The sequence below is a fragment of the Theobroma cacao genome, chromosome 10 (assembly GCF_053813885.1).
Source record: "Theobroma cacao isolate CCN51 chromosome 10, ASM5381388v1, whole genome shotgun sequence".
Classification (NCBI taxonomy): Eukaryota; Viridiplantae; Streptophyta; class Magnoliopsida; order Malvales; family Malvaceae; genus Theobroma; species Theobroma cacao.
In genome coordinates, this window is record NC_142648.1 from 27,860,571 (window position 1) to 27,929,122 (window position 68,552).

General features: G+C 34.9%; 6 protein-coding genes and 2 pseudogenes across 8 annotated transcripts; 1 reads left to right on the forward strand and 7 right to left on the reverse strand.

Annotated features, from left to right (window-relative positions):
• Positions 1-11,017: 11,017 nt before the first annotated feature.
• Positions 11,018-14,405, reverse strand: LOC18587392 (putative disease resistance RPP13-like protein 1 pseudogene; annotated as a pseudogene).
• A 7,752-nt stretch (positions 14,406-22,157) lies between these two features.
• LOC18587393 (putative disease resistance protein At3g14460) lies at positions 22,158-27,678 on the reverse strand. Its single transcript, XM_018129154.2, has 3 exons — positions 23,516-27,678; positions 23,284-23,331; positions 22,158-22,522 (listed from the first exon to the last, which is right to left on the reverse strand). Exons 1-2 carry the CDS (start codon positions 27,485-27,487, stop codon positions 23,329-23,331), a joined length of 3,975 nt encoding a protein of 1,324 aa, XP_017984643.2. The 5' UTR covers positions 27,488-27,678; the 3' UTR covers positions 22,158-22,522; positions 23,284-23,328.
• Positions 27,679-29,649: 1,971 nt separating this feature from the next.
• On the reverse strand, positions 29,650-33,529 carry LOC18587394 (putative disease resistance RPP13-like protein 1). The gene is made up of 2 exons (XM_007011146.3): positions 30,272-33,529; positions 29,650-30,183 (listed from the first exon to the last, which is right to left on the reverse strand). The coding sequence occupies exon 1, from the start codon at positions 33,359-33,361 to the stop codon at positions 30,317-30,319; it is 3,045 nt and encodes a 1,014-aa protein (XP_007011208.3). The 5' UTR covers positions 33,362-33,529; the 3' UTR covers positions 29,650-30,183; positions 30,272-30,316.
• A 703-nt stretch (positions 33,530-34,232) lies between these two features.
• On the reverse strand, positions 34,233-34,904 carry LOC18587395 (uncharacterized). Its single transcript, XM_007011147.3, has 3 exons — positions 34,769-34,904; positions 34,570-34,663; positions 34,233-34,485 (listed from the first exon to the last, which is right to left on the reverse strand). The coding sequence occupies exons 1-3, from the start codon at positions 34,815-34,817 to the stop codon at positions 34,383-34,385; spliced, it is 246 nt and encodes an 81-aa protein (XP_007011209.1). The 5' UTR covers positions 34,818-34,904; the 3' UTR covers positions 34,233-34,382.
• Positions 34,905-43,988: 9,084 nt separating this feature from the next.
• On the forward strand, positions 43,989-47,421 carry LOC18587396 (uncharacterized). 2 transcript variants are annotated; one of them, XM_007011148.3, is made up of 4 exons: positions 43,989-44,425; positions 44,919-45,054; positions 46,002-46,065; positions 46,934-47,421. In XM_007011148.3, exons 1-4 carry the CDS (start codon positions 44,062-44,064, stop codon positions 47,075-47,077), a joined length of 708 nt encoding a protein of 235 aa, XP_007011210.3. In that variant the 5' UTR covers positions 43,989-44,061; the 3' UTR covers positions 47,078-47,421. The 2 variants fall into 2 exon arrangements, with proteins under 2 accessions (XP_007011210.3, XP_007011211.3); XM_007011149.3 differs by having other exon boundaries at positions 46,851-47,076.
• A 300-nt stretch (positions 47,422-47,721) lies between these two features.
• On the reverse strand, positions 47,722-49,160 carry LOC18587397 (peroxidase P7-like). The gene is made up of 4 exons (XM_007011150.3): positions 48,885-49,160; positions 48,603-48,794; positions 48,366-48,531; positions 47,722-48,283 (listed from the first exon to the last, which is right to left on the reverse strand). Exons 1-4 carry the CDS (start codon positions 49,089-49,091, stop codon positions 47,895-47,897), a joined length of 954 nt encoding a protein of 317 aa, XP_007011212.1. The 5' UTR covers positions 49,092-49,160; the 3' UTR covers positions 47,722-47,894.
• Positions 49,161-49,482: 322 nt separating this feature from the next.
• On the reverse strand, positions 49,483-51,279 carry LOC18587398 (peroxidase P7-like; annotated as a pseudogene). Its single transcript, XR_016023104.1, has 4 exons — positions 50,718-51,279; positions 50,445-50,631; positions 50,132-50,317; positions 49,483-49,937 (listed from the first exon to the last, which is right to left on the reverse strand). The product of XR_016023104.1 is annotated as a peroxidase P7-like (transcript).
• Positions 51,280-65,139: 13,860 nt separating this feature from the next.
• Positions 65,140-66,793, reverse strand: LOC18587400 (peroxidase P7-like). The gene is made up of 4 exons (XM_007011153.3): positions 66,519-66,793; positions 66,232-66,423; positions 65,940-66,105; positions 65,140-65,752 (listed from the first exon to the last, which is right to left on the reverse strand). Exons 1-4 carry the CDS (start codon positions 66,726-66,728, stop codon positions 65,367-65,369), a joined length of 954 nt encoding a protein of 317 aa, XP_007011215.3. The 5' UTR covers positions 66,729-66,793; the 3' UTR covers positions 65,140-65,366.
• Positions 66,794-68,552: the final 1,759 nt, after the last annotated feature.

Consider the following 68,552-nt stretch of genomic DNA (forward strand, 5'->3'; position numbering starts at 1 on the left):
TAAGTCGTCAAGACCCTTAAAGCGGATATTAAGCGAAGTTCGTGATCAAGATTAAGTCGTCAAGACCCTTGACGCTAAGATCAAGCAAGTTCGTGATCAAGACTAAGTCTAAGTTTGTGACTCTTGAAGACGAATTGAAGAAATTAATCAGAGGAATTTTCAGAGATCATCACTCACATCATCAAATTTTTGTATTTGTCTCATAATTTTCAAGTCAAGAAATTTAGACGAGAAATTTGTGTGTACAAATTTCTGGCACACCTAGTGGGACAATCTCTGCCTCTCATCTTTTTTCTTCAAGCAAATCTCTAAATATCTCCAAGTTGAAATGGCTCCTAAGAAGAATCTCACCAATAAACCTACTATCAAGCCTGCTAGAGCGAATCCTATAGTCTTTCCAACCTCATCATCAAGCACAGATGTTCCAACACATCCATATGGTACTCGGAGAAAGACAAAAGCTTTTACTGAATTGTATGAACAAACTCTTCCAGTCCTCAACCAAAATCCTTTGTATGATGCTTCTTCCCCAAGTTTTGAAGAAGTCACTACTATGCAACTTGCTTCCTCTAAAGGATCAAGTACCAATCAACTCAAGGAATATGATGGCTACTCAAGCAGTAGCTCTGTTTCATCATCCTCTCACCAAAGTTCTTCGTCAAAAGTCGATTCTGGAATGATGGTTATCATGACCATTGGAACAACATCTCTAGAAGAACAAATTGCACTTCTTGCGAAGATTGTGGAATCTCTGACAACAACCATCTGAGAAAATGATGAACAAATTGCCTCAATGATGGCAAAAATCAGTAGCCTTATTGAAAAGGCACCAATGGATCTTGGTCAAAATCAACGCCAAGATAATGAGGAGAATTCCACTACGGAAGTGGAAAATAATCTCCAACAAAAATCTAATGTAGCAGTCACCACCAATCAATTGAAGGAACTCATCAAAGAAGCCATCAAGGAACAAGTGGAAAATGTCACTCAACCTTCATACACATATGCCAAGCCATATTCTCAAAGGATTGATCGCATGAGGATGCCACTGAACTATCAGCCACCAAAGTTCCAATAGTTTGGCGATAAAGGAAATCCTCGTCAACATGTTGCACACTTCATAGAAACTTGTAACAACACTGGCACTTATGGTGATCTTATGGTGAAGCAGTTTGTTCGCTCTTTAAAGGGCAATGCCTTTTATTGGTACACAGACTTAGAGCCTAGGATGATTGATAATTGGGAGCAATTAGAACATGAGTTCCTTAATCGCTTCTATAGCACTCAACGTGTGGTAAGCATGATTGAACTCACAAGTTCAGACCAATGGAAAGATGAACCTGTGATTAATTATATCCATAAGTGGAGAAATCTCAATCTTAATTGCAAAGAGCGACTGTCCGAGTCCTCAGCTCTTGATATGTGCATCCAAGGGATGAGTTGGGGGTTATGCTATATTCTTCAAGGCATTAAGCCTAAGACTTTTGAGGAATTAGCTACTCGCGCTCAAGACATGAAATTAAACATGTCAACAACTGGAAATCAACGACCTCCAATGCAAAAGCCAAGGAAAGGTTAGCAAGATGTCCGTAAAGGGGGAAAAGCCTCGGCAGATAAGGGTGAAGGAAAACGGTCTATGACTATAAACACCAAGCCTATCAAGGAGACTGCCAATTTAAAGAAAACCCAAGAAATGAAGTTAGGTCCCTCACAAGATAAAAAGAAAGTGTCTTTGAAAGAAAGAAAAGAGAAAAAGTATCCTTTCCCTGACTCAGATATCGTAAGAATATTGAAAGAACTTCTAAAAGCTAAGCTCATTCAATTGCTAAAGATGAAGCGACCGGAAGAAGCTGATCGAGTAAATGACCCCAACTACTGCAAGTACCATCGTTTAATTGGTCACCCCATAGAAAAATGGTTTGTCTTAAAAGATAAAATCATGGGTTTATACCAGGATGGGAAAATTGAGTTTGAAGAAGAAATGGCTACAGCAAATGTAGCATCAACAACAAACATGCTTTCTCCACTTAATGTGTGGAGCAAGATAAAGTTCGGATCCTTCGACTATATAATGTTGGCTCCGAACGTAAAGGAAACATCCAATTCTCAAGATAATGGGGGCAAAGCTTGTGATTCTACTAGTAAGGATCCAAACAATTAAGGATGGATCCTAGTTACTCATCAGAGAAAAGGAAAAAAAAGTCCTCCCAAGGACAAGCAAGCACTAAGAAGATCCAAAATGATAAAACAGCCATCTAGGAAAATGATGTTAAAGGTAATGCCAAGAAAAGTCAGTATGGGCAAACGTGAAAATTCGATGGTGCAAAGGTCTAGACGACCAATCACCTTGAATGATTTCATGCTAATGCAATTCAAAAATCAAAATCCAATTCCCACATCGTGTTTCCAAATTGATGAAGATATTGGGAATGAAGAAAAAATTAAGTTCGATTCTAATTCCTCTTATGGTGCAGAAATTACATTTTCTGACGAAGACTTATTGTTGGGGTTTACCCCTTATAATCGGCCTCTTTTTGTTCAGGCATATAGTCATGAATAGAAGATCGAATCCAAATAGATGATGGATCTGCTGTCAACTTACTCTCACTAAAAACAATGAAAAAACTTAGGATGCCTCTTGATGAATTATCGAAGAGTCGCTTGATGATCCAAGGTTTCAATCATGAAAGACAAAGAGCTATAGGAAAAGTTAGACTTCAACTTTTCATTAATGATATGGAATCTAATCCATTGTTTCATGTGATTGATGCTAACACAACATACAACATGTTGTTAAGACAACCTTGGATACATCAAAATGGTGTAGTATCATCAAAACTTCATCTATGCTTCAAATATTGTAGAAATGGTCAAGTGAATACAGTCATAACAGATGCTAAGTCATTTACTACAGCAGAGGCATATTTGGCTGATGCTAAGTTCTACTTGGAAAGTACTTTTGTAGAAGAAGTACAATCCAAAGGCGATCAGGGAAATGATGAAGAACAATCATCAAAGGGAAAGGGAAAGAAATCATCTTCATCTACAAAGGAAAATAATGACCTTATTGAAGGCTTAAAAAATTTGACTTTGCCACTTATTAGTTTAGAAGAGTCAAAATTCATTAAGTCTCCATTGAAGGGATTTGTAAGGCCAACAAAAGGGCCATTGGTTGAACACGATGATCTTCCCTCTCAAAGAGCTAATGGTTTCAACCCTAATGCTTATAAGCTCCTAATAAGGGCTGGTTACAAACAAGAAGAAGTTTTTAAGTTGTTACACGAGCCTAGTGAACCAACCAAAGAAACTTCACAAGATCCTTCCAAGAATTGTAGAGTTTGGCAAAAAAGGCAAATGTTGTCAAAACTATAAAATCAAGGTTGGGATTTACACCCTTAAAGTTGAAGATTCATAAAGAAGCTTCAAGATATATAATGCTGAAGAAGTCAACGATGAGGAAGAAACCCTAGTGGAGTTATCTAGACTTTCAGTTTTCGATTGCTTAGGCACAGCCACAACTCGAACTTCAGTTTTTGATCGATTAAGCATGCCTTCAAATCGAGGTTCAGTGTTTAATCGTATCAACAAAGATTATACAAAAGGGACTTCAAGAGATTCCATCAGTTCGAGGGTAAAAAGAAAACCTTCACAAAAGAGGAATAAAAAGAGCCTCGCGACATATGAATTAAAAGATTTTCTTAGCATCATCCCTTCACGAATCAAAAGAAAAAGTGAATGGATTGTAACAAATCATGAAACATTAAAGGCTAGAAGGTGCATTGTGATTGTGACTAAACAAGGCTCATCTTCAGAAGAGGAAGAGCAAGAAGGAATGGAGATCTTCACATGTAATCACATGTCCATAGTAGAAAATGATGAAAATTTTGAAGAAAAAGATATCCAAGAGGCTCTTCCGTCATTAGAGGAAGGAAATCGGCCTACAATTGATGAATTAAAAGAAGCTAACATAGGCACTACAAAAGATCCTCGTCCAATCTTCATAAGTGCTAGTTTAACTTCTGAAGAAGAAAAATCTTATCTTGACCTTTTGACAAGGTATCGAGACGTCTTTGCATGGACTTTCAAAGAAATGTCAGGGTTAGACCCTAAAGTCGTTGTCCATCATCTAGTAGTAAAGAAAGGCGTTTGACCCATTAAACAAGCTCAACGACATCTTCACCCTAACTTGATTCCCCAAATAGAGGCTGAGGTCAATAAACTCATTAAAGCTGGCTTTATTCGAGAAGTCAAGTACCCTATTTGGATCTCAAATATTGTTCCAGTTAGAAAAAAGAATGGCCAAATTTGAGTTTGTGTGGATTTTCGAGACTTGAGCAATGCTTGCCCAAAAGATGATTTTTTTCTCCCTTTGATAGAAATAATGGTGGATGCAACAACTAGCCATGAGGCTTTATCTTTTATGGATGGCTTCTCTGGCTATAATCAGATTCGCATGGATCCAAAAGACAAAGAGCTCACTGTATTTCGAACTCCTAAAGGAATATATTGTTACAAAGTTATGCCTTTTGGGTTAAAGAATACAGGCGCCACTTATCAAAGAGCAATGCAAAAGATTTTCAATGATATGCTACACAAGAATGTTGAATGCTATGTGGATGATTTGGTGGTTAAGTCCAAAAAGAGGGTTGATCATCTTGAAGATCTTTGCCAAGTATTCAAGAGATTGCGTCTATATCAATTGAGGATGAATCCCTTAAAATGTGCCTTTGGAGTATCTTCGAGAAAATTTTTAGGATTCATAGTGCACCATCCTAAGATTGAAATTGATCAATCAAAAAAAGATGCAATCATGAAAATGCTTGAGCCAAGCAATCTCCACAAACTTAAAAGTTTGCAAGGAAGATTAACTTATATTCGACGCTTCATATCCAACTCGACTGGTAGATGTCAACCATTTAGTCGATTGATGAAGAAGGATACGCCTTTTGTTTGGGATGAGTCTTGTAGTAATGCTTTTAAAAGCATAAGGCCTTATCTACTAAAGCCTTCAGTTTTAAGGGCTCCTACACCAGGACGTCCATTGATCCTTTATATTACGGCACAAGAACGCTCTTTAGAAGCACTTTTGGCACAACAAAATGATGAAGGAAAGGAAAGTGCGCTTTACTACCTTAGTAGAACTCTTAATGGCGCAGAATTAAATTTTTCTCCCATTGAGAAGACATGCTTGTCATTAATGTTTGCCATTAAGAAATTAAGGCATTATTTGTAAGCTCATTCTGTTCACTTAATTTCATGAGCAGATCCCCTCAAGTATCTTATGTCAAAATCGGGGCTTAGTAGGAGATTAGCTAAATGGGCTATTTTATTACAAGAGTTCGACATCACATATATCCCTCAAAAGGCTGTCAAGGGACAAGCACTTGTAGACTTTCTTGCAGACCATCCAATTCTAGATGATTGGAAATTCTCTGAAGACCTCCCTAATGAAGATGTTCTCTACATTGAAATCCCTAAGCCATGGAAGCTATATTTTGATGGAGCAACTCAACAAGATAGGGCAAGTGCAGGAATCATCTTTATTCCCCTAGAAGGAGAAGTATTGCCATACGCATTAACCCTCATCGAAAATTGTTCCAATAATGTGGCAGAATACCAAGCCTTGACCATAAGTTTGGAGATGGCAGTGGATATGCAAATCACTCAACTTAAGGCGTTTGGAGATTCTAAGTTAGTTATAAACCAAGTCCTTACACTTTATGAGGTTAAAAAGCCTGAGCTCTTGCCATATGTCAACTATGTTAAGAAACTTTTGAAGTGGTTTGACAAAGTCAGCATAAAACATGTGATTAGAAAAAAAAAATAGGCAAACAGATTCTCTGGCTAATTTAACGTCAGCAATTGCATCACCAAATACATAATTAAAAGTGCGTCTTTGCAAGCGATGGATCATACCACCAATCACTCTAGGTGAAGAAGTTGACATAGAGTCTAATGCCGTCTCAATCCTTGAAGTGGGAAAAGAAGATTGGCGACAACCGTTGATTGACTATCTAAAGCATGGGAAGCTTCCTAATGATCCAAGACATAAAACAAAGATAAAACGTCGAGCTCCTCTATTTATTTATTTCAAAGGTACACTTTATCGTTGTCCTTTTGACGGAGTTTTTCTTTGTTGTTTAAGAGATGAAGAAGCATACAAGGCTTTACAAGAAGCTCACTCAGGAATTTGTGGGGCATATCAATCTGGAGCCAAGTTGCACTTCCAAATCAAAAGAATGGGGTACTATTGTCCAACAATGGTGAAAGATAGCATGGACTATGCTAAACTATGTCAAGCATGTCAATTTCATGCTAATTTCATTCATCAACCTCTTGAGCCACTCCACCCAACAGTTACCTCGTGGCCATTTGATGCTTAGGGACTCGACTTGGTTGAACCATTACCTAAAAGCTCCATAGGGCATCTTTACATAGTTGCAGCCACAGACTACTTTTCAAAGTGGGCGGAAGCAACATCTTATCAAGAAGTAAAGAAAGAAACAGTTGCTACCTTCATTAGAACAAACATCATTTATCGTTATGGCATACCACGATGCATCATAACAGATAATGGAAAACAATTCTCAATAGAAAAGTTATGTGCACAATTTAACTTCAAGCAATATAATTCTTCCATGTACCACGCACCAGCAAATGGGTTAACAGAAGCTTTCAACAAGACTTTATGTAATCTTCTCAAGAAAGTTGCTAATCGCGCAAAGAAAGATTGGCCAGAGAAAATAGGGAAAGATTTATGGGCTTATCGTACAACATTTCGTACTCCTACTCAAGCAACTCCATATTCGCTTGTTTATGGTGTGGAAGTTGTCCTCCCATTAGAGCATCAAATTTCATCATTGAGAATTTCCATTCAAGAAGGTCTTTCAAATGAAGATAATGTTTGCCTATGCCTTAAAGAACTTGAAGTGTTGGATGAGAAAAGGTTGGAAGCACAACAATGCTTGGAATGTTATCAAGCTCGATTGTCCAAAGCTTTCAACAAGAAAGTTAAACCATGATCATTCCAAGTGGGAGACTTAGTTCTTGCAGTATGAAGACCAATAAACACTACACATCGTATGGGTAATAAATTCCTCTCAAAGTGGGATGGACCATATGTTGTTCAAGAAGTCTACATAATGGCGCATACAAAATTGTTGATCAAGATGGAGTAAGAGTTGGCCCAATTAATGGTAGATTCTTGAAATGTTATTATGCTTGAAGGTTAGATGCTCCTCGATAAGAGCTTAAACTGCATCCAAAAAAAAAAAACTGCTAAGTTGAAAATCCTTAATAGGACGACTTAGGCAAAAGTTAAGGCAAAAAAAAAAAAAGCCTGCTAAATTGAAAATCCTTAATAGGACGACTTAGGCAAAAGTTAAGGCAAAAAAAAAAAGCCTACTAAGTTGAAAATCCTTAACAAGATGACTTAGGCAAAAGTTAAGACAAAATAAAATAATAATAAATATGAACTACGTTATGACTTGATCCTTCTTCGTATTAGGAGGTATGTAGGCAGCTTGGTCCCATTGCCAAGTTCAGTCACACCAAAAAAAAAAAAACAATCTCTTGCATCAAGCATGGCTCAATTCTTTATGATGATGAAGCTACCAAGATAGAACATCGAAGAATAGATCAAACGTACTACTGAAGGATGGTTCAAGGTCAATAAATTTGCGAACTTGTCCAAAGTATTCTTCAACTATGTTCTTCAACTAGGCTGAATCAATAGTTTCGCTGTGGAAAGAAACAACCTTTTCTTCATATCTTCATTCTTGGAGACAATGAAAAGATCTTTATAATCCTTTAAGTATACCATGGTGATTATAAATTGTGTGCTATTTTAAAGAGCACCTCCCAAGGATCAGCGAGTGTTATTATAAAGAGCACCCTCTAAGGATAATAAATTGTGTGCTATTATGAAGAGCACTGCCCAAGGATCAGTAAGTGCTATTATAAAGAGCACCCTCCAAGGATAATAAATTGTGTGCTATTACGAAGAACACCTCCCAAGGATCAACAAATGCTATGATAAAGAGCACCCTCTAAGGATAATAAATTGTGTGCTATTTTGAAGAGCACCTTCCAAGGATCAACAAATGCTATGATAAAGAGCACCCTCCAAGGATAATAAATTGTGTGCTATTTTGAAAAGCACCTCCCAAGGATCAACAAGTGCTATTATAAAGAGCACCCACCGAGGATAATAAATTGTGTGCTATTATGAAGAGCTCCCCCTAAGGATCAATAAGTACTATTATAAAGAGCACCACTTTAAATTGCTGCCAATTTCTCTACTTCAATTTGAACTTATTTTAATTATACGCGCATAAATTTGAGATTTAGTTGTCAAAAGAATATCAAATTATTAGTCTAAAACAGCAATTTATAAAAAAAATAAAAAAAAAGTTGAAGCAATAAAAAAAATTTGCAGCAATATGGATCTTTAGCACGGTAATTTGTGGGTGATTATATGCATGATTTCTTAGCTTGATTATAAGCTTTCAAGGCTGCAAGATACAATGGGGATTTGCATGGCTATTATAGCGTGGCATGATAAATGGTGGCTTATCATGGCGATTAGATAAATGGTGGCTTGCATGCTTTTAACATGGAAATTGAAACAAGTGGCGGCTTGTAGTTTGGGAATTGGAATAAATGGCAGCTTGCAAGATTTTAGCATGCAAAATAATGGGACTTGCATAATTAAAAAGCCCATAAGCAGGCGAATTCTACTGCCATGTTAACAAAATAAAATAAAGGGAAGAGAAAGAAAGGACGGCATACCTTATAATTTTGAGAAGATGAAAATCGATTTTTGCTAGCTTATGAATACTTGTAATTCCAATATTTTGTACAGAAAATTGACAAGGGAATTCCCTTTTTATAGAGTAAAAAGACAAAGTCCTTGTTGATTAAGGAATGTAATTCTAATTGCAATATACTTCTTTAAATAGTTTTATTGCAATATACCTCTTGCAAAATTATAGCCTTATTGCAATATACTTCTTCAAGTAGTTTTATTGAAATATACATCTTCCAAGATTATAATTCTCTTACTTATGAGTAAGCGTAATTCAAATTTAATTTGGATTGCAAGTATGCCAAGACACATTAGGATTTTAAGATATCCCAGAAATTTTAAAATTTCAAGACTTGTCCACTTGTCACATTCAAAATTATGTGTGAACAAGTCTTGAGGGGGCATTTGTAGAAGGAGAAATATTATCAACCAATTGCATGCTGTCACGTGGATTTAATAACCATATAATTAATTATAAAATAATTAATTTATTGATTAGATTATTTTAAAGACATATAGTTAAATCAATCCACCTATTGGTAGATAATATTTATATTTTTTTTTGACCAATCAAAAATTAGTAATTGGTCATTCAATTTATCTCTAAATAAATCAAAATAATTTAGAGATAATATTTATATTTTTTACCAATCAAAAATTAGTTATTGGTCATCCAATTTATCTCTAAATAAATCAAAATAATTTAGAGATAATATTTATATTTTTGACCAATCATAAATTAGTTATTGGTCATCCAATTTATTTCTAAATAAATCAAAATAATTTAGAGATAATATTCATATTTTTGACCAATCAAAATTTAACTATTGGTCATTTAATTTATCTCTAATAATTATATTAATTTAGAGATAAAAGTCAAATTGGATTATTTAATTTATCTCTAAATAAATTGAGATAATTTAAAGATAATACCTAACTTCGGCCAATCAAAATTCAAGGACTTAAGGTCCGACCAATCAAAAAACTTTTAATAAGTCATCATAATTTATCTCTAAATAAATTAAAATAATTTAGAGATAGTTCAAAGAGATTACACTCTCATCGAAGTCTCCCACCAAACATTACAAATAGGGGGCTCCTCCAAGCCATTTGATTCATTCGGAGGCATTCGAAGATTGGAAGCATTTGAAGCATTTGAAGATTGAGAGCATTTCAGAGATCAAGGAGAATAGAAGATTTCTGAAGTGAAGATCAAGTAACAACGAAGTTCATGATCAAGCAACAACGAAGTTCGTGATCAAGATATCAAGCAAAGTTCGTGATCAAGATACTTTGTTTGTTATCAAGATTAAGTCGTGAAGACCAAGTGTTCGTGATCAAGATTAAGTCGTCAAGACCCTTGAAGTGAAGATCAAGTGTTGGTGATCAAGATTAAGTCGTCGAGAGCCTTGAAGCGGATATTAAGCGAAGTTCGTGATCAAGATTAAGTCGTCAAGACCCTTGATGAGAAGATCAAGTAAGTTCGTGATCAAGACTAAGTCCAAGTTTGTGACTCTTGAAGACGAATTGAAGAAATTAATCAGACGAATTTTCAGAAATCATCACTCACATCATCAAATTTTTGTATTTGTCTCATAATTTTCAAGTCAAGAAATTTCGACAAGAAATTTGTCTGTATAACATGCCAACGCTCTATAGCGCTTAGCAACCTCCTCGTTATGTTACCTAAATTGTGCAAGGGTTGTAGTCTCTCTCAGGATAGGTACCTCATTTCCAGATTTTATGATATCCCAAAAGTTGTAACCACGAAGATAGGCTTTCATTTTAACTTAATAAATTGTATAATTCTTTCTATTGAAGTTCGGTAGAAATTGATGACTAAGAATATTGTTGGAGGCTATTTTGCAAGTACGATGGTTAATTTTCTTTATATTTTGGAACAATAGCTTTTTGATTATCTTACAAAAATAGTCCCTTAAGATTCAAAATAGGCTTTTGATACCATGAAGATAAAATAAGGGAAGGGATAAGGGTGGTGTATGTAGCCACTATTTAATGAATCAGAAAAGAATTTAATAGAGATACGAGACATGTTTTGATGAATGGCACACTTTTTTCATACAAGACAACCATATTTATGCTCATAGTGGGAAGTTACATGCATAAAATTTGTCAAGACATGAATTACAAGTATTAAGTCATCGATTAAGTGTTAAAGGATTACAAGTGTTAAAGGAAGTTTATAGGATGTTAACATGCAATAATTGCAAGTCTTGATTGAATTAACCAACAAAGAACATGTACAAAGACACTTGTTGAACACACAGACTAATCGAGTATTATTCTCAACATTCTCAAAATGAGATTCTAATGCACTCTAAGACTCTCACTCGTACCTCATACGCCATTAATTACTCTCCGTGGTACTTAACACCATCAAACTCAAAAAATATGAGTGAGGCCATATTTTGCAGTCCCCAAGCATCCCGTGGTGGGAGCCTCCGGCATTGCTCAAAACAAAATGACTGAAGATTGGTTGGCAGACCAGCTTCCCCAAAACTAGAGAGATTTGAGCAACAAGATATTTTTAATTTTTGGAGAGATAGTAACCCTCTTCCAGAGAAGATTTCCAGAATGGGGCAGTCTTCAATTTTCAACTTTCGAAGAAATGTGAGATGCTCATGCTCGCTTTGCAGTTCGATGGATCTAAGAAATATGCAACCCTGGAGTTTAAGCTTTACAAGTCTGGTGAAGCAGTCGAAGGAAAAAGTTTCCAGGTCACAACAGCTACTCCTTATGTGCAAATGCTCAAGCTTAGAGTATTGGTTTCTCCCATTCGGATGAAAGAATTTCAGTTTCCTACATTCAATTATATGAAGCTTTACCAGGGACGGAAGATGGTTCGGTAGATTCCCAGCCAGTTTGGAACAGTTGTAGACTGTGAGCTCTTGGAGGGAAGGAAATCCGCCTTCATTAGAGGAAGGTAACCATTCTTGCCAATATGGCATTGTCTCAAACTGCAAAATTTCCAGGGACCTGAATGGCTTGAGATTGCTTCCATAAAATTCAGAGCCCACGCATCGTAGTCGTCTCATTCGTACGATGTAAAGCTCTTGTAGACAAGGTAGTTGCCCAAGCGGCGGCAGTGAGGAGCAGTTTTCACAATCAACAAGATGCAGGGACACCATTTGGGAGAAAATGGCATCCCCTAACCAGTCTGGAAGTTTTGAACCACCAAAGTGTCTGATGCGGAGCTTCTTCAAATATTCATGAGGCCGTAACTTGTCAAGCACCTCAGTTTCATAATGTGCAAGATGAGTACCAGGTGCCCACTGAAAAATCAACTCATCAAGGTACTTTTTACCCTCCAAATTGGCCACTGAGGCATCTGCTGTTTGAAAAACATTTTGCGGGCCCTCAATGGAAAGAGTACCACGAAGGAGAGAAAGTTTCTTCAACTCACTAATTCTTGATGCGCTAGTATTTTTGCTCACGACAAACGTAGTCAACGACTGGAGACTTCTTAAATTACCGAATTGTGGTGGCATCTCCTTCACCTTTGATCCTTTAATATCAAGATGCTCCAATTTAGTAAGATTCCGCATGTCTTGAGGCAACTGGGTAAGTTGGAAACAACTTGACAACTTCAATGTCTCTAAATTATACAGAGAACAAACTCTATCATGCAGACTTCGAATTTCAGTGTGGGAAAGGTCCAAGTAGCGTAGATGTTTTAAGTTGCCAATTGACTCAGGCAGGTTAGTGATATGATAAGGAGATAATGACAATACACGCAGGCGACTGGATTCTGGAAACAAGTTTTTTTTTCTATCATCAGTCTCTGTCAGCAAGTTCCTTCTTCTATCATCGGAGTTCCTTTTATCATCAGATCCTGGAAATAAGCTATTAGAGATTATAGGAGTCAAAGGAACCCTACTGGAATTGGGTGACGATCTCAGCGGTAGGAAGGTTCGCAAACGGTTGAATACTTCATAAAAGGCCTCAAATTTGTCGGGGGCTTCATCACGATTTGGTATGCATGATAAATGGCGAACTCTTTCTGGGTTTGAGGGTAAGCTTTCATCCTCAAGTTTGAAAGTGAACTCTCCTGCTATTTGTTGAGCTAAATCATTCAGAAGGTCATGCATTTTAAAACGTGAACAATCATGATCTGACCGCGAAAAAAATGACCTGCATAATAGCTCATCAAAGTACTGCTCGCCTACTTCCACGGTTCTTCTTGTACCCCTTTGCTGCTGCACTAGGCCTTCTGCTATCCACAATCGAACCAAGTCCCCCTTTTCAATTTCATGGCCCTTAGGAAATATGGAACAATAAGCAAAGCATTGCTTTAGGTGAGAAGGGAGATGATAGTAACTCAATTTTAAGGCCGGAAGAATATGGTTCTTACCACTTGGTAGATCCCATAATTTACTGTTCAATACATCATCCCATTCCTTAGGTTCCACTTTGGAATGCAAAAGACCTCCGAGTGCTTTAGCAGCCAATGGCAGGCCTTGGCACTTTTCCACAATCTTCTTGCCAATCGATTCTAATGCAGAATCTCCATCAGTCAAATATTCACTTCCAAAAGCATGCTTTGCAAATATTGACCAGCAATCTTCATAAGGCAACGGTGTCAAAGAACGAACAAGAACAGAATGCATAGTGGATGAAACACTTTGATTACGCGTTGTCACGATGATCTTACTTCCGCCTGCCCCGAAATGAAATGGTCTCTGTAGAAGATCCCAATCAGTAAGACTGTCATTCCACAAGTCATCCAAGACAAGTAGAAACTTCCTTCCCATCAGAACCCTCCCCAGTGTAACTTGAAGTACATTTAAGTCTTTGGCATTAGAATGCATCAACACGGCTGATTCATAGATTGTTTCGGTCACCTTGAAAACATCAGATGATCTTTCCGAGACATAAGCCCATGCTCTCAGGGTAAAATGTGTTTTCACCCTTTCATCGTTGTACACAAACTGAGCAAGGGTCGTCTTGCCAATCCCACCCATTCCTGCAATCGCAATCACAGGTATTCCATTCCCATTCATTGCGCTATCTGACAGCAAAGAGTTGACTATCAGCTCTTTTTCATTATTCCTGAAGCATTCTTCGGATTCGTTGACCAAGGAAGTTGTAGGAAATCTTGGTAACGATATATCACTTGGGCTTTCCTTCAGATTAAGGAAGTCTTTTTCTTCAGCTATACATTTTACCCTGTCAACAATCTTTCGAATAGCAGTGTTAAGGGCTTCTACCTGTTCTTTTGGGGTTTGATACCCAGCTTCCATATCGCACTTTAAAACTTCACTTGTGATCTCAGCGAACAGGTCCTCTGCTTCATACAAAGCGTCTTTCAGTTCATCCAGCCACTCTTGAACTAACAAGTTCATTATATGCTGCTGCTCCTCAGCGTCATTAAGCACTGAGTTGACAGCTAGTAGCTTGAATTTCAACGTCTGCAAGCTATGGTGGTCGAGTTTCTTTTCCCGGAAGAAGTCCAGGACCTTACGAGAAGCCATCTTGTCAAACAGCAGTCGAAGAGAAGCCGAGAGCAACGCCTTTCCCACAACCCCAGCTAGCACAATTTCCCAAGGCATTTTGGCGTTGTTCAGAAAGAAGGATCGAAGGAAAAAGAAGATATTAGACTGGACTGGGAACCAAGACGAGCTCGGTACGTACGATCCCAGAAGATGATAATCGGCTCGTCAACTACTAAACACAATTACAAAAGATTGAGAATTAGTCTAATCATGCAGGTTGCACCTCGCCGTCATGGATCAAATTTAAAATATGTTATTTGCAATAAAAAAAACTTATCTATTATGAGAAAATGGCAAACAAAAACGATGAATACTATAATGATTGTCTTAAATTAATGACTTCTTCTGTGTGACATGTTCATAGTTTTGACTTTTGATTATCTTAATTTCATAATTTGCATTAAATTGGGAGATGGTGCACCAACCTTCAAATGAAATAATTATTGAAAATGCCAAATAATTACGAGGAAGCTAGGTTGAGTTGAATTTGGTTTTTATAATATTTTAATTCAATAGTTTTATTCTTTATATCATATATTAATAATGATTAATTACGTTGTTAAAATTTTATTGAATAAAATGTTTGGTGAGTTAAATGGCAGCTGATGGGAGGGGAGCTGGCATGCTGTGGCACAAGACAATTACTCTCTATCTAAAAAATTAACCTAACAGGATATACAGTAACATTACCGTATATAAGTCATAGGAAAACTCCCCTACCCACCTGGTGTGATATTTTTGAAAACATCTTGTCTACTTCTTTCTCGAAAAGCTTAACGTGACAATTACATAGTGTTAACTTTAATAAATAAATAGATAAATATAATTTTCAATAAAAAAATAGATCGATAGAAGTTAGATGATGATTATCAAAAACTATGGAATCTTATGTATTGCCATAAGCATATGACAGTGATAACGTAATTAATTAAATACAACTGATTGTAACGTGTTTTGCCTTAAACAATAAGTAAATCATTTGTCAAGGTAGAGGTGTTGGCTTTCCAAGCAATGGCATGTTGAAATATGGGCATTCTTCAAAAGGCTATGTCAAAACCAAAATAATTCGTTCTTTGTGGTACGGCATAAAATAATATCATGTTACTGGAATGTAATTGTTTCATCTAATGTACATCAAAGAATGAGATTTACTCCTATTAATTTTATAGTATATCGCTTAGTTTTTGTGAATGTGTGGTGTTGTGATGATCTCAAACTTGGGTTATCGCATGAGATTACAGAATTGAAAATATTATTAATTTAATGAAAAGGATTTTCTTTAATTTAAAATCTTATTTATTTTCATCGATTATTTAATAAGTAATATAAAAATTATAAATGATAAATTTCGAAAATATAATAAAATTAAATAATTAATTTTATTTTATATTGACAAAATCATTTCCCAATATTTATTAACTTATAAACGATGAGCCTCTGACACCTAGTCACCGCAACATGATTCAGGAAAGGCTGGGTGATTATCTAATGGTTAGGGCCTTTAATTGCATAGTGTTCTTAAAAATTAATTTTATTATTTATTTATTAAATAAATAAATTATTATATCATTTATTGATTTTATATATATTATAATCTAATGAATATTTTATTTATTTATGATATATATGATATAATCATAATTATTTGAAAACATTGTAAAAAAATTATGTTAATAGTTGATAAACTATTAATTAACAAGGAGTTATAGTTCTTAGTTCTTTGTTTGTTACAATTGTTCTAAGTTATGTGTGATAAAATGTTTAAAACCTATACCTGTTATGCCTCTATAGAAAAGGAATATAATGTTTTAACTTCACCATTGAGTAGTGAGTCTTAAAGCAAATAAGTGGGTGTAGTTAAAGCGCACAATATAAGCTTGTCATTTGTCAATAATTAAAAGGACCTCTATTATAATTTATTAAAGTAACGTTTAATATAAGAGAAGTAAGAGTATATTCTTTACAATGTGTCAAATTAAATTATATTACAGTGTTTATTCTGCAACAAACCACTGTTATGTAAGTTTTTTTTTTTTTTTGAAAAGCCAGTAACTATATATTATATTTCAAAAGAGAGAGGAAGGATGAAGTATCCCTTACAAATCAAGGCAAAAAGTACCCACATTGCTATGTAAGATTACAATGCAATCATATTACAACCAATAAATGTAATGTAATTGTAATCTAAAATCAATGCAGTAAAATTGCATTGCACTTAATTTGCAATGTTATTAAAAACATTTTTACCCTTCAATTTATTACTTTGTTAAAGTCATTTGTAATGTTATAATTTGTTTTTTATATAGATTTCAAGAGATATTTCTTTATTACTCTTAGTAACCATTTTCTATTATATGTTGGATGGTGACTGTCAATAAAATTTGTAGTCTTTTAAAGGAAAAAAATTTAAAATAGAAAATTATATTTGAAAATAAAAATAAAATATATAAGATTATATAAAGAAATGAAAATAAAATATATGACATTAAAAATATATTTAAGAGATGATAGTATACAAAAATTAACAATAAAAAATATAAGTATATTAAACTTGCATTTTAATAAATAGGGATAATTCTGAAAATTGATTTTACATTCCCAGCAAAATATTTGTAAATCAAACGCTGCAATATTATTTTCGTTGCATTTTAATTATTTCTTTACTTATATAACAAACACTACAATGTTATATTTCATGTAATTACATTGCTTGCAATCACATTACATTGTAAAGTGTCAAACGTCACCTATTTGTCCTTAGACTTAAAAGGTCAATATAATTTATTTAGAATCCATATGACTTTAATGTTGTCAATAGGTGATGTTGAGTCTAAAGCTTATACCCTAATACATTGGGTATTTTTTTTATATATATTTGAGGAAAAGGGGATTCGAATTTTACTCTTTTGAAAAGGATATCATACACCAATCAATGAGTCAAATGCTTAAATGCCACTGATACGTTGGGCTATTTACATTTATACTGGATGCTTCATAAAGGATTCACCATTCTCTATTGAAAAATATTCAAGCGATTTATATAATATTGTTGGACTCAAAAAATTTGACCGATGTGTTTTTTAAAAGGTGTTTTAAAATTATATTATTTATATTAAAATTAAAATTATATATAAATGTTTTTGTAGAAAAATATTTTTCTAAAATCCAACAAGAATGAAAAGCATGAATTGGTATTATGAGTTGGATGTGACCGTGGAAATTATATATCCATAAAGCTCATAAGAAATATGGTATAATGAAATGATTGATAAATAAAGATTGTAATGAAAGGGATCTCATTGATAATTCTTTTCTCTTTTCTTTGCAAAAGTTAGTTGTAATGTGTTGATGGATATCATTGTAATTAATGAGTACATAAAGTTTCTTAATTAATTTAAAAAGAAAAAAAAACCCTAAAAAAAGAAGCAAGAATCTCTTTGGAGGCAAAGCACTTGAATCGCTTTTAAAGTACTGTATCTTGGTCGTCTATAATATTCTTATGATAGATCTTTTGTTTTTATATTAAATAACAATTTTTGTTATTGTTTCAAAAATTATCCCACATTCAACGTAGAGAAACTAACAAGAGCTAGATGTAAAGATGAAGTGATTTGCTGCTTGAAGAGTGATACTAATATTGATTCACTTATATAGTACGAAGGTTTTTTTTTTCTCTTTTTCCCCTCGAACATTTACTGTGAATGTGTTATTTTATAGTGGAAATTTTTATTTGTAAAGAATTTTTTTCGTAGACTGATGATTTTTCTTATCCTTATACCATTGATGTTAAATTGCAAAAAATTAAAAAAAAAAAAAAACCTTAAAACTCTGGCCTTTTGGTTATCAGAGGGTTATTCTTCAAGCTATGCTTTTGCCTTGTTTGAAAGAAAGAGATGTCTTTTGGATTATTATGGGGACCATTGCTTTTAGGTGAAATTTTTTATGGGAAAATTTTTGGGAAACTTTTGAATTGTGATTCCCAAATTTTTTGAAAAAATTTCTTCAAAATTTTCTTAACTACATATCTTTTTAGATGGTTTAGGAAATTGGTTAATGTCAAACCCTAAATCTTGTTTGAGAATCTAAGAGATTGTTTAGCAATTAGATTTAGGTTATTTAATTTTTTTTATTTTAAAAATATTAATTAATCATTTTAAGATATTTGACTGGAAAAATCGTTAAAAACCAAGTCAGCAATTAAAAAGCTCAATTAGTAACAATTTTGGCCACATCATATGTCAGTTGGTATAATGCTATCCTCCCGAATGGCAGGTCAACATGCCATATCATTAACACGTGGCATTAAATTGATAATTATTTTGATTAATAGTAATTGATCAACAATTAATGATAAAGGCTTATTTGACTTTAAATAAAAATAAAAAGATTTAATTAAACGTAATAAAAATACATGACCTTATTTGACTTTATTTTTATAGTTCATAGACTTATTCATATATATATATATATATATATATTGTTCTTGTTTCTCTTTGGCAGAATATTGTATATCTAAACCAAAATAAAAATGATAGGCAAATCTTATGGAAATAATCTGTTAAGACAATTAAAATTCTTTAGAGTAATTAGGACCATTTCTAAATATATACAACTTTCATTTCACATATTTCAAACTTAAACTTATTTATCCCTTCTTTGTAAACATTTTGAAATTTATAAAGTTGTTTGATATTTTCTGTTGTACTTTTTCATTTGTTTGTGCTTCCTGAAAACAAATTTGTTAATTTTTTCTTGGAACATTTCAATACTGATAAAAGTGGTGATGCCTTAACAATGTTAAAATAGGCTAGGATACCTTAATCTACATTTAGTGTTATGGACTATCGATCTACAATGTATCGTCTTTTCACCACTAAATACAATTACAAAAGATGTGGGAAAAGATAGAGAATAAGTCTAATTGAGCAAGTTGCACCTCGTTATCTCAAATAAAAAAAATCCGTTTCAAATATGTTCTCTGTAATAAAAAATTATCTCTTATGATAAAAAAAAAACAACAAACAAAAATGATGAATATATAATGATTGTTTTACATTAATGACTTCTTATGTTTGGAAATGGTCAAAGTTTTGAAGTTTAATTATCTTAATTTCATAAGTTAAATTAAATTGAGAGATGGTGCACCAACCTTCAAATGAAATTATGTTGAAAATACCAAATAATTACCGAATAATTACGAGGAAACTAGCTAGGGATTATAAATAATGGTATCGAGATGAATTTGATTTTTATGTTATTTTAATTCAATAAATTTACTAAATTAGATGATGATTTGGAATGTTATGTAATAATTAAATACAACTGTGCCTTAAAAATAATTAGATCATTTGTCAAAGTAGGTGTTGAGAAGCATGGGGTGACTTTTCTATGCAATTGCATGTTGAAATATGAGCATTCTTCAAAAGGTTGAATCGAAACCAAAATAATTCTTTCTTTGTGGTACGGCCGAAAATAATACCATGTTACTTAAATGTAATTGTTTCATCTAATGTACCATTTGAGATTATATTACTTTGTCAGAATACAAGATTGAAAATAATAGAAATTAAGGAAAGTCTTTCAAGGCAATGTCACTTTTTTTTTTTAATTTAAGGTTTTATTTGTTTTCATTAATTATATAAAAATAATAAATAATTTTCAAGTACTAAGTATCAATATTAAATAATAATATGTATATTAGTTATATTATTTATTTATTTGTTTAATTACAAGGTAAAAGAAAGCTTGACAGCTTAATCGTAACTCAATTTGACACCACACTCAAGTCCTATTACATTGGACATGGGCTCAGCTTTACTTCAAAGGCGTTCCTCCTTCTATTCTGTCAAGGGCTTATTGTATCCCACATTACTCAAGTCCAATTTGATTGGACATGGGCTCTTTCGTAAAATAATGTAGACTTGGCAATTCATGTTAACGTATCGTAAACGTGTCAGACACGAAATACGTTAAGATTAAAAATGAACACGATACGTTTAATATTTGTATCTTAAATTTGAAACACGTACACGTATACGTTTAATATACATGTAACACGACACGACACGATTAACACGTTTATTAAACGTGTTAATATATGACACGACACGATTAACAACACGATTAACACGTTTAATACGATTAAATAAAAATATTTATAATTAAATATAATTTTATTATTTAAATTTAAAATCTATAATTATAAAAATAATTATAATAAAACAAAAATAATAATAATATCAAAATAATCACTAAAAGTTAAAAATTAAGATTAAGCATGTATAATTATCCTTTATAAAATTAAAAAAATTATTAAAATAATTATTTAAAATTATTTGTATAAGGTTAAAATAATATTTAATTATTGATTTTTAATAAATTAATAAATGTGTCACGTATACACGTTTAAACACGATAACACGATTAAACACGATAACACGTTTAAGTAAACGTGTTTAAAAGTGTTTTAAATGTGTTTGTCGTGTCAGACACGTTAAGACACAAAAATTTTCATGTTTTAACGTGTCTGACACGATTAGACACGAAACACGTTAACACTAAACCCAAAACCTGTTTAATCCGTATCTTTTCGTATCGTTTTAACGTGTCGTGTTTAAAATTACCAGGTCTAGAACAATGCATGTCAATGCTTGCTACAAGATTCCACCATTTTCACCATTATCAAACCATTGAAGCAAAGAGAAACATTAGTAATAAAGATTCATTGGTATCCAACATAATCTCTTCTAGGCATCGGCCACCTTCTCTTGCTTGCTGCCACTCTTCTCATAGTTATGGTAACCTGCTGCATCAAACAGCACTGTTAGCATTACAAAGACTTGACAATTCATGTTTATTTATAATAATTGGATAACGTAAACATAAAGTATTAACAGTAACACAAAACGGTTAATAACTCATTTAAATGATTACATGATGTAGTGCACAATCGGGAATGAATAAGGACTGTGTGAAGGTCAAGTGTGCAGTGCAGTGTAATTTATGTGCCTAGATGTGGTGAGCTTCGTGACCCCGAATACTATTGGTTACAGGCAATTTAATTTCCAAAGGACCAATCCCTCCTTATCTCGCTTATTCAATAAAATTCAAGTTTGGGGTCGGGCTCTCGATTTGGGAGGATCAACTCATGTTTGGTGTTGAGTTCTTGAATTGGGAGGAACATGGCTGTTGGATGAAAAATGGGCGCCTTCTCTTTATCTAGTCAGGTGATCAGGTCTTTAGCAGGTTTTCTGGACCGTTTCTTATTGTTTAGTGTCGTCACAGTTCTTCTGTCTGGTATTACTGGAGTTCTTTCATGGCGCTGCAAATGTTCTTTCTTTCGTGGGTATTTTGAATGACAAGGAGCTACACAAGGCGACAGCAGTTGTGACAATGTTCATTTAAACTCGTATTGTTCTCTGTTTCTGGTGCTCTTGTTGTGTGCATCCGATTCAGGGCCACTCTCTACATCCCGCTATGTTGGGATCTCTTCAGTTTATACTACTAACCTATATTAAACGTATATAATAACAAAATTCAATAAATTGAAATATAGTGGTAAAATTCAATATGAACAATACTATAATGATAAATCTCACCTTAATCATATAAATCATATGTATTTGAATTAAAGAGATAGTCAGGTGCAGGCTGCATGGAGAGCAGGGGATAGCATCAACAAGAATTTATGGCCAAATTGTGTCATTTGGAGGATGATTATGTGTTTGATTGCCTTTTTTTGTTTTCGATGGCAGCAAACCATTATAAAGCATACAAATGTTAAGTGATATAAAAGGATTAGAAACACAAACCAGACATTCAGAAGTATATTCTGCATATTTATATCCAAGAGTGATTCATTCAAAAGTAACAAGAAGATACAAGAGTTCATACACACTTCTTGCCAGAAATAGCTAGTAACAGTACCAAAGAACAGAGCTCCAAATCAGCAATTTTGCACAACAGCATAGAAAGTTCACATAATTCAGCAACCAGGAAAACACAGCATTAACACTCAGCAATTCTTGCACCAAGCATCTCCTTCCTTTCCACTCCCAGTCCCCGGCACCCTGCATATTTGGATACTTTTGGATAATCTTTAAAAGCCTCCAGGTGCCTTGGCATTTAGGAGCTAATGACAGAAAGGAAATCAGCAATCCACTCCCACTCTCCCACAGGAGAAAGTCTGTCAAGCTGTTATCATCTGCAAAATATCAGACATGAGAATATTAATAGCCAAGCTAACCACAAGCCAGAAATGAAGAATGATGATTTTTTGTGCATACGATTGTACTTGCATATTAACATATTATAATGACACCTACAAAAATGTTTACTAGAAGCAAACATTCAAAATTGACTAATCTGTTTTCAATCATCTTTTTCATTTTAAATCATAATTTAAAAAGGACATGATAAGCCTAAAAATGTGGAAAGTTTGAAGCGACTATGGTGTAGAGCATATATATAAAACACCAACCTAAGCAGCTTATATGAAATATATCAATGTCTAAATTCATATAAATCATGTGCTAAAACCATGTAGTTGAATATAGTCAGAACCAGACATGTCGGTAAATTTTGAACTTTGTTTTTGTCAAGCCTTGTGTTTGAGAGAGAAATGAGTGTAGAGCTCAATTGAATCAAAACAGTAAACATCACATGAAAAAAAATTGTAAAAATATTGCGATTTACAATTGGAAAGTCCACCTAGTCATCAGTCCTTTATTTCAGACATAGTAGACATATTTGAACTCACTATCAAACAAAAACTTCAAAATTAACAGTTATTCCATAACCTCAAATAAGACAACAAGCATTTAGCAAGGAAAAAAGGAAAGAAATTTAGTTAAGGCTGCTTATGTAACAAGAAAAATCAACTAATTATGATATTTAGCATAAAAAAAAAAAAGGGAATGAAAAGTGAAAGATATAGCTGATGACATTGATACTAAGAGAACAAACCTGTAGAAGTGTGGCTGGTTGAAGATCGGCAAGCAATTGTATTAATCACTGACATGAAAATGAAAGAAATATCAGGCTTAAAGTAAATTTTTAACAATTTTATTTACATACGAATTAAAAAGCATTAGTTGCTACTTAGGTATGATAGCCTTGCACCAATAGGTCCACTTTGCTCTTTGAATCATGCAAGCAAGTGGCAAGGACCTTTGTAGAGTTGTTCATGAGATTTTACCTCATCAAGATTGATGGAAGCAATATGAGCTATCTTGAACCATTCCTTTCCTTTCCTCTTTTGAAGCTTCTGGTTTAGCATAGAACAGTCTGTAATTCTTAGAAAAGACAGGGAATAAGGCAGCCCATCTTCTGGCAAGCAACGAAGCTCGTTACAACAGTTTATTTCTAGAGTTTGAAGCGAGGTGAGTTGTTGAAGCCCATTCTCATCCAGGCATTTGAGATTCAAAAGTCTACTGATGCGTAGAGATTTGAGATTGGTTGGCAGCAAACCATCCTCAGGAAATGACAACATTCCTTTGCATCCACCTTCAATCTCAAAATGACGAAGAGAATCCAGTTTATCTAATTCCCAAGCTCTCTGTGGAGTGATTTTGTCACAAAAATTGATGCAAAGAATGTTTAGGCTGGAAGGCAGGCCCATCGATGGGAGTGACTCCAATTCTGGACATCTGTTTATGTGCAGTGAGTGAAGAGATATGAGGCTTTGCATCCATCTTGGCAGAGACTTTAGATTGCTGCAGTTGGACAAAACAAGTGATGTCAAGCTTAGGGCTTGCAATCCCTCTTTAGGAAATGTTGTCAGATTAGGACAATCCCTAATTTCCAAGGCATCAAGTGACTTTATATCATTCTGCAATTCCTTCTCAATTGAAAGAGATACAAGATTTTTGCAGTCCCAGAGACTTAGAGTTTTGAGATTTGGGAGGGAATTCAAGGGGAAGGACTTGAGATGATCACAACTACTCCCTAAACATAAATCTTCGAGGATTATGAACTGGTTCAATATCTTTGGTTGGGGAAACTCTAAGTTTCTGCAGTTACGGATGTAAAGTGTTTTCAAGGAAGTGGTTAGATGACCTTGAGGGAAGGTCTTGAATGAAATACAATCAATGATATACAATTCTTCAAAAGATCTGTCCTTTATTCCAGAGGGTAGAGAGTCTAAGGCATCACAGCTTTCAATTCTAAGGCTAAGCAAGTCAGGTGGCAAATCCATTAACTGTGTAACGCTTGAAACTTTGAAACTTGCAAAGGAAAGGAAGTGCTGCTTCCCATCTTCACTTGACACAGTCTGAATCTGATCATCATGTTTGTCAGCAACTTTTGGAATCTCAGACATCTTTGACGTTGAGGGATCATCATGCAAGTTCTTACTTAATAAGGATGATGATCTAGAAAAGCCACCATATGAATGGATTGAAATCTGATCAGCCACAGTGGACAACAACTGTGATGCTACTTCATCATCACTTCTCAATGGCATCTTTTCATTTCTTCGCTGCACCTGGTCACAGCCATATAACTCCGGTTCACAGCTACCTGGAACCCTTGGAAGTTGAGCATTAAGCTGCTGACAGTTAGAGATTTCCAGTTTCAACAAAGAAGGAAGGCTCTCAGGTAAACCACCCTCAAGATTTGGACAGTTTTGTATGTAAAGCTCCTCCAGGCAGGGAAATTCAAATCCTTCTTCAAGTTCAGGAGATATCCACTGCTCCCAACGTGACATTCCTTCAAATTTTAATCTCTTCAGATGTTGGAATGGTTTATCTTCACCATAGAACTCATTACCAATGCTGGTTACTCCACTAATCCTTTCAATAATGAGATGCTCAAGAGATGGCAGCTGTCCTAATGGTGGCAAAGATGAGCAATTATTGCTGTCACTGAGATGCAGGAAAATGATATTTGAGAAGGAGGAGTCTCCCAACCAAGAAGGAAACTCTATGCCACCATAAAATCTAATGGTAAGGTTTTTCAACTCTTTACAAGGCTCTAGATTCCTCAATATTTCACCTTCCTTTGTTGGATCAGTGCTAGTACCGCTCCATTGCAACTGTAGTTCATTCAGATATTTCTTGGCATTCAAACTGGCCTTCGTTGCATCAGAAGCAGAGGTTACATTTTGCAACTCTGAGAGGGACAATGTTCGTAGATCTAGAAGTGTGCCCAATTCTTTAATCTGTGACCCACCACAGCCTACAACAAAATTAGTCAAAGTCTGAAGGCTTGTTAACCTGCCCATTTCTTCTGGCATCTGCAGCAAGCAGGTTCCCTTAATGTGGAGATGTCTCAAGTTAACCAGATTTACTATGCCTTCTGGCAACATAGTGAGAGATGAGCAGTTTGTCAATATCAGTGTTTGCAGAAAGTAAAGAGTACCTAATGATTTGGGCAACCTCTCTAATGCACTGTGAGAAAGGTCTAAGTAGCGTAGATGTTTCAAATTTCCGATTGAAGTAGGCAATTCAGTAATTTGACAGTGAGGTAAAGACAGGGCTCGTAACTGTTGTTGTCTCACCGGCAAATCCTTCAATAACTGAGGACTTAATTGGTCTGGTGAAGTATTAATTAGAAACAAGGTCCTTAAGGTCTTAGCTTGGTCAATGACCCGAAATTTTTCAGGAGCATCAAATTTGCCTATCATTAGTAGATGGCGAGTCCTATTACTTATTGCAGATACCATTCCATTATCTACATCCAATATTGAACAGAGCCTCTCGGATACTGACAGGGCTAAATCATGCATAAGATCATGCATTGTTATATACAAATCCCCTAATTGTTGAAAAAATGACCTCTTCAATAAGGAGTCGAAGTATTCAAAACCTACCTCTTCCATTGTGGCACCATGGGACTGTTGTAGAAAGCCTTGTGCCATCCATAGAAGGACTAGTTTTTCCTTGTCAAATTTATTGTCTTTAGGAAACATTGAACAGTAAGCAAAACATTGCTTTAAAAGTGGAGGGAGGTGATTATAGCTCAAACGCAGAGTTGGCAGAACATAATCTACAACATCCAGTTCCCATGGTGTGCTGTTGAGGACTTGAAGCCATTCTTCACGAGACCTTTTCAAACGCAAGACCCCCGCAATTGCTTTTACAGCCAAAGGTAGACCCCCGCATTTCAGCACAATACGCTTGCCAATGTCCTCCAGCCTTTCAATTTCACTTTTGCTTCTATCTACAAATGCATATCTTGCGAAAATTGCCCAGCACTCATTGACTCCCAACAGAGGCAGAAGATGAGAAGTGGAACACGCTATTATCGCAACATTTTGGATGCGTGTGGTTACGAGGATCTTGCTTCCCCTTGCGCCAGACAAGAGAGGAGACTTTAGAATCTCCCAATCCCTAAAATTCTCAGTCCAAACGTCGTCTAAGACGAGTAGAAATCTCCTACCCGATAATCTCTTACTCAACTCACTTTGAAGTACGTTTAAATCATTAAAATCAGAAGTTCCCAAAGTAGCGTACTCAAGAATTGTTTTCATGATTTCGCGAATGTCAAAGAGATCCGAGACACAAACCCATGCTCTGAGGTCAAAATGCTTCTGCACTGTGTTGTCGTTGAACACAAGCTGAGCGAGGGTGGTCTTACCAAGCCCACCCATGCCTACTATGCCAATCGCTTCAACACTTGCACTTGCATCCTCTGATTGCAACAGCCGCGAAACTATTTCAGTCTTGTCTTTCTCTCTGCCAACGATAACGGATTCATCCACAAAAGAAGTCGTAACAGAGTCGGATGAGACTGAAACCGTACCTTCTATAAGGTGAAATTTTGCTCTCTCTTCAGCTATTTGTTCAATCTCAGCAAAAATCCTCTCCATCTTTGATCTAATCCCTTTTCCATATCGTTGCGCAGAAGCAGCCCCGAATATGCTAGCCCATGATTTGGAGGTCTTAGATGCAGCTTCCAAATCCCTTTTTATGGCATCATATGAAATCTCATCCAGCAGGTCATCTGCATCGTAGAAAACGTCTTCCAATCTCCGCAGCCAAACTTTCACGGAGCTGTTTTCGATCTGTTTCTCCTCTGCGTCGTGCATCACCGCTTGAACAACCTGCAATGTGGACTGCAACTGTTCGAAGAGTGCATCAGTCCTTTTATGTCCGAACGAGAAGCCCGATGATCGAAGAGAAGCTAATTTCTCTAACAGACCCGAGAGCGAAGCAGACACCACAACCATGTTGAACACAAGTACACAAGCAAAAGGACAAAAGGTAGAAAGCAGATGAAAAGTTGAAGAGAAGAAGGAGGTCAAAGGAAGAAAAGGGGCCAATTTTTGCTATCTTGCTGTGGGTGTTGACCTGTTGCTGTTCAGCCTTTTATTTCAGCTTAGCCCTGCTTCAGAATACCCAACCAGGGTCCTGTTTATTTGAGTTTTCTTTAAGTAAAAATGGAAAACCAAAAAAATTAATTATAATCTCAAATCAATACACTAAAAATATATATATATTCTCTATATTCAATTTTAAGAGAATAAGAAAACAAATTGTAATTTTGGTACTTTTTTCTCCAAATTAAATGTTTATTTTAGCTTTTTAATAAAAAAATAACTTCGACCTTTATTTATTATCATTTCATTTTAATTAAACTTTCAAAAATCTTAAAATTTTAATTTTACAAGTATCAGAATTGATTAAATTTGATCTAAATAATAAACAATGGATATTCAACTTGGAACATACATAAAATATTTGTATTAAATTTTATATTTTTTTAATATTGAAAAGTATAAAAAATTTTGTATAAAATAAAGTGAAAAAAACCCATATTTTTAAGATGTTAGAAAAGAAAACTAGAAAAAAAGAAAAAGCCAGAGTGAATAGTATAGTTGTATAATAAAAAACAATGTAGGAACTCTCCTGCATGACCTTCTGTACAACGAAGCTTGAAAATGTCTAGTGGAATGATACTCCCTTCACTAGATTGAGAACCAGAGACTCAGCTGAAATCTTGTTGAGTTGGATGAAGCCATGCCATGGATGGGTTAAGCTCAACTTGATGGGGTGCTGGCAAAATCGAAAATGCAAAGCTGGGGCCGCAGGTGTTCTGCTGTATCCGTTTGTCTTGGGGAATTCCAGGATTGATACAGCAGAACGTTTGGGCATCTACCATGGAGTTAAGTAGCCCAGGATATGGACTTGATCAATGTTGAAATAAAAATCCGACACAGAAACTTCAGGCCGAGTGGTCTGAGTTTGGAGTACCTGAACACCACCTTCATTCATGTCAGCTAAATCACTGGCCTATCAGAAACATGCTCAGAATTTCGTGGCAGATTGGCTTGCCAAGGAGAGTCTCTACCATCCTTCAGCATGCTGCATCATATTACTCATCTTTTATTATCCCTCTAATACGACTCATATCGAACTACCATTTCATAATAACAGAAATCAAATGCAAATGTACTGCACTATTCACATACATATAACCAAAATAAAAGAAGAATAGGATGAAGAAGAAGAAGAAGAAGAAGAAGAAGAAATGTTTTCAGATGGCATAATCCTGAAAGGTTTTCTATTAGCTTACAAACACATGAAGAAACAAAAATCAACAAAATATTGCCTCATGGTAACTTTCAGCAGCATATTCATTTGAGACTTCTAATAATGGCTAGAAAATATGTTCGAGAAATCAGAAGCTCGAGACTAAGTTATGGTAGCTGCAAAATTCAGTAAGGGTGAAGCAAACCCAAAAGACTTGTATTGATCTGTTGGGCTTTGCTGAATGGAAACTATGCTCTGGGGTCTTAGCTATAAGCTGTATTTCTAAAACTTTATCTATAACTGATCATGCTGGTTTAATTTGTTGAAATTTAAAAGCTAAATCTTGGCTGTCATCTAGTTGACAGAAATTCTAGTGAAGCACAAGCAACTCTTATCATGAATCTGGGGTATCACAGTATCACTTCAGAGGATTTATTCTTTATGGATCAAAAGAATAGTAAGTACAGATACCAAGTCTAATCTTTATTTCGACAAACAACTAGTTTTATAGAAAGAAAAAAGAGGGATCTAAAGATATTGCTCTACTGGAAAAGCAAGGGAAGACCAAAACCTCTTTTTATGGTCTTTATACTGGTTCAGGTGATTGCATAGCTGTATATGCTTCATCATAAAAGAAAAATAAAACAGCTCAGAGATCATCCAGTTTAAGTGTTTCAAGAACATCCAAAGTTGCAACTTGCTAGCTTTGTATGTAAACATGAAACCTGATGCCTGATCACCTTTCTGATTTTTCTGTTTCTGAAACGGCGGTGTCTTTCTCAAAAGACGTGATCTTGCTAACTTCCTATGCTTTTGTCATGCATACTATACAGTAGAGTTTGCTTTCACAGTATGTGTATTCCAATATTCAGAATAAGCACTTGTAGTAAAAGAGTATGCACTTCAAAAGAAAAAGAAAAGAATAAATGACATCGAACTGCAGATAGAACAATCCAGTTTTGCCTTCTATTTTGCCTAAATTTCGTCAACTTTATGCAGAAACAACAATGAAGAACAGAAAGTAGGAAAAGAAAGGGTAAGTATGAATATTGAGGGACAAGGGGAATTTAAATTTAACATCCCTCAGAATTTTAACTCCATTTAGTCTCCACCTACGGGGGTGATCAACTTGCTAATTCATGATCAATGATGCTGGAGTAGCCTTCCTGAAGCTTGCAAGTCTAGTTTGTTTTTGGTTTCATCTGTTGCACCAAAATGAAAAAAAAAAAAAAGGAAAAGAACAGAAAAACCCCTTGCAAAATAGAATTACAGAATGTCACATTTGCAAGATGGGTCCTTTGAGACAATAAATGAAGTAATATGTTATAAATTCTCGGGATTACAGCCAAATGGACTTCCGATTTCATGTTGATTTTGTCACTTCATCGTGGATCTGTCAATGGACATTGCTTTATTAGAACATCTAACTTCCCAAATAATATTATAAGCCATGAATAAAATAAAAAATTAAGCAACCAAACCTGTAATCTGCATGTTCATTGGCATCCACTAACATCTCTTGTGACTTAATCAACCACACAGTGCCTGAGTGATCCCATGCCTTCTAGTCCCCATGTTTCTTGGGGTGGTAGATTCTTGCAATTCCTAATTGAAATTGATTGAAGACCAGATGGCAAACCACACTCCCCAAATGTAAAGAGATTTAAACAATGAACTATCTTTAGCTTCAGGAGAGATGACAACCCTCTTGCATCAAAGGTTCCCAGATCATCGCAGTTCTTAATTTTCAACTTTTGTAGAAATTTAAGATCCTCGTGACAGTCCTGTGGCATCCCAACAGATCTAAGAAATTTGCAATCCTGGAGTTTAAGCTTTTGGAGTCTGGTGAAGGAGCCTAATGGAAATGATATGAGATCCTCACAGCTCTTCCTAATGTACAAATGCTCGAGCACAGAATATTGATTCGTTCTATTCTGATGAAGAAATTCTAGTTTCTTACATTCATAGATGTCAAGCGTCACCAAGGAAGGAAGAAGGCTGGGCAAACACCCTGTCAGTTTCGGACATTTATGCACAATGAGGTGCTGGAGGGAAGGGAATGCACCATCTTTGAAAGGCAACCACCGCTGCCAATCCAGCATTCCTCGAAACAACAAAGTTTTCAAGGATTTGAATGGCAGGACATCGTTTCCATAGAACTCATCACCTACCTGTTGCACTACTTTCATTTGTACAATGTGGAGTTCTTTAAGAGAGGGTAGTTGTCCAAGAGATGGCAATGACGAGCAATTTCCACAATCAACAAGTTGTAGAGACTCTAATTTGGAGAATAAAGCATCCCCTAACCATTCAGGGAGTCTTGTACCCCCAAAGCGTTCAATGTGGAGCTTCTTCAAATTTTCATGGGGACACAGCTTTTCAAGTACCTCAGTTGCATTATGTGTATCATAAGTAGCCCACTTGAGAATTAACTCATTAAGGTATTTCTTGCCCTTCAAATTGGCCTTCGAGGCATCTTCTGGTTGAAACACATTCTGGAGCCCCACAATCGAAAGGGTACCAAACAGTAGAGAGAGGTCCTTCATTTCACTAAGCCTTGACCCACTGCTTCTGCTCACAATAAAACCAGTCAAAAGCTGGAGACATTTCAAATTACCGAAATTTTCTGGCATCTCCGTCACTGCAGTCCCCCTGATATCAAGATGCTCTAATTTTGTAAGGTTCCCCGTATTTGCAGGCAACTGTGTGAGACTATGACAATGTGACAAATTCAATGTCTCTAGATTATACAAAGAACCCACTCCTTCAGGCAAATTCTGAATATCAGTGTGAGAAAGGTCCAAATAGCGTAGATGCTTTAAGTTGCTAATTGAATCAGGCAACCTAGTTACATGATAAGGTGATAATGACAATACACGCAAGCAACCTGATACTGGAAACAAATTCTTAAGAACTATTGGATTTAGAGAAACCTTACCAGAGTTTGATAATCTGAGTGGTAAAAAGGTCCGTAAACTCTTGAATACTCCATAAAAGGCCTCAAATTTCTCAGGGGCTTCATCTTGCTTAGGAATACAGGATAAATGGCGAACCCTTTCAGGTCTATGAGGTAAGCTGCCATCCTCAAACTTAAAACAAAATTCCCCTGCTACATCTTGAGCTAAGTCATTGACAAGATCATGCATTTCAAAACATGACTTGTTACAACTCGATTGCTGGAACAATGACCTTGACAATAGCTCATCAAAGTACTGTCCACCCACTTCCTCCATTCTTCTTTGGCCGTTTGGCTGAAGCACTAACCCCTCTGCTATCCAAAGTCGAACTAAGTTCCCCTTTTCAAATTCAAGTCCCTTAGGATATATGGAGCAATAAGCAAAGGACCGCTTTAGGTGAGAAGGGAGATGGTAGTAGCTCAACCTTAAAGCAGGTAAAATGCTGCTCTTCTCATCGGGTAGATCCCATATTTTACTGTTCAACACATTGTACCAATCCTCCGCCTCCACCTTATAACGCAAGAGACCCCCAAGCGTTTTAGCAGCTAAAGGGAGGCCTTTGCATTTTTCCACAATCTTTTTACCAATTGCTTTCAAGGTTGGATCTTCACCCAAGCCCTTGTTCTTGAATGCGTGTTTTGCAAATAATGACCAGCAATCCTCGTCAGGTAAGGGCTGCAGATGATGAACAAGAACAGACCGCATGGTGAATGAGACATTTTGACTGCGGGTTGTCACAATAATCTTGCTTCCAGGAGCCCCATCTTGAAAGGGTCTTCTCAGAAGATCCCAATCAACAAAACTCTCATTCCAAACATCGTCTAGGACAAGCAGAAATCTCCTTCCCATCAGTCTCTTCCGCAACACAAGCTGGAGTGCATTCAAATCACTGATATTACAATGCCACAATATAATTGACTCGAAAATTGTTTTGGTCACCTTGAAAACATCAAACTCTTCAGAAACATAAGCCCATGTTCTCAAATCAAAGTAGCTCTTCACCCTTTCATCATTGAACAAAAATTGAGCCAGGGTTGTCTTACCGATCCCACCCATACCTTCGATTGCAACGACAGGAACTTTATCCTCATCCTTGGCAACTGATACCAGAAAATCAAGAATCAGGCCTTTGACATCTTCTCTAAAGCACACTTCCGATTCATCGACCAAGGAAGTTGTGGGCAATCTCGGGACTGGTCTCCCTCCGTAACTCTCTTTCAAACTAAGGGCATCCTTCTGTGCAGCTATGTCTTTTAGTTTCTGATGAAGATTTTCAAGGAGAGTGTTGAACTGCACTTCCTTATCTTGATCCAACCGACCCCTCTTATCTTCAGTTGCGATTGCATCTAGTAGATCCTCAGCATCATAGGCAGCGTCCTTGAGCATGTCCAGCCACTTTCTCACAGAAGGGTTCTTGATTTGCTTGTCCTCAGCGTCAGCCAGCACCTTATCGACCGTAAGCAGCAGTATCTCCAGGTTCTGCCAGAGATCACGTTTGAGTTTCTGTTGCTTGAGCAGGTTCAGGAACTGAGGAGAAGCCATCTTCTCGAACAGTACACTCAGAAATGAGGAGAGAAATGCCCCTCCAACAGCCAATGCCACTTCCAAAACCATTATTCCCTTGTTCAGAAGGAATCTGTATGACAAGAACAAATTGGGTCGAACTGAGAACTGAGACTATCTCTGCAATCCCCAACTTGTTTGATTTTCGGACAGATGTAAGAAAGTGGACCGTGACTTTGATCCAGGGCATTGACTAAAGGTTGAGTTTCTTTCCATTGATTTGTCACTGTATTAAGAGTTCACTTTGAATATTGTTCCTATGATTTAATTTTATAGAATTTTGTTTATTTTTGGAAGAAAAATTATAAAAATAAAAAAAACTTAATAACTTACGTTAATAAAATATTTCATAAAGCATGAAATTGTAATATTATGATAACAAAAATCAATAAAATTAAAATATAATAAAAAAATTTAATATTGAACCATGTTATAGTGATAAATCATTTCAAATCTTTTATTGCACTCTTATGTTATGAGTTTATTAATGTCGATCGCTTTACAAAGGAAACTTCATTTAAAAACACTCATATTCTCCTAGTTTGGCATTGATCAAAAATGGGTTTTTCCTTATGCAAACACCCAATATTATTGGACTCGATTAAATAAGATTGAGATTAAAATCAAACACCCAATATTACTCGATTCGATTAAATAAAATTAAAATATTTTATAATTGAATTATAATAATCAGATGTTGATTTTTGACCCCTTGCCATTCTCATTTAGGTTATTTGTCAGCTCTTGGCATCCATTAAAAGAAGCAGCCACGGGGGACATTAAAATGGGATGTCATTACGTTTCCTTCATGTTAAGGCCACTGCAAGAACCACCTAAGGAGGCTTCTTATTTGAAGAGAAAATCTGGATAGCTGGCAATGTAATTTGGAAATCAAACTGATAGAAGATGAACAAAGGCAATATTTAGACAAAAGGTTCTCTTATAAAAGAAGCTGCTTGCTCGATATCATTACTGCTACATCATTAATTCCACCATTTTCATCATCATCAAACCATTCAATGATGGGTAACCATTCATAAATATTACATAGTATAAGTAGTCTGACTCGTTCTTAGGCATTGGTGACCTTCTCTTCCTTGCTGCTACTCTTCTCATAGTAATGATAAGCTGCTGCACCAGACAGCACCGCCAGGGTTAAGGCTTGTGCATGCATCCTATCAAAATCAAACACATCTCATCACTATGCTGATGAAAATAAGAAATTTGAGCTGAGTTCAGACTTGACAAAGAGATGGTACCTGGCATGAATAAGCCTCAGACTTGGCTTAAGAGGAGTCCTTGCACGAGTATTATAAGCCAGTGATGCCCCAATAGCTGAAGCCCAGATAGCTCCTGTAAAACACCCATTGCACCATATCAAGAACTAGTTCTAAACTCTAAACTTGCCAAGAATAATGAAACACAAAAAAGAATGTGAAAGAAAAGAATTGAACTGACCAATGCTGGTGAGCTTGTGCTCTGAAACCCAAGACTGAATTGCCTCCATCTTCTTCACAGTACCCCTCTTTTGCCTGTGTTATGTGAAGCAGTAATAGTTAGAAAACTGGATAAAACTAGACTGGGATTGGGAAGCAAGAGGGGGCAGGTGATTTATAGAGAAGTGAGATGATGTTGAGATGTGTGCTTTCCATTTTTGAGTTTGGTGGTGGCCCCTGGATTTCGAGTCTTTCACTTTTTCAATGGAACATTGGATAAGGTTAAACTAGAGGCTTTCACCTGTCCGGTTTTCTTGGTATACATGCTTGTTTCAGCCTCCCAAAGTCTTTTTGACCTGTACGACCTAGATGCTGTGGGCCATTTGCCATTTCAACCTGAAATACGAAATCCAGGAGCCAAGGGCTTTTCCCATTTCGATCAGTCTCGATCTCACTTGCTGTCAGCAGACCAAACACATCTCTCCTTACTCGAATGTTGATCTTAAAATTTTAACATAATATCAAAATAAATTATATTAATATTAACACTCGAAACATTTAATTTATTAATTCATATATGATTCCCGTTTAAAAGTAAAGTTCAAATAACTTATTTTTAATTATAAAAAAATAATATTAATATTAGACTTTTCGTAAATATTTTCATATTTATGTTACTTTATGTGAAAAGGAATATTAAAATGTACAGTAATGGGATAGCTAGCACAAGGAATTCAGGTGGCACCGCATTAGTTGAACATAGAGAAAAAGGTTTAGCCCATAGGCTTGATTCGTGAGCTATGATCATGAGCTCCACATTTTTCTTGATATCACTAAGCCATGGAACTCAAGAAAAGCAAATAAAAAGGGGTTAGTACAAAAGCATGGAATATTGCAGCAAAGCACGTGGGTGATCAACAGGGAAGACAATGTGGAAACGCCGTTGGTTTAGGTTGTCTCTGAAAGCAAAGGATGTCGGTATTTTAATACTTACCTGTTCGGAAAGTTCAGCTGGATTTCAGGATACAAACTACATATCAATCTAAATGAAGGCAATAGATACAGTATCAAGAAGTCAGAAATAAAGATTTGGTTTATGAAACCAAGTAAAAAGAAGTAGACACGTGAAACTCACATGACTTCCGGTAAATAGAAACATATATTGTATAAGTTTATTTTATTTTATTTTTACAATTTTACTTTAGGTGAAAAGTTAGTTGGTTGTTAGGAGTTTTTTTTTAGTTAGTTTATTTTCCCTCCTTTTATAACAGTTTTACTCTTCTTCTTTTTTTTGTGTATAAATACTCTATACCGGTGATATTCATTTTTAATCTGAATCAGAATTGTTATTCTTTCTACAAAAATATTTTTCTTTCGATGTTTCATGATTTCTTACATGGTATCAAAGCGGGTTCGGAGTAGGGATTCTGAATAGCAAATCTTCTTCAAATTTCTTGAGCTTTGCTGTCGATTTATCCTATTATCTAAATTTGTGTTGATTTTCATTTGATTTTGTTGTAGTTTACCTCATTCAAGTTCTAGATCTTGAATTGGTAAAAGAATAGAAATACTTTAAAGTTTCTTGTCGAATATTTCATATCTTTTCTAGGATCTTGATCTGTTAGTTGTTGATTTGAGGATTAAGTTTCTGGAAATTTTATTCATGGTTGAGGAATCACAAACTATGAATGTTAATTCTTCAAACCCTAAGTCTTCCAATTCATAGTTGGATGATCTTCAATCCCCTTTCTATATCCATCATAGTGATAATCATGCATCTGTTGTAGTTAACCCCAAACTCACCCTCAGCAATTACATAGCTTGGAATCGATCTTTCTTGTTGGCATTATCCATAAAAAATAAAGTAGGATTTCTAGATGGAACCATAGCTAAACCTAGCTTGACAGATCCTCTTTTCAGTTCTTGGTTGAGGTGTAACAATTTGATTGGAGCTTGGCTTTTAGATTCAATTACACCTCTTATTGCATCAACCATTTTCTATATGGACAATGCAGCTGAAATATGGAATTCACTTAGGCAAAATTTTTCACAGTCTGATGATACTCGTGTTTGCAATTTGCAATACACATTAGGCAATATGAATCAACGAACTAGGACAGTGGACTCATATTTTATTAAGTTAAAGGGAATTTGGGAGGAATTAAGAAATTTCAAACCACTACCACATTATGAGCGTGGCAAATGTAATCCTGCTTGTGTTAACGAGTACTCAAGTGAACATCAAAAGGATATGATTTTTAAGTTCTTAAATGGACTCAATAAGTCATATTCCACTTTGAGGTCTCAGATTATTTCAATGGAACCAATCCCTAATCTTGATAAAGCTTACAACATGATTTTGAGGGAAGAATCTCATAAAAGTCTACTGATCTAGTCTAATCCTGCTATAAAATCATCTACTATGATGACTGCTGTGGATAATAGAAAGAAAACCAAAATTGATTGGATCTGTAATCATTGTGGAAAGAAAGGTCATGTGAAGGAAATATGTTATAGATTAATAGGTTTTTTTAAAGATTTCAAATTCACTGAGGGAAAAAGAAACTTTAAGAAAGGAAAATCAGTAGTAAACAATATTTCCACTAGAAATAATTCAAATGCAGGAACTAATAAAAATGAAGAAGTTATTGGTTTAAATTCCATGTCGCAAATGTCACTCATTAAACATAAGGTTCAGAAATTGATGAAACTTCTCAATGAGAGTGGCATAAACAGTGAGGATCATTATGAAGGTTCATCAACTTCTCAGTCAACAAAACCTTCTCTGGTAAACTCAACCTTTGTAGGTATCATTTCTAGCTTACCTTGTTTTAATACTTCAAATAATCTTCCACCTAAATATAAAGTGGTTAAGTAATGCATGGTTAAAGAAAATTCTTGGATAATAGATACTAGAGCTACTGATCACATAACATGTTCTTTAACCAATTTCAGTTATGCAAAACTAGTTAGCAATTGTTATGTTCATTTGCCTAATAATGCAAAAGCCATAGTGACACACATGAGAACAGTTAGATTGACTTCTTTGTTAACCTTGGATAATGTTCTATGTGTACCTTCATTTCACTTTAACCTTGTTTTAGTGACTAAACTCAGTTTTGGTCAAAAATCTTATGTCCTCTTCATTGATAAATTATGTGTTATCTAAGATCTCCACTCATGGAAGGTGACTGGAGTTGCGAAAGTCTCATCATCTTTGTACTTCTTACAAGACTTTCAAGATGAATAATATTTTTGCAAATTCAGTTTTGATAAACTTGTAAAATTTTCTTCAAGTTTTTCTGTCAATTCTTGTAAAAGAATGCATAAACAATATGATTTGTGACATAGGTTAGGTCATATACCTTTGAATAGAATAAATGTCATTCATGAACAATATCCAGAAGGATTTAGTTTGTGAGATCTGTCTTTCTGCAAAAATGAAAGGGTTGCCAGTTCCTGTTCATGTCAAAAATATAACTTTTCCATTTGAAATTGTTCATTCTGATGTGTGAGGACCTTATGTTGTTCCAACCATTAAAAGTCAAAGATATTTTTTTTACTTTAGTAGATGATTTTACAAGATTTACATGGATTTTTTTAATGAGACATAAGTCTAATGTATCATCAATTTTACCATCATTCTGCAAGTATGTAGAAAATCAGTTTTCAACATTTGTTAAATGTTTTAGAACAGATCATGAGGGAGAACTTAATCTAACTGAGTTTTATGAAAAACAGGGTATTGTTCATCAATTGTCCTATGTAGAAGCTTCTCAACAAAATGCGGTTGTTGAGAGAAAGCATCCGTACTTGTAGTTACTAGAACTTTAATGTTTCAATTATCTTTACCTATATCTTTTTAGGGGGAAGCAATTCTTACTGCCACTCATATTATCAATAGGATACCAACTAAGGTCCTAAATGATAAATTGCCCTATGAATTACTTTATTCAAAGCCACCCACCTATGATCATTTGAAAGTGTTTGGGTCTTTATGCTTTGTACCTATTTTAACACAAAACAGAAGGAAGTTTGATAAAAGAGCTGTCAAATGTGTCTTTGTAAGGTATCCAAATGGTATTAAAGGGTATAAAGTGTATGATATCAGTGCAAATAAGTTTCTTATATCCAAGAATGTTGTTTTCCATGAGCATTAATTCTTTTTCAAAAAACACAGAATATCATTGATCATCATTCATTTCTACAAACACTTAGTGTGCGCGATTTTATTTTTGATATCTCCGCTCTTGACATAGTAAATTTTGCACCAAATCTTCATTCTTCTTCTGCAATATCTCCATGTACACCTGTTCCATCATCTAAAATTGGTTCTTCATCAAAATTCATTGCCATACCTTAAAATTCAATTGAACCTATTCTTGAACATAGTCCAATAGGTTCTGTTTTTGCACCAGTTAATCCTACTACTGATATTATTTCATTACCTAGAAAGAGTAGTAGGCTTAGACATGTTCTAAAATACCTTGAAGCTTATCAACTTGATTTACCTCCCACTTCACATCATGTCATAGTTCATCCAATAAACAATTTTTTGTCATCTCGTCAATTGTCGTCTACACATAAAACCTTTACTACCAAGTTATCTCAAGTATATGAACCACGTACATATGACCAAACTATTAAGTATTCTCTCTAGCGAGATGCCATGCAATGTGAACTTCAAGCTTTGGAGGATAATGCTACATGGAGTATTGTACCTTGACCTTCAGATTCTCATGCAATTGGATGCAAATGGGTGTTCAAGGTTAAAATAAACGTAGATGGTATTGTAGAAAGGTATAAAGCAAGATTGGTGGCAAAAGGGTATAGTCAAGTAGAAAGGTTTGATTATCAGGAGACTTTCAACTCTGTTGCTAAACAAACAACTGTGAGAGTTTTTATGGCACTTGCAGCTGCTAAAGGATTGAATTTGTCATAGTTAGATATCAACAATGCATTCTTAAATGGTGATCTTGATGAAGTATTTTATATGGACCTTTCTAAAGGTTATTTTCTCAAAGGGGAGTAACCATCTGGTTCTAAAATGGTGTATAAGCTGCATAAATCCCTTTATGGTTTGAAACAAGCATCAAGACAGTGGAACACAAAGTTTACAGATTCATTACTCAAATATGGTTTTACTCAATCATATGCAGATTATTCCCTGTTCACTATGACATCAGACAATCATGATTTCATTGCTCTATTAGTATATGTTGATGATATAGTAATTGTTGGTATTTTCCCTTGAGCCAATTGGATTGGTTAAGGAATATATATTATCATTCAATACATACTTAATTACATAAGTATATGTGATAGAAGTTTTCTTTCATGTTAGTGCAATAATAAGGAGTTATTCATTACTAATTGGATTAAGCCCATGAAACATAAAGGCCTTGCAAGATAATTTTAAAGTTGTAACAATTATGAGGTCACTATATATTAAAGCCATGTTCCTAAAATCGTTCTTGGTCATTGTATTGTCAAGACAAGGCATTAACAATACTCAAAGACTAGTATATGTTAAGCCTCCATACTTGGGAAGTAAGAAATTGATCTCATAGATTAAAGTATATGAGATACTTAAGGATAACATGTAGGTGTTTGTTAAAGAACAAGTTCACTGAATATGACCCGCTATGAGAACTCTATTTGGTATTTCACTCAAGTGTCTATGGAATATGTTCTCGTGCGATAGTCATGCAACTAGTCTTCAAATTTGAGACATCAAGTCATCTTGTATGGGAAATGACATGCTTTGATTTCATCTCTACAGGTCTAGAGACAACTAGATGCCTAAATAGGGTGTTTTTGGATATGCCATGAAGCATGCGAAGGTGAATGAGTGGTGAAGAGAACTCATCACCCTAAGTGATATGAAGGGATGTATCTCAATTGTTCTCAATTCTTGATTAACTTGTATAAAGTTTTTGGCCAAAGCATGATGAATTTGAGGAAAGTTAATTTTCTAAATTTATAAGGTTAGTCATCAATTATGATAACTAATATGGAATGTTATAAGTAAGCACTGAGTCACGCTTTATGACATATCCAAAATATTTGATGAAAGGACCATATTGCACTGAGAGGCTTATCACTGAAGGGCTTTTGTCAAATTTTTTAATTGACTCTTTAACATTTTGGTGGTCATAATGTATTGCTAGGTACCACTCATGATTTATAAATATAAATTAATTATCAAATTAATATTTGATTAAGATTTATATTTATTACCAACATGTTAGAAGTCTAATAGGTTACACATATTAAGTGACATGATTGGGATTAAATAAGGATAATTAATTAATTTAAACTTAATTGAAAAGACCAAAATAAAGTGAAAAATTAATTAAGTTCACAAAGACTTAATTAAATTGAAATACAATTATTGCATCTAGGGTTACAACTTAGTTTAACTATACAAATATGTTATGTTAGTAAACTAAAACTTTAAGCCTCTAGCCACTTCTCAACCATTTCATAAAATAAGAAAATAAAAATAGTTTTCTTTGTTTGACAAAATAAGATTCAGCAAGAATTTTGATCTTTTTGTTTTATAAACAAAACTTGCTAGCACAAGTGAAAAATCTCACCTTTGAGAAGGTCTTATTCGGTCATCATGTAGATTGTTGTTAGAGGCCAAATACTTGGGTGGCTAAAGATTTGACAAATCCTAAAGGTGAAAAAGTAATTATTTTGATCTAATTAGCTTTTAAGTACGATATCTAGAATAAGGTATGTAACTTTTAAACTTATGAATAGTCATAATTAATTAAAAATTATATGAAAAACACAAACATTGGTCTTGTAGGATTTGTCTATTTCACTGATTAAATGCTAGTTTATTACTGCGTTATATTTTTATTTTATTGATTATTTTCATATTTGAGCATGAGGTCGAATCCCAGCAGTAATTGCCAGTAAGAACGCTCAGTTGATAGATCAAGTTAGAAATTATTTGAGTTCATAGTTCAAGTTGAGAGACCCAGGACCAATGAAGTATTTCCTAGGACTCAAGATTGCTAGGGCTCTAGAAAGCACTTTTATTTGTCAGAGAAAATGTACCTTGGATTTTTTAGATGAATATGACATGCTTGGTACTAAACCAGTCACTACTCTCATAGATTATAGTCGTAAGCTCAATAAGGATGTTGATGGAAAGGAGGTTGATAATCCAACAAGATATAGGCAGCTGGTAGGCAAACTATTAGACTTAACATTTTACAAGACCTAATATTTCCTATTGTTTAGGTTTTATCTCAGTTTATAAAAAAAAACAAAGCAAGAACATATGTTTGTAGTTTATAGAGTGTTTAAGTGTCTTAAGTCATCTCCAGGACAAGGGATACTCATGAAGGCAAGTTCAAACTTAAGCATATCAGCTTATTCAGACAATGATTAGGCTGGTTGTGTTGATACAAGAAAATTAGTTACAAGGTATTATGTGTTCTTAGGAGATTCATTGATTAGTTGGAAATCCAAAAGGCAATCAGTGGTTGCTTGTAGCTCAACTGTGGCTGAGTACAAGTCAATGGCTATTGTTTGCTGTGAAATTATGTGGCTAAAGTATTTGTTACTTGATTTAGGCATTAAACAGAATGCAATAGTCAAACTTTATTGTGATAACTAATTTGCAATTCATATATGTCACAATCCAATGTTTCATGAGTGGACGAAACATATAGAAATGGATTGCCATTTTATCAAAGAAAAGGTGTTGGAAGGATTGATTGAACCAATGTATATTTCTACTGAATCACAGATTGCAGATTTGTTAACAAAGGCATTACAACCAACACAATTTCATCGTTTATTACATAAGATGAATGTTCATGACATTCATGCTCTGCCATGAACATTAATCTTGAGGGGGAGTATCAATCTAAATGAAGGCAATAGATACAATATCAAGAAGTCAGAAATAAAGACTCGGTTTATGAAACCAAATAAAAAGAAGTAGACACATGAAACTCACATGACTTCCAGTAAATAGAAGCATGTGTTGTATAAGTTTATTTTATTTTATTTTTACAATTTTACTTTAGGTGAAAAGTTAGTTGGTTGTTAAGAGTTATTTTTAGCCAATTTACTTTCCCTCCTTTTATAACAGCTTTACTCTTCCTCTTATTTTCTTGTGTATATATACTCTTTACCAGTGATATTCATTTTTAATCTGAATGAGAATTGTTATTCTTTCAACGAAAATATTTTTCTTTCTATGTTTCCTGGTTTTTTACACTACAAAGGCAAATTTATAAAGCAAAAAGGTATAAACAGGTGTCAATTTCTTTTAAAAATGTTTTGCTTTTATATAAAGTTTAGGATAGATTGATTGCTTTATTTAACAAAGAGTTATTTGTAATATTCGAATTCAAATTTATTTAAAATATTTTGAAAGTTTTTTTTATTATCAAATAATGAGAGAAGATGAAACAAGGTATCGAGGAAATGTATTTTTAATAAATTCTTCTTTTTTTAAAAATATCCGAACTCACAATGTAAATTTAAAGTAATTTCAAGATTAAGGTTGACGAAGAGTGATATATAATATTCGAATTTAAAATTAATTAAAATGTTATGAAAAAAAAAGGCTTTTATTGTCAAATAACGAGACAACAACAAAGGGTGTTGGAGAAATTTATCTATGATAAATATTTCTCGTTTAAAGATAAAATTATCAATCAATTTTTACCTTAATTTATAACATTATAGATGAGAATATTTATTTTTCTTCCTTATCTTTCTTGCTAATATCAAACCGCATACTCTCTCTATCCCTTTTTGTTATTTATTTTATTTTTAAAAATCACATTTAAATCGTTTTTTTCTTTTTTAGATAGTTAAATACTTTTACTTTTTTGTATACTATAAATTTATTTTTCATAATTTTTTTCCTACTTATATGAAAATTATTAAACATTTATATTGTAAATTTTTTTTCAAATTTAAATATAAAATACATCAAGATTAAAATTTTTCTCTTAATTTACATAAAAATAAAAAAGACAAATACTTAAAAACAGAAGAATAATTAGAAAACATTTTATAAACTTGGCCTTTGTAGACATTTTATTGGATCAAGCCCAACAACATGAATCAGAACAATTTGTAGCCCATTTATTGAATCTTGGGCTGACCCAATTTCCAGACAATTCCCTCCATTTCCAGATCCCTCCATTTTCATGGCCCAATAGAGGTATACATAAAAGGAAGAGGAAAACCAGGATTTTCCCGCCAACCCAAAGACCCAGCTTCCTCCTCACTCGGCAATCTCAAAAGCTGGGAATTCTCAAGAAACAAACAGGAAAAATGGAAGAAACAAAACCATCGACAACAAAACCGAGAAGCGAAGCCAGCAAAAGGAGACCCTTCACTGAGGTCACCAATTTAATCCCATCATCTTTGCCTTCTTCACAGTCTTCTTCTTCTTCTCTAATCAAACCCCCAACTAAATCTTCACTCGCTTTGGATCTCAAATCTCCTCTCAACAAACCCAATAGTGATATTAATTCTAATTCCAAGTTTACTGCCGTTGAGTCCACCACCAATGATAATGACAGTAACAAGAAGGGGAAGAACAAAAAGAAGGAGAAGGAGAAGGGGAAAAGTCAGAGTAACAAGGCAAAGCTTAGCCCCATGTTGTCTCCGTTGCAGAAAACGCCTTCTGTTTCGGGTAATTTGATGGGTTTTTGGATTTTTTTAAGTGTTTTGATTAGATTTTTTAGTAGGGGTTTTGTTTTTGGTGTTCTGGGCTGTCTAGGGTTTTTATTTCTTCAATTGGGTTTTAATTTTATTCTCAGTTCAAGCTATATAGAATTTCTTCTACAATATTTCTATGAATTTGAGTTAATGTCAATTTCGTTAATTCTGTTTCTAGTAGTTTCGCTGAATGATTTCTTTGCTTCATTTTCAATGCAAGCTCTAGAGCATTGATTGAATATGGATGTCTCGACAGTAGATAGTAATTGTGCAAATCCGATCAATATTTTTTTAAGCTACGGAACTACTTAATTGTTTAGGTATTATAATTGAAATACACTCTATGGTGTGGAAATTATATGAAGTTGGTAATCTGTGTTTCCTCAACCATTTTTTTGGTCCTTTGATTTCTGGATTGTGCATTTACTTTGGGTCTAATGTATTGTACATTATGGTTCTGATTTTAGGTACCGCTGATTCTGTGGGTTTTGAGCCTTGCACGGTTTACAGCAGGAGACATACTGCAGATAAAAGGAAGAGTAAAGGGAAGGAAATTGCTGAGCCTTTCAGTTGGTCTCTTGAAATGAGGATGCCGGACTTAAGGTGGTTTTCTTCTAATCAGTTTGTGTGTTCTTGTTGGTTTGGTATTTGTTCCTTGGATAACAATTAGTCTTTTCATGACTTTAGAAGGCTAAGGATACTTAACATATTTGAAAGAAGAAGTAAAGTGATTATCAATGTCATGGTATGGTAGTCATGATGCAGTCAAAATGGTATTTTCTGTTGTTATAAGTAGTTATATACATTAGATAAAGGATGGGAGTGATGTTCAGCATTCCCTCCCAACTCTGTAGATGATGAGGTTCTAAGTGACAATTCTATGGTAAAAAATTTGATCAATCAAATGTACCAAATTTCCTCAGGTGTGTGCATGTTTGGGATTTTTGGTATTTAAAGAACCTTGACCACATGTTTTGATATTAGAAAGTAGAAAGAAAAAGGCCTAAAATAATTGCTAAATTAGTTAAACTAGTGCTCCTTTTGTATCCAATTTCATTTATCTTCCTTTTCTTTCGTAAAATGAGTTTTCAAGGAGATGGTGGCTGATTAGACCAAAAGACAGTTCTTCCCTTTTAAAACAGTTTTGTTTAGAGGCCTGTTTTTTCTTCGTGTTTTTTTACATCAGTTTCCAACTAAAGTCATGATATTTTCTAAGCCAAGTTTTTTTTGAACACTCAGAAAATGACTTTTGAATACAAAACTTGGGACGTCAAAGCTTAAGGTCTTTGAAATATTTTATGTTGTGATAGCATGTCATATTTAAGTATTGAAAATTATGATCTTGTCTATTCAGATTTTTAATCTTCCTTTACTTGCTTTTTTTTTTGTACTTCTGTTTTGAATATTCTCTACTATAGTTGTTCTCTGTTATCACTGATTCAGAAGGGCTTTTTGGTTAATGTTTGCTCAGATTACAATGATCTCCCCATTCATTATTTTCCATTGTTTACCACCTTTATTGACGCTGTTTCTCCTTGTCTTTACTGTAGTGAAAAAAAGGATGGAGATGGTGATATCGGTCTCTCCAAATCATGCCCATTGCCACGTAAAAGGGTTTGTTTCAAAACTCTCCTAGTTTCTTAATTTTTTTTGTATTGAATGGATAATCCTGCTATTCATCTTTTGTTTGGGATTTTTGGGTCATCATTAAGACAATTTTTTTAATCTTTTAAAGAACCCTCAATCTTTTAAAGATTTCAGATTTGTATATGAAACACCATAATTTGGTTAAAAGTGTTGACCAATGATGCATATCTGTAACTGCTTTCCCTTTTCATGGCTGTTTCTATTGTGTTAAGTTGGGGACTTCTGGCCACATTTTTAGCATCAACAGTTTTTAACTCTAAATTATTGGAAGTCGGGTCCTGCTATTGGGAGGCTCGAATCCTTCCGTCCCAGAGCATACTCAACTTCTTTAAATGATTGTTCTTTACCTTTTAACTCGTTATTAATACATGCTGCATCGATGGAGTATTCGCCTTTTCACTTCATGGAATCAATTTCACTCTAAGATGACTAAATTCTTTTAGTTGTTAAAGCGTTATCATGTCAGGAATGTTTATTAGTCTGTGCAATGTTAACTTGTCATCTTTTTTCTACTGGAATTGGGCCAGTATTCTATGGCGTTTTTTGACCATCTAGCTTTTTACACACGGCTATAGAATGGAATTTGCCTTAGCAACTGGATGAAGCATGCCTTTAGGAAGCAAACAGCAATATCGTACCACATTTTTAATCTGCAAACTGCTTTTTTGCTTTAGTTTTATCAATAGTATGAGTTATTACACAGTGCTGTTTGCTTTTGCATTAAGTCATATTGTGCTTTTGTCTCTTTGAAGCTTTTTTCCGTCCATAAGGATATGTGTCCTTAAAGATAATGTGATTAAGTCAAGCTTATTGGTGGTCTATGATGTCATCGCAGAAGCAACGAATAGAGAAGGCTAAGGTAAATGCTTCCAAGAATGACTTGCCCCAAGATTTCATTGACAGGCAGAGAGCTTACTTTGCAGAAGTTGATGCATTTGAGCTAGAAGAGGAGGTGGCATCAGATGAAGAGTTGGAATAGATGTAAAAGTATATAGCCAAGTCATTTAGGATAATTTGATTAAGGTGTTCTAACCCTGTAATATCCTCTGTATATAGTTTACCGACAAATTTTGGTGTAATAACCACCTTACTCAGCTGTATCGGATGCATGATGGTATTCCCCATCATAGTCTAGTGTACTCACTTGTAGTCTTCCCTATTGGAAAGTCTAGTTTACAGTAGTGTTAATTGTATTTGACAGTTTATATATCTATGTTTAGCAAAATTGTATTTCATACAAACCATAATCTGCCGACACTGGCATCAACACATGGGCTTGACTCCTTTGCAATTGTGAATTATTGATATCATGTTATTGTGGAACTTCTTGTCAAATCTGTTTGTGGACCAAACTGCTGGATACTGTACAGGTTTTTGCGCTTGTACTACCAATAATGCAGGCTATGCAGCAATCCCTTGGCCTCTGCATTGAAAAGGCTTGGGTATGACTGGTATTGGTTGGGGGGATGGAGCCTACTGAAAGAAACTTTTTACCCCATATTGGGTCTAGATAAGCCTAGTTTATTCATTTCTTTCGAATATGTTAATGGTAAAGGACATGTTGCTGGAGCTACTTTTAAGCAAGCATCAATTATTTGCATAAATTTCTGCTTTCTTTGTCACTTTCCATGAAAATGTACAAATTTATTCAAATGAGTGAAAGCAAGAGACAAGATTGATTTGCATAAACGAACTCACTCCAAACATTTTAAACAGACAGAGTTGATCTAAAGATCAACATACAGACTCCCTTAGACATTTTGTAATTTCTTATTGTTAAGTATGAGAAACAAGTTTCAGTTTATTTTTCTGCAATTGATCCTGATTTCCCCAGCACTTCCAGTGAGAGGCTTGATGTTTCCCATTTTGATTATAGACTTGACAAATTCCTGGAAAAATAATGAAGTGTTGGTAGCATAGCTTTTAACCAAAAGAGCAGTAGTAGAACTTCTATTGAAGAGCTCTTGATCTGAACGAAGTAGACCCGTCTTGTTCAACAGATTCTTGTAATATAAATTATCAAAAAAGGTTGGTGTTTGACGATCAAGGGGGGCGAGCACACTATCATTTCCACTTCTTGGGCAAGTACGCCGCCGTGAGGCGGCGAAGGAACGGTCTATGTTGGAGTCATTGTATATGTGTGGTCGAAATGATGTGCACCGGGCCAGGCCAATGGTGTGTGAACCTGCAAATGAACCATTACATGTTAAGAAGAAAAATGAATGATGGCCTTGGTCTAAACGACATTCCGATAAGTAATGGATTACCAGAAAGTGTTACTAAGTCTTTTATGGAGAGACCCTGAGCAGAAAAGCTTGAAATAAGAGCACTTAGATTGGACGTTGGTGGGGGGATGGAGGTATTTGCTGCACTTCTGCTAGCAGTGGTAGAATCCCTTCTTCCCAACCTTACCTTCCATGAGGGACCCCCCAACTGCAAACACCAGAAAAGTATCATCACAAGAAAACATACCGTGATGGATTGGTATATGATGTGGAGCTTACCTGAACAACCGAATCACGAGATGCTAGAGCAAGAATATCAGCACAGGACACCACTCCGGGGCATGCTTTCTCCAATCGAGCCTTGATGTCATCAACCACGTTGAATCCTCTAGCAGAGTTATTGTTAGGAACTGCAGTTTTCTCACCTATAAATGTGGCATTATCATCTAATAACACTGATCCATCGCAGCCCTAGTGATCATTATGAAAATTCACTTCAGTTAATTCAGTAGCAGCACGGGAGCAGCATGAATTATCACTGAAATTAGAACCTATACTCACATTAACAAAACAGTCATGAAAGTGTAATCTGAGCAAGGATGCCCCTACGCGCGTTTCATTCTTTATAGCAGCTGCAACTGCTGCCTGAACAATAGGCAATACTTGGGGGCAAGTGGATGAGTAGTAATCAGGGGAGAGTTGGCAGTTTGCTTGAAATGAAGCGACCGCAGCAATCAGGATAAGAAACAGTAAATGATAACAAGCCATTGGAAACCCTTGTGTCTAGTAATTTCTTGCTACTTGCTAAGCACAATTATTCTGATTGGAAATCTGATCATGTCCTTTTATAGTGGTTAACGCGTGCAGGTTTGGATGTTGCAGCAAAATGGAAAGGTGGAAGGATTACAAGAAGGTAACGTAGGTTAGCAAGTTCCTTTTGTTTGTTGTGATGGTTTTTTCCTTCAAGAGCTTCTGCTCAAAGCCTGGGGGTTCCTTCAGAGTCCACGGCGCCTTCGTACCCATAAACAAAAGAAACTTAATTGCACCGTCAAGACTAATGCAGCCCCTTCACTGTAGTTGGTGAAACTCTTGTTTACTTTCTCACAGTTTGTTGGTAATCATAATCATACTCGCATAATTCAAGGCTTTAAGCAATCAGGAAAACTAAAAGAAATATTTTCACTGTTTGTGATCATTCGATCATAAAGTTGCTTTTCCATCAGTTACTATTAAATTGACTACTCTGCAGTTGCTCCTGATCTCCAGGGCTTACTGTGAGAGGCTTAATGTTGCCCATTTTGATCATAGATTTAGCAAAGGCCTTGAAGAATGCAGAATTATCTGCAGCATACTTTTTTACCAGATAATCAGCAGAAGTGCCACTAAAGAGCTCCTGGTCAGAACGGAGGAGACCCATCATCCTCAACAAGTTCTTGAAGTACAGATTATCAAAATAAGTAGGAGTTTGAAAATCAAGGGGTTGATACACATTATCCTTTCCATTTTTCGGGCACTTGCGTTGCAAGGACATGGCGAATGTGGCATCGATGTTCGAGTCATTGTAGATGTGTGTTTGAAATGTTATGCACCTGGGCAGGCCAAAAGTGTGTGAACCTGCCATTCAAAGATGAGCCATTAATTTGTTTTAAGTGGCATGCTTTAAATTACATGGTTGATCAAAGAAAAGGATTGGTCATCTGGTTTTCTATCAACATACAACATCGCTGTGGTACACAAATAAGAGAATGTAACCATCATGTTCGTATTGTTTATTAACTGTAGTATATGCCAACTTAGATTCTCATTACCTGAAAAAGCCACCAAGTCTTTTAATGAGAGTCCTTGAGCAGCGTAGCTCAATGGGAGAGCACTAACATTGAAATTGGGTCCAGGAATTGAGTTGTCTGCAGCAGCCCTGCTAGCAGTGGTAGAATCCCTTCTCCCTAGCTTAACTTTTGATGAAGAACCCCCTAACTGAAAATCATAAAAAGGCACTAATATAGATGATGAAACAACTGCTACCCAACCGAGCCAACTGCCTAGACTGTAACAAGAAATCAGCAACTTGCTGATAAGGTTTGTGCTTTTGTAGATAGACTTAATTGTTGGACTTACCCTGACAGTCAGAATCGCGAGCTGCAATGGCAAGAATATCAGCGCAGGATACCACTTCAGGGCATGCTTTCTCCACTTTAGCGTTAATGTCATCAACCACATCAAATCCCTTGACAGATTTATCGTTAGGTGCTGCAGTCTTCTCACGCATAAAGGTGGCATTATCATCCAACAGAATCGATCCACCGCGGCCCTGCCCAATTTTCATTATTTAAATTCACTATTAATTGATTAAAACAGCATGAGCCTAGAACAAAACCAAACTTATGAAAGTGAAACCATACTCAGATTAACAAAGCAGTCATGGAAATGCAACCGGAGCATAGATGCCGCCATGAGGGTCCCTTTTTAACGGCAGCTCTTACTCGTGCTTCAACAATAGACATTACTTCAGGGCAAGTGGAGCTGTAGTAGTTTGATGAGAGTTTGCCATGAACTTCCACAGGTGCACCGGAAACAATAAGGATAAGGAGGACTAACAAGTAATAACAAGCCATGGAGCTGTTAAAAGACCTTAGAAAAACAGAAGGTTTTGCCTTCTTAAACTATACAACTTGCAATAGCACCTCGATATCTTCATAAAGGACAAATCCTTCTTTATTTACTCAGAATTTAGTGATTGGTATTTACTAAACAGTGCAGATATGTAGCTCCATACTGTTAACTTCGATTAGACTTTTAAAAGTAATGGCAACTTGTATCTTATAGGCTATCTTTGGCCTATATCAAGGGCCCTAAACAAGTTTTAACAGGCTCATCAGATGCGAAGATTTTCACCAAAGATCAATCCCTCTCGTATTCGGGACGACGGTTCCTTAGATAGTTCATTTGTATGCCAGAAGAGGCTGCTTTTAGCAGTTTTTGTTCTGTCTGAATCCATATTGAGCAAGCCATGAGCACTTAAATGATGGGTTATTTGATTTTGCTCAAGGATCATCAAAGTTTCCACTTTAGGATAATTTAATGGAAAGAAACTCATTGGTTACACTTCCTATTCATGGAGGGTCGAGTAGAGGCAAAGACTTCACATCACTATCTAATTAATTGCCTTTCCTTTTTTACCTTTGAAACCAATATGCAAAAGAACAGAAAACAACATTGTGAAACTGACAAAGACTCAAAACAGTGTGGAACCATAACCTTGGAAAGATCAAACTTGCAGCCAGAGAGTTCATATCAAATGAGCTAGCTAGACTGCATTACTTGGATTGAAAGCAACTTAAGCACATGAGTTAAACTCGTTCAAGTGAGGATTTTCTCTTTATTTGTACTTCTTGAATCCCTTCATGAATAATGTTATTTTGTTCAGCAGTCGAACAATTTAACTATTCATAAACATTATAGATGATATAAAAATAATAAATACAACCAGCTTGAATATCAATCATTTTTAATATTTTTTTTAGTTTACAATCAAATCATTTCAAATCTTTTTTGTATTACGATAGACGTAAATTTGATAAATTAAAATACGACCCATAATTAAAAATTATCAGATGAAATGTACAGGAGTCTACAATCTTCCTTTAAAGTTGGAATATTGATAATATCAGTCACGTTTATTTTCCCTACTTCTGTAAGCCCACCACTCATGGCCATTGATCAAGATCCCTCACCAACTTTATCATTCCATATCCATATCCATCCTTCCAGGCTACACAGTACAGCCCTTGCTGTTGACATTTCATTGTGGAAAAATCCTTTTCATTTCAACAAAAAGCTTGATAAATCAGCCCCTACTCTTTTGTTCTGTCTTTTAAGTACATGACAATTTGCAAGATCAAAGGGAAATATCGCCAGCTAACAGGGGTGGAGTTGAGCATTTTTAAAGAAAGACCAAACAGAAAGATGAAGTTTATTTATAATTCAATTCTCAACCATCTAAAAAATTCAATAAAATTCATAAATATATAAAATTGAATGAAATTTTGGAAGTAATCTCTTTAACTATTCATGTGCAAAAGTGGAAAAGAAAATAATTTTTTAAATTCAAATAAATTATCTTTTACTTTGTGTGTTTTATATAAAATGTGTAGCTTTTTGAAAAGTTCTTTTTTTATTTTCTATTTGCTACTTGAATTACTAATTAACATATTGAGTTATTGGGTTGAATTGTTGATATATCATATGTTATGATCAGTTATTGGACTGAACTGTTAAGATATAATAGATTATGATAAGTTTAGATTTATATTAAGATTTACTGGATTTGAGTTAATAGATTTATTTTTATTTTTTTTAATTTGATAGATTTAGTATATTGGGTTAGAATTTATATAATCACTAGCAATATGCTAACATTTCTCTAATTTCATCAAACGATTGAAAGAATATATATAGTAAATAAAAAACTTTAAAAATTTTATAGAACCGTAGCTCCATCGTAAAATCATTTTATTATTTTTTATTTATATTTATCATTTAATAAAATATTATTTTTTAAAAAAATCATTAAAAATATATATAATATTTAAAAAATTTTAAAATTTTTGAGAAAGGACGGCCCGATCACAATGGGATGCTCCGCCCCTACCAGCAAACAACTGGAACCTAAACTGATAGTCTTTGCACCCAAAAAGGAGAACCCTCCGGACCCTTTTGTCAACATCAAAGGTTTATGACAACTTACCTACTCCTTGGACCACAAGCAAAACAAGATGGTGATGCTATTATTTTTTTTGTTTTCCCCCACTTTTTCTTTGATAGAAGCATGCACTCATTTCTCGTTTGTACAATTATTGGGTCACTAATCCAATGACGTTTATGCTGAGAGAGAGGACTGATTTGCAAAATATAGAATATGGAACGGAGAGTTTTTAAACTCATTTGGAACAGTGACAAGTCATGTGCCGGTGACGTGCCTTTTTTCCTATTTTGGCATTGAGATTGTAATGCCATATGGCTTTAAGCCACTGGTTTGTTGACCATAGGAGACAACGCAAATTTTGGTAGCTGTTGAGTCCGTTTCTTTTGTGTTTTCCATGCAAGCCGTTCTCTACTACGGTGTCGTTTTGTCTTTGTAAATTGTCTTCATATAAAAAGGCATATTACCGTTATGAAATTTAGTCTTCTTCCCTAATTTTTTTTTTCTCTTGTTTTCTTTGGTTCATCACTCCATTTTTATAGCTTTATTGTTCTTTGAAGAAAATATTAAATGTCAACATGGTATCAAATCATCTATGGATCTTGAGGGATTGTACGGAAAGTTTTTTAGTGTTGTTTTTTTGTTTTCTTAGGTTTAAAACTTTCCTTTTTTAGTTGTTTTTCAGTGGCTTCTTCAACCTTGAGTGTCACTGCACCTCCTGTTTTCTCAAGGCAAAACTATTTTATTTGGGCAATCAAAATGGAGGCCTACTTAAGAGATTATGATTTGTGGGAGATAGTGGAAGCTAGCGATGACCTTTCTGTTTTGAGAGTTGCAAACATTGTTTAGTTGAAACAACACAATGAAGAGGTTGCTAAAAGGTATAAAGCTCTCTTGGTATACTATTTCAGATTTTATTTTCATTGGAATTATAAATTGTAAAGTTATTAAGGAAGCTTGGCATAAGTCAAAAGAAGAGTTTCATGGGAGTGATATGACCAGACAAATTCAAGCCCTAAATCTTTAGAGAAAGTTTGAAATTTTGAGAATGGGGGATGATGAATCTGTTCAGGACTATTTTGATAAGGTTCTTAAAGTTGTGAATCGGTTGAGTTTAATGGGAGAAGATGTTTATGAAAAAAGGATTGTAAACACACTCTTAGTTAGTTTACTTGAGAAATTTGAGGGTAAGATCTCATCACTAAAAGACTCAAAGGATTTAAGATCTAAATCTGTTACTGAGCTATTAAATGCTCTTCAAGCTCAGGAACAGAGAAGAACTCTAAGGCAGAATGTTTATGTTGAGGAAGTCTTAATGGCAAATAAATTAGATAAAAAAGAAGGTAATGGAAACCAAAAGAAATATGGATCTAATAAGAAGGAAAAAGAGAAGAAAACCAATGACAAAAGGTAGGGTGATCAAAAAAGAAGCTTACCACCTTGCATATATTGCAAGAAAACAAATCGCACTAAAAAGTATTACTAGTATAGGCAAATGTTGCGTGCAAAGCTTGTCACTAGCAAGGCCATGTAAAGAAGGTTTGCAAGAATCGTGGTGCTAAGGTGGAAGATAAGGCTGCTGTTGCTGAGTAGAAGGACCAAGCTGAAGAAAAGGTATTCTTTATCGCAAAGAAAGTAGGAAATGCTGAAAGAAGGGATAGTTGGTTACTAGACATTTGATGTTTGAACTACTTGATTGGCAACAAAGAAAATTTTCTTGCATTTGACGGTAGCTTCAAAACAAAATGGAGATTGGCAATGGTGACTTCCTACTGATTTATGGGATTGACATAGTAAGAGTCCAAACACTTGGTGGTTTGAAATCAATCTCAAAAGAATATTATGCATCTAAGGTTAGTCAAAACTTAATAAGTGTGGGACGACTTGTAAATGATAACTATGAGCTAGTGTTTAAGGATAAAGTTTGCACAATCAAGTACCTCATTGGAATTGAATTGTTGACTATTGGCATAAGAAACAAATACTTTCCTTTGGACTGGATGAAGGTAAAGCATATTGTTTACACATGCACATTGTCTGATGCAGAGTTGTGGTACATGAGGTTTGATTATGTGAAATATGGTTCACTTAAGTTGATGGCTTCATGAAATCTGGTTGATGGTTTACCTTTAATGTCAAACACTAACAAAGCCAGCGATGTATGTTAGTTTGGGAAACAGAAATGTGCGCCATTTCTAAATACCAGAAGATGGTATGCTACACACAAGCTGCAGTTGCTGCATATTGATCTTAGTGGTCTAATGAAAACTCTATCTTTGAATGAAGGGAAGTATTATCTACTATTTATGGATGATTATACAAGGTTTAGTTGGGTATTTTCCCTTAAGTTTAAGTTTGATGCATTAAGTATCTTTATTAAGTACAAAGTATTGGTAGAAAATTAGATGAACACAATTATTAAAAAGCTTAGAAGTGATAATGATGTTGAGTATATTGCTAAGGAGTTTGAAAGCTACTTAAGCAAATTTGGCATTGTGCATCAGCTGATTGTAACTTATAGCTCTAAGCAGAATGGTGTTTTTGAGAGAAAGAATAAAACTTTGATGGAAATGGTTAAGTGCCTACTGTTTGAGAAGAATTTGCCTAAGTCATTGTGGGTAGAAGCAATTAACACTGCATATTACCTACTTGACTTGGCCTGAACAAGAGCCTTGATAAGCAAAACTCTTTATGAAGCTTGGTATTATTCTAAACCCTTAATGGAGCATTTAAAAGTCTTTAGATGCATGTGCTATACAAAAACACTTGATGCTAAAAGATTTAAGTTGGATAGTAAGTCTTTTATGGCTATTCATCTTGAATATAGTGAAGTGTCAAAGGGTTACAGGCTGTTAAACATAAAAATCATAAAGTTTTTTGTCAGTAGAGATGTAGTTTTTGATGAAAATATGATGTGGTGTTGGGACACTAAATCAGTTGAAAGTTTAGGAAATTATGAAGTAGTAGTTGATTATCTGTTTGAACATGATTCTGACCTTGTCTTAGATGAAAATGTAGATGAAACTTGTAACGACCCAAGCCCAACCACTGACCCAGCAGCTTTTTAGGCATAAACCATGTGACCTTCAAAAACTTTAGCTCAAATTGCTAGTAGTGATGGGTTTGAATTGTTATATAGGTCTTAACAATCACATGTACATCAGATGTGGGATGTTGGGTATCACAATCCCACCCACTCAAATCCTTGATATCCTCATTAATGTCACACATCATATCCATAGGATCAAGATCTCACCAGAGCAATATGAAAGCTCACATCGGACTGGCACAGGCTCTGATACCATTTGTAACGACCCAAGTCCAACCATTGGTCCAACGACTTTTTGGGCCTAAACCACGTGGCCTTCAAAACTTAAACTTAAGTTGTTAGTAGTGGTGGGCTTAGATTGTTATATAGGTCTTAACAATCACATTTACATTAGATGTGGGATGTTGGGTATCACAATCTCACTCACTCAAATCCTTGATGTCATCATCAAGGCCACACATCACATCCATAGGACAAAGATTTCACCAGAGCAATGTGAAAGCTCACATCGGACTGGCACAGGCTCTGATATCATTTGTAACGACCTAAGCCCAACCACTGACCCAACAGCTTTTTGGGCCTAAACCACGTAACCCTCAAAAGCTTAAGCTCAAAATGCTAGTAGTGGTGGGCTTGAATTGTTATATAGGTCTTAACAATCACATTTACATCAAATGTGAGATGTTGGGTATCACAAATGTCACAGCCCAAATATCGACCATGATCGGTGCATTGGCCCAATGGGCATAGCCCACTAAGCCCAAGCAAGCATTTTTATGCAAACCCGATCATCATTCCCAACCATCATTTCTAAAACCACATATTGAAATTCTGAACTAAAAATATTTCAGTAATATTCTATAGTGACCAAAAACTCACAATTTTATTATGTTAAAACAATGTCACCCGTTTGCCAACTCATGATGGTATCAATAATCAAATATACATAATCGATTTATAATATGGATCCTAGCGGATTACATTACATATACGCGTTCACAGGTAACAGATCCTTGACCGTCAATTGAGTGACCGTGAGTGAAGGTACAACTACTGAGATGCCATAGTACCTACCAAGAAGGCGAGCATACGTGAACAACTCAATTTAGGTCCCAACTACCTCCAAATCTGAAAACATGAAGTTTAAAAACGTGAGTATAAAATTCAGTGAGTGAACATAAGAAAGGAACAAACAATCGATAGAAAGAATTTGAAATCATGATGCACTTGTTTCAAAAACAATGCAATTGATTTAATTTCTTACTAAAAACCCCTCCTTTCAAACTTTGATCAATAACCTCATAGTATTACAAAAACCCATGATGAATCCATGAAGTTAAATGGGTGAAAAATAGGTCAAAATCAAGCAAAGTAGCAAGCATGGTAGCAAGTTTCTCGCTACAGCGAGAAACAATCTCAGTTTGCATATGTTTCAGTTTTTCTATCATATCTCCCACTACAGAAGTCCAATTGACCTGATTTTTTAGAAAGCTAAGAGGCAGAGCTACAATTTTTATGTTTACCATTTTTCTCAGTTCAAACGGGAAGGTGGTCAAAATCTTCATCGAAGTGAAAACACTGCATCAGAACTCGAGAGTTTCTCGCTGCAGCGAGAATCAGGCCAGTGTGACCCTCAAAACTCGAGAGTTTCTCACTGCAGCGAAATGAATCTCGCTGCAGCGAGAAACATAGCATTTTGAGTGAAATGGGTCTTGTTACATCAAAAGCCCTTTTCTTGTTGAAATGAAAAGCAATTTGGGAGCAGTTAACAATGCCAACACACAACAAAATCACAATTATTTTCATAAACTTTCTATAACATATATATATTTGCATATACATACATCATCATGCATACCATCCCGCTACACTCAGCTCATATGCATCCCCCCACATCGTGCACAACCAATATCATCGTGTGCATCCCCCCACATCATGCCAAGCAATATCATCATCCACACTCCCATACCCCGTCATCACCGGCATGTCCATCCCCTCACATCGTGCACACGCATGGTTATAATTATCACACAATATCAATTATCAATGCACAACATATATATATCTATATATATACCAACACAATGTAGTAGTACATGAATCCATAACAGCCACATGTCACAACATAGAGACAATTTATCAAGGGCTTATTCCCATGCATAATTTAATGAAAAGCCAAGTAAAATCATTTAAATGCTTCATCCCAACACATGTATTTCCCAAAAAACACTTTGATGCAAGTTCACTCACCGGTCTTGTTGATTCTTTTGCTTGACTCTAACCTCAACAAATGCTCCAAATGGACATGTGAGGCCTTGTTGGAACCCATACACACATAACATCACAACCAACCCAAATTGGCATTAATAAAATTCCAAAAGCTCTTTCCTAATCAAGTTCTACTAGTTATTCCTAACTAACTTCCAATTTTCATTAAGTGGCTAGTTATTCATACTACTCTAGTCACCCTAAGAGTGAATAAACAACTTCAATGATAAAACACTCACAAACCCCATTGTTAGCCATTATCAACAACTTGAAAATTAAACCTAATTTATTACTCACCTTGGTGGTTTTTTGTAGTTGAATTCCTTTTCAAAATTCTTCAAGCTAACAAGAGAAATCACTCTTTCACTCTCTACATGACCAGCTAGTGAAATGAGGATGGAAGTAAGACTTTTTAAGGGTTTTTGAGGTGTAGAAGAGAAAGAGTATGAAAAACCCTATGAAAAGGTGTAGAAAAACACAAGGTTTAGGGTTACCATGGAAGGCTTCCATGGAAGATGAAGAAAACATGAAATGGAGAGAAGAGAGAGGAGGAAGAAGAAGAGTTGCTAGAAGCTGCTGGAAATTTGCTGGAGCTTTAGATATTTATAGCTAAAGTTTATCCATTTCTCACATAAATTACCAAAATGCCCTTAATGTGGTGACTTTATCTTCTTCCCATCCTTTGTGCATCCTTTTACTCTTTTGACACTAGGGCAAGGCCCATAATAGTCTAAAAATACTCGGGTTCATGAAAACATAAAAATTTAGACCTGAGATGAAAAATGACAATTTTACCCTTACCGTGGAAATTATCATTATTTTTATATTCTTCATTTATTTACCATCATAAGCATCATTTATTCATTCCTTAGGCCTATTTAGACCTTAATAGCTTCAAAAAAAAAAAACCACTCGTAGGAGCTCACCAAGAGAAATTATGAAATTACCCCTAATCTGCATTATCGTGTCTACTTCTAGTTATGTGTCTATGGAGATCGAGATTTCACAGATTCACTTCTAAATTACCCTTTTAACTCAGTAATTAATCTCAATTGGCATCTGTAAATTTTGTTAGCCACCGTATCAAAATACGGGGTACTACAACAAAACTCTTGTAAAAAGGACTAGAAGTTTGGAAGACATAAATGCAAGATGCTATATAGCAATTACAGAACTTGGTTCTAATACTGACACTGCTTTTAATGAATAGTGGAGGAAAACTATGAAAGCAAAAATGCCAATGATAAGAAAGAATCAAACTACGATTCTAGTCAATATACCAACTAAATAAAAGGTGATATGAGTTAAATACATTTATAGAATAAATTATAATTCTGATGGAATAATCAACAAACTAAAAACTAAATTGGTTGTAAAAGGTTTCTCTTCAATCATGGTATAGATTTTTTTGAGACGTTTGCACTTGTGGCTCGACATGACACTATAAGAATGCTTATTGCACTTGTAGCAAGGGAAGGTTGGAAAATGAGGCATTTAGATGTAAAGTCAGCCTTTTTTAATGGAGTCATCATTAAAGACATATTTATTGAACAACCATAGGGATTTGTAGAGATTAGGAAAGAAGATAAAGTTTGCAAGTTAGTTAAAGTTCTATATGGACTCAAACAGGCTCCAAGAGCCTGATATGAGAAGATTGATGGCTTTTTGAGAAATGAAGGACTTATACGCATTGAGAGTGAGCCTACTCTATATGTAAAAAGCTCAGATAGCATGGCTTTTTGAGAAATGAAGGACTTATATGCATTGAGAGTGAGCCTACTCTATATGTAAAAAGCTCAGATAGCATTGTGCCACTGATTATATCTCATTATATTTATGATCTTTTGATTACAAGACCAGACAATAATTTCTTGCTTGAGTTCAAGAGAAAATTAAAGATTGAGTTTGACATGAGTGACCTAGGATTGATGACATATTTCCTTGGTCTGCAAATTTAGCAGAAAGAAGATTGCATACTAATTCATCAAAAGAAATATGTTTCTGAATTGTTGAGCATCACTCCATTTTCACGACTTTATTTTTCTTTGAAGAAAATATTAAATGCCAACAGTTTTATGACCAATAAACATTTCCTTGATTCTATTTGTCAATTGACATCGATGTTTAGTTTAATCATTAATATAGAAAATGAAATTTGGGAATATGATCACGTAAGTACATTGATGATATTTTCTTTGAAGAGTTCTACATTTGTATCGATCACTACTTTAACAATAATCTTGTCTTCATAGACATCATTGTTAATTGAAACCTTAAGTCGTCAAATCGCATTCAAATCTCATTAATGTCATTTTCGTCTAAGGATTGTGATCAGAAAGCTTTCTAGTTTTTTTGTTGAGTATTAATTGCTGCGTCTCTTCTCCAACTTTTTAATAAGGATCTTCTTAATTTTCTCCCATCTTGTTAGTATGCTCAAGGAGTACAATGGAAGTTCAAACTGGTGGGGGCCAAACCATTGATTTTGGCTCAAAATATTTGTATTAGCACTTGAAAACTTGACTATTCAAAGAATTAAGATATAATGGAGTTCATCAAGTTTGTTCCCTAAGCATCACATGCAAATAGAAGATTTTTGATCCTGATGTTGGCTCAATGGGGTATCTGAGTTAGCATCCACACAATTCTTTTAATAAAAAAGAAGATTCAAATCTAACTTTAAGTAAAAGACACTAAACAATTATTTGCACATGTTGTATCTTTCTTTGTTTTGAATATAATAAAAGAAGAAAGGTTGCAAGATTACGATTATGAGTTAGAAAGTTTAATCATAACTAGATGACTTTTTAATATATAGAGCGTAATTATTACATTTACTATATAAATTCAATAAATATTTTTTTATTACTATATAATGTGTGATTGATGGTTTACATATTCTTAATGGTTTGTCTCATATGTATTTAGTATTAGGTAAACCAATTTCCATGCCTATTCAGTACAAACTCAATCAACACCTGTTCATTTAGTTGATTTAAGATATGTTGTTTTAATTATTGGGAAAACATGATGGAAATTTGTGTTTGATTGAGGTGAAAAATTGTGTTTCTGATAACTAAAACTGAGTCTTAGGCTTGTCCTCCCAACACAATCATTATCAATGATTATGAGCCTTTGTTATTGATTAGTGAATTTAAGTGAACAAGTCTTGAATGAATGATGGCACGCAGGAAAAATATTACAGAGAACTGATCAGTTTGGCGGTGGAGGAGGCATGGCAAGGCGTGGTGGGTCAATTTCAACTTGGGCTTGGCACTTGCGAATGCAACACCAGATCAGGTGAGGAACATGCTGGGGGAGAGACTCTCTATCCGCTTGTCCAAAATCTGGAGCCTGCTGCAGCAGCTAAAGTAACAGGGATGTTTACTTGTACTTCTGTTTTCATCTCTGTTATCACTAATTCAGAAGTTCTTTTAGCTTAATAATGTTTGGTCAGATGACAATGATCTCCCCATTCATTATTGTCCCGTGTTTACCACCTTGTTGATGCTGTTTCTCCTTGCCTTTAAATGATTGTTCTTTGCCTTTTAACTCGTTATCAATACATGCTGCATCAATGGAGTATTCCCCTTTTTACTTTCATGGAATCAATTTCATTCTAAGATGACAAAATTGTTTTAGTTGTTTAAGTGTTATCATTTCAGGAATGTTCATCAGTGTCGGTGCAATGTTAACTAGTCATCTTTTTTCTGCTGGAATTGGGCCAGTATTCTATGGCCTTGTTGGACCATCTTGCTTTTCGCACTCAGCTGTCGAATGGAATTTGCCATAGAAACTGGATGAAGCATGCTTTTAGGAAGCAAACAGCAACATCATGCCACTTCTTTATCCACAAATAGCTTTTTTGCTTTAGTTTTGTCATTAGTATGAGTTATTCCATGGTACTGTTTGCTTTTGCATTAAGTCATATCGTGCTTTTGTCTTTTTGAAGCCTTTTTTGTCCATGAGCATATACGTCCTTAAAGATAATGTGATTAAGCCAAGCTTATTGGTGGTCTGTGATGTCGTTGCAGAAGCAACGAATGGAGAAGGCTGAGGTAAATGCCTCCAAGAATGACTTGCCCCAAGATTTCATTGACAAGCAGAGAGCTTACTCTGCAGAGGTTGATGCATTTGAACTGGAAGAGGAGGTGGCATCAGATGAAGAGTTGGAACAGATGGAAAAGTATATGACCAAGTCATTTAGGATAATGTGACTAAGGTGTTCTGACCCTGTAATATCCTCTGTATATAGTTCCCGACAAATTTTGGAGTAATAACCACCTTACCCAGCTGTATCAGATGCTTGATTGTCTTCCTCATCATAGTCTAGTGTACCCACTTGTAGTCTTCCCTATTGGAAAGTCTAGTTTACAGTAGTGTTAATTGTTTTTGACAGTTTATATCTCTATGTTTAGCAAAATTGTATTTAATACAAACCATACTCTGCCGACATTGGCATCGCATCAGCACATGGGCTTGATTCCTTTGCAATTGTGAATTATTGATATCACGTTGTTGAGGAACCTTTTGTCAAATCTGTTTGTCGACCAAATTGCTGGATACTGTGCAAGTTTTTGCTGTTGTACTGCCATATGTTGGATATTATCAACAATAATGAATAGGAGGTACAATTTTACATTGAAAAATTAGATAAAAAAAGTCATTTAAATAAAATGGAATGTAAGCACATTATAATTAGATTTTAATAGGCAATGGATTATGGATAGGCTTTTTAGGCCTAGTTGGTTTTGAAATTAATTATAATAGCACTTGGTGTCATGGGTCGAAACTTAAGCTCAACCTCGTGTGGTTTTAAACTCTAAAAATAGAATTTAAATAAGTCTATAAATCACTAATCCACGTTTCCAACATAGTGGAGGTCCATGTTTATATACCCAAGATCCACTTCATCTCTTACTAATGTAGGATCCGTGACACTTGGCACTTAAACAAAATAATTTTTATAATTTTGTCAACAAATAATAACTGTTGGAAACAAGACAAAACACTTTTGTTAGAAATAGACAGAAACGAACAATGCTTATCTGAAATAGACACAATTGTGTCTATCGAAAACTGTCACAATTGCCTATATATAAGACTCTCTTCTGAAAGAAAAAAGACACAGAACAAAAAATAACAATTTCTCCTTTCTTTTTAATATTCTCTAAACTTTCTACTATATTGTTTTACTGTAAAAAATAATATAGAAGTCTAGGTAATCTTGGCATACATTAATGGATGCTTAGTGAATTGATTTCGTCAGTGCGAAACACAGTCAATCGCTGAACTTCATTGTATCCTCAAGATTTATCGTAAACAACTCTTTTGCACAGAATCAATGGGGGTGAATAAAACTTGACAATGGCATTATTACAAGCCTTGAAGTCATTTAATATTTTCCAGTTCGGTGTTCTAATAATCTTAAGGTTTGATTATATTTCAACAATAGTTGTTGCAAGTAGAATACTAAGAGAATTGGCTTCTGACTTTGTGAAATTGCACGGATTTGATGGTGGCAAATTTCTAAGATTGCAGAAGAAGATGCATTTCCTACTTTCAACGTTGAAGTTGTGTATGTGCTGACAACACCAGGCGAGAAGAGAATGGAAATGAATCTATTGTTGCAACTAGAGAGAGGTAGAAATGAGACAATGCATATTATATGTGTAAGGGTCATATTTTGAATGATTTGATTGATTTGACACATACTAGAATGAGGCTACTACAAAAAAATTATAGAACAAACTAAAGGCCAGGTGCATGACAGAAGATGTAAAGTTAGAAATTTATTGTCAGTCACTTTAATCATTATCAAACGGTTGATGGACGTTCTGTTATTGAACAACTGCGTGAAATGAAAAATGCTCAATCAATTTAAGCAATATATATAAAATAAAAATAGATGAAACTATAGTTGTGTCCTTTATTATAGACAAACTTCTTCCATCATTGAAAGACTTTACTAAAAGTCTAAAGCACAAAAAAGAGGAAATAACTCTTAAGGCTTTAGCAAATCATCTTTGAATTGAAGAGGAATGTAAGAAACAAGAACAAGTTGCTGTTTTTGGTGAAGCGAAAACACATGTTGTGGATGAAGGATAAACTACTAAACTTACCAAAAAGAAGTTCAAATAGATAGCTAATGGTCCGAAATTCAAAAGAAAGAACTAAAAAACAAAATTCAAACTGATTTGGGATACAATCTCAAAGGGGAACTACATTATTCATAGACAATCAGTTTGCTATTTCAATTGCAAAGAATCCTCTGCAACTTAAGCGAACCAAGCATATCTGGGTTTAATTTCATTTAATTAAAGATGCTGTTAAAGTCAAAGAAGTAAATGTGATGCATTGTAGTATTGATGAACAGCTTGCCGACATTTTCAACAAATGCTTAAACAAGGAAAAATTCATTTTTCTAAGGTCTAAATTAGGGTGTGCAAGAGAAAACCCAAGGAAGTATGTTGAAAGGTTGGTTTTTGTTCCTGTATTGAAGCTGTAGTAGAATTCTTCAATAAAAGTTCACGCCATAAGCCAGTTTGAACGAAGAAGAAAGCTAAGCATGTGGGAACTACACTTGATTCATTTAATCAGTCTTTTACCATTTAGAGTTTTACTTTTTTACTTTACTGTTCTCGTTACTTCACCTTTCTATTTACTGAGTGTATTTTTTTCCTTTCTTAGGGATTTGCTGTAAATTCTCAGCACCTACACGTGTACTCCTTTAGGAAGGCTGTAGAGATTCTTGGCGCAGGCATCGGTAATAACCGCTGCTTGCACGCTTGTCAAAAGCCGAATGGCAGCCCCATCATTGTAGATGGTGAAACTCTTGTTCACTCTCTCACAGTTTATCGGTAATCATAATCATATAAACTCACATAATTCAAGGCTTTAAGCAATCAGGAAAACTAAAAGCTATTATTTTCACTGTTTATGATCCACTGATCATAAAGCAGCTTTTCTAACAGTTACTAGACATATCACATATTGTAGTTTCTTATTACATTTTCCAGGCAAGAATCTTTCAATTGACTTTTCTGCAGTTGGTCCTGATCTCTCCAGAGCTTCCCGTGAGAGGCTTGATGTCGCCCATTTTGATCATAGATTTAGCAAAGGCCTTAAAAAATGCAGAAGTATCTGCGGCATACTCTTCTACCAGACAATCAGCAGAAGCGCCATTAAAGAGCTCCTGGTCAGAATGGAGGAGACCCTTCATCTTCAACAAGTTGTGGTAGTACAGGTTATCAAAACTAGTTGGAGTTTGAAAATCAAGGGGTTGATGCACATTATCCTTTCCAGATTTCGGGCACTTGCGTTGCAAGGACTTGGCGAATGAGGCATCAATGTTCGAGTCATTGTAGATGTGTGTCCGAAATGATGTGCACCTGGCCAGGCCAATAGTGTGTGAACCTGCCATTCAAAGATGAGCTATTAATTTGTTTTAAGTGGTATGCTCTAAATTACATGATTGATCAAAGAAAAGGATAGGTCATTTGGTTTTCTGTCAACATCCCCTTGATACACAATTAAGAGAATGTAATCATCATATTTGTATTGTTTATTAAATACAGTATCTGCCAACTTAGAGTCTCATTACCTGAAAGAGCCACCAAGTCTTCCAATGAGAGTCCTTGAGCAGCGAAGCTCAATAGGAGACCACTTATATTGAAAGTGGGTGCAGGAATTGAGTTGTTTGCAGCAGCCCTGCTAGCAGTTGTAGAATCCCTTCTCCCTAACTTAACTTCCCATGAAGGACCCCCTAGCTGCAAATGATAAAAAGACATTATTATAAATGATGAAACAACTGCAACCCAACCAAGCCAACTGCCCAGACTGGAAAAAGAAATCAATAACTTGCCGATAAAGTTCGTGCATTTTAAGAGACTGACCATGGCAGTCGAATCGCGCGCTGCAATGGCAAGAATATCAGCACAGGATACCACTCCAGGGCATGCTTTCTCTACTTTAGCTTTAATGTCATCAACCACATAAAATCCCCTGACCGAATTATTGTTAGGTGCTGCAGTCTTCTCCCCTATAAAGGTGGCAGTATCATCCAATAATAAAGATCCATCGCAGCCCTGCCCAATTTTCATTGTCCAAATTCACTATTAATTGATTAAAACAGCATGAGCCTAGAACAAAACCAAACTTATAAAAGTGAAACCACACTCACATTAACAAAGCAGTCATGGAAATGCAACCGGAGCAAAGATGCCCCCATGCGAGCTTCCTTCTTTATGGCAACTCTTACTCGTTCTTTAACAATAGACAACACTTCAGGGCAAGTGGAGCTGTAGTAGTTTGGTGAGAGTTTGCCATGAGCTTCCACTGATGCACCAGAAACAGTAAGGATAAGCAGGACTAACAAGAAATAGCAAGCCATGGAACTCTTATAAGACCTTAGAAAGCCAAAAGGTTTTGTCTTCTTAAACTATACAAATTGCAATAGCACCTTTCAGCCTAATATAGCTTGATACCTTCATAAAAGACAAATCCTTCTTTATCTACTCAGAATTTAGTGATTGGTATTAACTAAAGAGTGCAGATACGTAGGTCCATACACAAACGTGAACACTAGTGTATATAGTAGTTAAATTTTTTACTGTTAATTTCGATTAGATTTTAGTTAACTCTTAAGTAATGGCAACTTGTTTCTTATAGGCTATGTTTGGCCTATATCAAGGGACCTAAACAAGGTTTAACAAGCTCATCAGATGACAAATCTTCTTTTAAACATTGTACCAAAGACCATTCCCACTAGTATTCGGGACGAAGCTTCCTTAGAAAGTTCATTTGTATACAAAAAGAGGCTACTTTTTTTTTTTTCCTCAGCCAATCATAAGAGTTTTATTAATAACATTTCAAGACAGTACACGGGAAGCCTATGGGGTCCCCTGTGCAGAGAGTGCCTCCAAAATCACATGGAGTACCAAAATCACAAGGGTCCTCAACAGGGCTGGCTTTAGCATAAAGCCACCAAAGCCCTTGCTTTAGACCCCACAATTTTATGAGCCCAATAATTTTATATAATATAATTAATTATATTAAAAATATATAAAATTAAATTAATTAATAAAATATTTTTTAAATTAAATATCTATTAAATATTTATTTTTCTCACTTTCTACCTCTTATTAATTTTTAATTATTTATCTCACTTTTTCATTTATGTAAATGTCAAAATAATTAATAAAATTATATATATATTCTTTCACTTTTTCAATTACATGCTTAATATATCTCTATTTTTGGTCACTTTTTAATTTTCATAATACTAATAATTCTCACTTATTTTTATTTATTTTCAATAAAATTAACATATTTTAAATGATCTTCAATTAATTATAATTTTTTTAAATTTTAATTAAAAAGACCTCATTTAAATATTTAAACATTTTATGTTTTTAAAATTATTGAACCGCCTTGGTCCTCAAAGTTCCCACCTTAGGATAACCTAATGGAAAGAAAACTCATTGGTTACACTTCCTATTCACTGAAGGTCGAGTAGAAGGCAAAGACTTCACATCATTATCTAAATAATTGCCCTTGTTTTTTCACCTTTGACGTTTCCACTAAGCCTACAAAAGAAGAAAAGCATCTACGTGCTCTTTCTGTATGGCAATGATGCCTTGGGGGGGGGGGCATTTTTCTTAACAGAATTTTCTGCAAGTAAATTCCAACAGCAAATGAACTGGCGAAGCTGTTGATATTGAAATAATCACGGGAAAGCTTGGAAAGATCAGACTTCATGTCTGGTTTTTATCTCTTTTTGAGAGAACTGAAAGTCCCATCCACCAATAAAAAGTATGCAGGAATGTCCTACCCTGCTAGGCTGTACTATTAATACCACAGCTGTTGAAAGCAATATGCAAAAGAACATAAAACAAAATTGGGAAACTGACAAAGACTCGAACCAGTGTGGAAGCAAAACCTGGGAAAGAATCAAACTTACAGCCAGAGAGTTCATATCAAATGAGCTAGACTGCATTGGGTCAACAATATGAACAATTTTTGTTTAAAGAAACTTTTCTGGGTTTAGCCACCAAAGTTTAGCCTAGTTGATAAATAATTAGTACTACCACTTTTCACTTAAAATGACTTAGTTTTAAGCATTACTTGAATTCAAGGCAACTTAAGCACATGAGTTAAACTCACCCAAAATAGAAGTTTCTCTTTATTTATATCTCTTGAATCCCTTAAATAATGC

What these genes read in the sequence shown, in the direction of transcription:
- LOC18587393 (XM_018129154.2), bottom strand. Translation starts at nt 27,487, where the DNA reads ATGGTTGTGGTGTCTGCTTCGCTCTCGGGTCTGTTAGAGAAATTAGCT.
- LOC18587394 (XM_007011146.3), bottom strand. Translation starts at nt 33,361, where the DNA reads ATGGTTTTGGAAGTGGCATTGGCTGTTGGAGGGGCATTTCTCTCCTCA.
- LOC18587395 (XM_007011147.3), bottom strand. Translation starts at nt 34,817, where the DNA reads ATGGAGGCAATTCAGTCTTGGGTTTCAGAGCACAAGCTCACCAGCATT. An exon ending in GCACAAGCTCACCAGCATTG is followed by an intron (nt 34,664 to 34,768) that starts GTCAGTTCAATT and finishes GGTGTTTTACAG; the next exon opens with GAGCTATCTGGGCTTCAGCT. An exon ending in CTGAGGCTTATTCATGCCAG is followed by an intron (nt 34,486 to 34,569) that starts GTACCATCTCTT and finishes TGATTTTGATAG; the next exon opens with GATGCATGCACAAGCCTTAA.
- LOC18587396 (XM_007011148.3), top strand. Translation starts at nt 44,062, where the DNA reads ATGGAAGAAACAAAACCATCGACAACAAAACCGAGAAGCGAAGCCAGC. An exon ending in GAAAACGCCTTCTGTTTCGG is followed by an intron (nt 44,426 to 44,918) that starts GTAATTTGATGG and finishes TTCTGATTTTAG; the next exon opens with GTACCGCTGATTCTGTGGGT. An exon ending in ATGAGGATGCCGGACTTAAG is followed by an intron (nt 45,055 to 46,001) that starts GTGGTTTTCTTC and finishes TCTTTACTGTAG; the next exon opens with TGAAAAAAAGGATGGAGATG.
- LOC18587397 (XM_007011150.3), bottom strand. Translation starts at nt 49,091, where the DNA reads ATGGCTTGTTATCATTTACTGTTTCTTATCCTGATTGCTGCGGTCGCT. An exon ending in TTCATGACTGTTTTGTTAAT is followed by an intron (nt 48,795 to 48,884) that starts GTGAGTATAGGT and finishes AATGATCACTAG; the next exon opens with GGCTGCGATGGATCAGTGTT. An exon ending in CTCGTGATTCGGTTGTTCAG is followed by an intron (nt 48,532 to 48,602) that starts GTAAGCTCCACA and finishes TGGTGTTTGCAG; the next exon opens with TTGGGGGGTCCCTCATGGAA.
- LOC18587400 (XM_007011153.3), bottom strand. Translation starts at nt 66,728, where the DNA reads ATGGCTTGCTATTTCTTGTTAGTCCTGCTTATCCTTACTGTTTCTGGT. An exon ending in TCCATGACTGCTTTGTTAAT is followed by an intron (nt 66,424 to 66,518) that starts GTGAGTGTGGTT and finishes AAAATTGGGCAG; the next exon opens with GGCTGCGATGGATCTTTATT. An exon ending in CGCGCGATTCGACTGCCATG is followed by an intron (nt 66,106 to 66,231) that starts GTCAGTCTCTTA and finishes TATCATTTGCAG; the next exon opens with CTAGGGGGTCCTTCATGGGA.